Source organism: Cebidichthys violaceus, unplaced genomic scaffold (genome assembly GCF_023349555.1).
Source record: "Cebidichthys violaceus isolate CVI_PGR_0920_01 unplaced genomic scaffold, fCebVio1.0.p SCAF_16, whole genome shotgun sequence".
NCBI classification, from domain to species: Eukaryota; Metazoa; Chordata; class Actinopteri; order Perciformes; family Stichaeidae; genus Cebidichthys; species Cebidichthys violaceus.
In genome coordinates, this window is record NW_027176329.1 from 10202353 (window position 1) to 10271717 (window position 69365).

Consider the following 69365-nt stretch of genomic DNA (forward strand, 5'->3'; position numbering starts at 1 on the left):
GTTTCTAATTTTTTTACACATGGTGAATGTATTTTAACATCACTAACAGTGCAGGTAATTAGTAATTATATGACACGCGACAGACAAGCTCCATCACTGATTGCCTGCACTGATCTAAATGTCACAACTTCAGCCAGGCTTTAGTTTTTCATTTGTCTGTCTCCTGTTTCGCCACACTAACTCTCATGTCGTTTTGTGAAACCTGACACTAAACATGGATCTAATTAGACACATCGTGTCCCTGATTGATGGAAATTTACGGACATCACATCGAAAACATATTCATGGATGTGTCATTGAATATTGTAATATTTTAAAAAGAAACAGAAACTTTAGAGAAACTTCAAGAAAAGGAAAGTCCCAACTGTGGGAAACGCCAGAAGAGAAGGTGAGCTAAGGACAAAGACAGGAGGGTTGGATGAGGTGGTGTCTTGATTACAGCTTGATGTCTTTAGTAATTACAGTGAACCAACTAAGGATTACAGACCATTTATCTAAGGGGGGGAAGTCAGCCAGAGTTAAAAGAACATGCGAAAGACTTACCAAAACAAGTTGCAAGAATATGGAGGCAGGATATTTTATTTGAATAGAGCCAAACACTCATTCTTTATGTATAATCGTTTTTCGGCTAAGAGTTTCATTACTGAAGATGAAATAATAATACACTGCAGGTTTTGTGACATACTCAACATATTCCCACTCTTAGATAGATATCAACATCTGACTTGTTCTCCTCTGTGTCTGCTTCAGGCTGCGCTTACCATAATTTGGATAGTTTAATGCTCAGTATAGTAGCAACTGACTATAATGAGCAAATGACCAACAGATCTATGAGGGTTATACAGTGATAGGTCTAATTAACACTTAAGATACAGTATTTACAGGTGAAATACAAGCCTGAATTTCAGTTTTACTGAAACACAGCCCAGCCTGTTTAAATTTAGCTCTGTTATATTTCTTTTATGTGTCTCCAGTTAGTACTGTACGTGACCCATAATGTCACGTCGCCTAACAATCTATGTATGTATGTATCTATTCCCTTTGACAGTGAAACCATCAGGCAGGCTGGTGTGGTTAGCAGTGGAGAGAAACCTGAAGCATAGAGAGAGCAGCAGCACAGACGCAGGCCTTGATCTTGTAATCTCTGTACACTCTGTATCGCGTGAACTTGCCCCAAATTCATTGGTATTTTTAACTGGTTTCTGTTGTAAATACAAAGTCCCAGTTTACGAGCCCAAACCGTGTTTTCCTGAACAGCTTTTATTGTAATTCCTGGTCATGGATTCACACTTCATATCAATCTTCTTATATCCTTTCTAATGGGACTGTGAGACATGTTTTTAGTCTTGCATTCATAATTGTATAGACTTTTCGTTTTAATGTTGTTATATTCTTGTCATGAAGGAAAACTACAATGTGCAGTGAAGTGGTGCAGTACAGGTTTAATGGAGTGAAGTGAGGATGAGAGGTTCAGACCTGTCGCTAACTGGCAGCGCTCCATCAGAGACACAAACACAGACCAGGCGGGTATGATGGAATGACCACACCTACGGGATGTGATGCTTCACGCAGCTGCCATTCATTGGGTTAGAATCAAAGCAAATTTTTATAAAACGTGTCTGTATCTGAAGGAGGCAGGGAGGCCTAGAGTTTCAAGCATCTAGCTGAACAGGTCACCTCATCCTCTGACATCCTTTTACCTCCGCATGGAAAAAGGTAATTGGTCTGGTTTCATAATAATATCACATTTACGTAGAACCCTTTTAACAAGTTTGTGAAGATTTGTAAAAAAGTAGTCAGATTTGAGATTTACACTTCTCTATGAAGACATCTTTAAATGTACACACTGTATATAAGCATCCAGTCCATGTATACCCACTCATTTCTTTGATCTGAATTGTTGACAACTTATAGAACACTTGAATTATATAAAGACATTTTATCTTTATCCTATTGTTGGTCATTTATGTATATTTATACATTAATGTAAAAACTTTATTTACTGCTTGTGTACATAGCAGTCCTGTCCATTCTCTATCTTTGTTTGAGCAGCTTTGTTGTCCTTGTTCCTAGCGGTTATTTCTATGTAAGTACATCAAGAGAGATGCAAAAATACAAATTCCTTGTTTTGGCTCATGTACTTGGCAAATCAATCTGATTGTGATTCACATGGCAGAACTCACACAATGTAAAAGCAATCATAATGGGGCACCGCCCTAGCGATCGGTTTAAAGGATAAGTCCACAATTTAATAAGCCTGTATTAAAACAAAAATTAGGTGCCCACATGGAAATTGGTTGATTTTGTTGTTGTTGCTGTAATCATTATTGTTCACCAATTTTCTCAAAGTCTTTCTAGCACAAACTTCCCTCCTCTTGTTTCCCTGTTGATGGAAGATAGTAACAAGAAGAGGAGAGATTTTACTAAAAACAAAGAAACTTTGAGAGATATCTACTTGATTTGTCTAATTTAGTCTGCTGGAGGCTCGTATCAGTTTCAGATAAACTTCTGAATACATTTTTGCACAAAACCAGGACTGTGGATTTTGTGCCTTGACACTTAGAATTAAAGCTCATTAGAAGGGGATCTACTTTTTACTTTTTTTAATTAGATTGTATACTATTAATATTGTGAAATCAGAAATCAAGACAATAGGAGAAAAAATACAATATACTTCTTTTAATTGCACACACGGTTAAAAATGTACTTAAATATTCATCAAAAACGTCACCAGCAGCTTAACAAACATATTCTACATTTCATAGCATCCTTGCCTGTATTCACCCCTGTACAAATTGAAAAGTGGCATGTTAAAAATGTAACGACGCCGTCAAAATGTCAGTTGGAAATACCATTTGTCACAGACAGGTGCAACAAAGAGAAATGTGGAACACCTCCAAAACTCAGCTGAGGATTCTTTCAACAGGAATGTACAGGAGACACAAACACAGGCGAGCAAAGGAAATACAATTCAAAGCATTACAGCAGCAGCATATAAACAGAACACATGCGGAGACATGAAGTGAACATAAAGATATGAGGCTACTTTTTAAGGCATCTGAGTAAAAACATGCACATGAATCAAGGTTAGGAATATATATCAAACCACATCAACAATAAGGTGGTTAAAGTAGAAAAGTGTATAGGGAGAGGTGTATTCGATTGTCTTGAGTAGCAGGTATGCACAGCTAATACAGTGTAAAAATAAAGGCTCAGTTTAAATGGCCTGTCATTGACACATTCAAAGGTAAAAAAAAAAAAAATATGAATATCACTCTCAATAAACAAAGAAACACTTTGAGATGCTAACAACACTGACAGATGTAACTTATCATGCGCAAGCAAACACAAAAGACACAAAATATTTTTGGTTTGAATTTTGCGAGTCTACTGTATGAACGTAAACCATGCCACAGCAATGTGCTACCACAGTCAATACAAAGAACACACAGCAAAGAGCCTTTTTTGAAACGATTCAAGTTGAAGTACATGAAATCAAACCTTGTATTTTGATGTGTAACTGTAATTCTTCTCCTCAGCATAGCAGACAAACAGAATATCTCAAGACAGATAAAACATGACAGCAGTGAAGCAATCATAATCACAGCTGAGGGCTGAAAAAAAAAAAGAAGCAATCTAATTATCCTGACAACCTGTCTCTGTTGGACCGCTGTACTAAAAATAAAACCGAAGAACAACTGCAAGGCAAGTTTGTAGTGCATGGCAACCGAGTCCTTGACGCCCTGAGTGCCTCTCTTTGATAAAATCTTACAAGTGTTTGCACTGGAGAAATGAAAGAAATCTTTTTATTCATCTTCCTTTTAGCAGTTGGTGGTCTCGTTCAGGATGGAGGGGACGTTGGTGTCGTAGAAACCCTCCTCGTCGTCAGAGCTTAAAGTGGAGGAGCCCAGAGCTGTACGATGCGTGTGCTGTGACTTCCGCCTGAGATAAAACAAACAGAAACACTGACTCAGGTCTTCAACTTTCATACATTGCAGCTAAGTGAACACAGGCATGTGTCCAGCTAGTTACTATAGACTGCCACCTAGTGTAAAGAGGACGCATGAGGAACAGTAAATCAACAGTATTTCATGGGACAATAACTCAAGTCCTACTTTAGTTCAGTCTCCAGGGCTGTGACTTTGGCATGCATTGCCTCCTGGAGCTCCTGCTGCTCCTCCAAGTCCCTGAGAACCTTCCGGCGGACTCCCTCCAAGCGCTCCACCTCTCCCTCGCTCTCGTCCACCTGCCGCTTCAAGGCCTTCACGCGCAGGGTCAGCTGGGGACGGAGAGGGAGAGGCGAGGGGGTTAGAGGGGAACAGAGGAGGTCACGGGTGAAGACGTGGGCCGCGAGAGAGTGGAGGGGAAGAAGCCAGACGGGCAGGGGTTAAAAGGCGAGGGGTTTGACAGGTGTGTGGGTTTGTGGGGGAGCAGCCACGGCTACATAAAGAAAGCTGAGGCAGCAGAGAGATGACAGGGGAAGGGAGGTCAGGGAGCGTCCTGGGGGCCGAGTGAAGTTGGGTGTGGGTCAGGATGAGTACAGATGAGATTAGTCTCTTGTAAAAGAAGCAACTAAGCACTGTTTGAACTGCATTAATGATTAAAACAGCAGGTGTAGGTCAAACAGTATCTATAGATCATTCTTACTACATAATTAAAGCTGCTTAAGTATTACAAACACACTGTCAGGAAACTTGAGACAACCACAGGAAAGTATTTGATACTTAAGACTATAAATTTCACCTGTCTGACATTAGAAGAATATTCTGGAAAATACACTTATGTGCCTTCTTGCAGAGAGTTAGATGAGAAGATTGCGTCTGTATGGTAAGTATGTCGCTCGAGTGGAGCCAGCAGCTGGTTAGCTTAGCCTCGCACAAAGACTGTGGGAAACAGCTAGCCTGGCTCTATCCACAGGAAACAATATCCACCTACCAGCAGCTCTAAAGCTTTTGTTTGTCTAATCCATACAAAAAACGAAATATAATGCAGTAAATAGTGAGCTTTAAAGGTGCATGGAGGATTTCGTTACCTTTGGACAGAGCCAGGCTAGCTGTTTCCATTATTTTTTAAAAAACATGACAAATATTCAATCTGTAAGCATTTGTACTGTAGGGACGGGGAGACACCATTTTGGATCTTGCTCCTACATGGTTTGAATGCACTTCTTGCTTTGGACGTTTGACAAATGAATGTAAAGCCATATTTGAGAGACAGACATTCTAATCCGACTCTCTTCAAGAAAGTGAATAAATGTCAAACTATAACCATTAATTGGTTAGATCCGGTTAGAGTATTTTGTGTTTAACCAGACAACCGCAAAACAAACTACTTTAAGATAATTTGCATGCAAAATATGGACAATTACCTGATCTCTCTGCTCAACATGCTGGCTTCTCTCCTGGTCTAATGTGGCATTTAGCTCTTTCAGTTTCCTCTCCATTCGTCGCTGAGAGGCATGGATACCGGCCTTCTCTCTGTATGGACAAATTCAGAATTTACACATTGTTATGGAACTTTTCTTCTTCCCCTTGCCCCTTTCCAGGTGTTTTGTTATAGACGGTTGATTGCTTTGACTCATTAAAATATACCCCAGTAGGAGTCCATATCTAGAGTCCTTCTTTTTTGAGCCATCACATTTGTTCAGCCATATACCTTTCTTCACTGCGTAGCCTCTCCTCCAACTCCTGAATTTTGTTTTCCAGCAGGTTGAGTGCAGGCGAGGGCCGAGTCTGTCCCTCCATGTCCACCACGCGGGACTTCAACTCCTTTATCTGGGAGGGGAGTGGGACAGTGAGCTGAATGAACTACTGATTTGAACAAAAAGTTCTTCCAACTGCGCGAGTGTGAATTCATGTTCCTGAATGAGGAAGCAGTACCTGTCTCTCAAGTGCACTCTTGTCCATTTCAAGGTCGTGTCTCGCCGAACGCTCCTGCATCAGCTCTGAGCGAAGCTGGTCCACCTGAGAGGAGGGAGGGATGAAGAGGCAGTGTAAGTACACCTGTTATTAAATAGAAAGGCCTCCTGCTTATTTGCATGTGTATTCAAATATTTCTACGTGTCACCTGATCTCTGGTACGCGTGATGCGGTCGTTCAGAAGCTCCACGCTGCTCCTCTCCTCATCCAGTTCGAGCTCCATGGTCTTGATCTTATCCTGTGAACACACGCACAGACAGATAATTACATCTCAATCTGCCCGTACTCAAAGTGCAACACTTTCACTCCATTTGCTGACACATCACTGTCTCCCTAATTTTACTCCCATCCAACTTTAGATACCCCAGTTGGTGAACTTTGACCTGGAAAGCCTCACCTCCAGGCCCCTGATCTCCCTGGTGCGGTCGGTGTGGGTGCTCTTCTCTGATTCTAGTTCGCTGTCCAAGTGTTTGAGACGGTTGCTGAAGAGGTCTCTCTCCAACTGGGCGCTGTCTCTCTCCTCGCTGCACACCAGCAGCTCCTTCTTCAGACGGGAAACCTTTAAACAAGATGGAGGGGACCATAATGTGTCTCGTAGTCCACTTACTTTCAAGCATTTCCGGTCCTCAACATCCCCCCAACCTTAACTTAGAGTTTGCTGGGCATGCATGCTCTTTTTCCATATTTCCCTGAACACTAGAGCGTTAACTTTTACGGCAACATTGGGCGAGAAGTCCTTAATGTGCTCAGGACAAATAGAAATTCAATACATACAATTCCATGACGACTGGCCATCAATCTAATGGTTGTTGAGGTATTTAAGTCAGGACAAGGCCCACTGGCCAACCTACTGACCGACATTGTTATCCCGCGATCTGTACTGCTAGCATGGCTAGAAAGGCTAAAAATACATATGAAGGACTTTAAAAAGAAAAAACAGGCTAACAGCTACGTTTTTACTGTTGGGTAAATCTTGTATTTCATACTAAAACAATATAAAATCTTTTAATAACATTTAACAGGCTCTGTGTTTTATCCTTTTCATCTTCCAACCCATTTGTCCTCACCTCTTCCTGCTGGGCCTTGAGGTTGTTCTGAGCCCTCTGCAGCTCCACCAGCCGGTCTTTGCAGTTGCGCTGGGCTTCTAGCATGTCCTTTCTCGAGCGTTCCCTGTAGTCTTCAAGTTGCGTCTGAAGGGTGGCAACTGACTGACGGGAATCTCCCATCATTATCTCCATCTGACAGAGGAGGAAGCAGGACGAGAGAAACAGCAGTCAGTGACAATATCTCTATACATCATCAGAGACGAGACATAGTTTGAACCCTAACCCTAACCTCTTTGTTCATCTTCTCCAGGGCTCGGTCAAGCAGCCTCTTCTGCTCCTCCAGGTCACTCTTGCCCCTCCTCAGTGCCTCCCTCTCCAGGTCCCTCTCCTCCAGCCGCCGGGCCAGCTCGTCCTTCTCCTTGCTCAGGCGGGTGACTCCTCTCTTGGCCTCCTCCAGCTGAGTCTTCAGGGAGCGGTTCTCATCCTCCAGAGCTTCCACCGCCTCCTCAGCCTCTGGGCTCCGGGGCGCACTGGAGTGAAGCCTCGTCTGGAGAGGGAGAAAAGATCCTCTCATGTGTGTTTTTATCACTACTATGCTATAAGTATAAGGCATTTAATGTGGGTATTGTATTGATATACCTGTTTGGCCTGCGAAACAGGATGAGTGGCAACTACAAAAGGGCTGTATGTCTTTTCATATTCAAAATACAGTTGTGTACAGTCTGTGCTTTGTTGCCCTGATCACTGCATACTAACTTCAGACCAAATTCTTACTCTGCATCCTAAAGTTATGTTGATTTGTGTTGGCTTTGCATTTACACTGATTTGTGTGTGACTATGCTCTTCACATGATCGTTTCACATCAAAGCTAACAAGATTATAACATCTTAAAACAGCGAGGGTACGTTGATGTTCCAGCGCACATGGAGCACAATGCGCATCTTGCGCATATTTATCTCAAAGGGATTATTTTCTGAGCCTACATGTTTGAATTTGTCTCTGGATTTAATTCACTTCACATCTCTCGGTTGAAAATAGAGTCTGTGTGGGAGGCCATTTCTTTTGTTCTTGTACAGTACGTCGGTTTACATGATTTTGCATGCATGTGTGTACAGCTGTGTGTCTTTTTTTTTTGTGCAGTACCATGCGGGCCAGCCTCTCCCTGAGGCGAGTGTTTGCTTCCTGGAGCTCCAGGTTGGCGCTGTGGTCCACCACAGTCTTTCCTGAAGACCCGATTGATGACTGCAGAGAGAGAAAGGGGCAGACTTTAAACGATGTGCATGAACTTTACTTTAACATGATGACATTCGTCTATATGTACGCTCTACTTCCTTATTCGTTTTATACATTGAATCCATTTCAATTGCACTTGAAGTGTTGTATCTGTTATATCATCAAAGTCACAAATGATGCCTCACCTCCTTTGCCTTCTCGAAGGCCTTTTCCAGCTCGGCCTTGTTTTTCTGCGACTCCTCCTTCAAACTGCTGATCTCAGACAGAAGCTCAGCCTCTTTCTCTCCACTTGCTTTCTTGAGGGCTCGAAGTGTCTCTCTCTTCTCGTCCAACTCGCCCTTTTGTTTGTCCTGATCGGCACGAGCCCTCTTCAGATCATCATGGCAACGCCGAAGCTCCTTGGGATAAGCAATCAGAGATGACTAATGTGTGTGTGCGTATGACGAATGTGCCAGGGCACACAGCGATGTGTCAATATGAGTATGGGGCTTGTGAGTGTGGATTTATGTGTGAGTGCAGGAACAATGAATGAGATTATTGAAGCTTCAACTAGAGGAAAATCGTACTAAAAAAAAATAAACATCAGTCGTAATGTAAAACAGAGGAGATGAGCCCCTGCATCTCACCCACACAGCAAGCATAATCTGCCTTACTTTGAATTACCTCGGCTAAAGACAAGTTATCGGCAGACGCAGGCGTTTGTTTCTGCGCGCTGAGCAGTGAGTCCTTAAGATCTTTCAGTTGGCCCTCATGTTCATCCCTCTGCAAACGAGATTTTAGCAGCCTGCGGAAAGAAAGAAGATGTTAAAAAACACAGTGAAAAAGTCTCATGGGGACTGAACTCTATTTTTTGTTTATAGAGAAATACAAATGAATCCTGGTTTGTTTCTGCTGAATCTTTCAGGGGAATGGCTCTCTTTGACAAGGGTCCAGCAAGAACTTTTGAACAAACATTCCCCTATTAGCAAGAAGATGCATTTCATTTCGGCGGATTAAGCCCAGACCTCCTACTGTTAACCAGTGGCATGGAGACATCTTTCAAGTTTTTCCAATGGGGCGCTTGAGCTTCGTCTTGAAGGGGAATGAGAAGGGTTTTAGATGAGCTGTGGACGCCGTTTTGTAAACTACCTCCCAATTTGCACAGCAGACATAGCATGGGGGGGGGATTGCACTGTGGCCTGGCATCCTTTCCTGGGTGTTTTACTGCTTTGCAACAGTTGTGCACTCTCTGATCTATCTTTGCTGTCATTTGTGTTTTGAATTATATTCTGTTCTTGAAAATTCAATAAATTGTTCTGTAAGATACAAAGAACAAACTAAGTGATCACAGTAGATCTATACACTATAATACACACACACACACACACACACACACACACTGCAAAGCCATAAACACACGTGCACACACCGAAGTTAGCAGTGGCTTGCGACAAACAAAGCACAAAGGGATAAAACCACTGCGCTCAACTACAAACTGAGAGGGACTTTATTTGTGCGATTGTTAAATTGCATTCATTATTTATTCAAAATCAATTATGTTTAATAGCAATTAAATCAGAACATGTGTTGTTAAGATTAAATTATTGAAAAAGAAAAAAAAATTATTGATAAATATGATTTAATTAAGACTAATTACTAAGTAGATTTCTGAATGTTGATTAGTTGATATGATTGATTGAGTGATTGGGTTTATTATCGCTGGATGTTAGTAAAAGGTTCACAGATCTAATGATCAAAATGATCAGATATCACAAAATCCGCTCTGAAATGATCAGAGTGGATATTGTTTGTATTCAAGTGATTTCAGGGAACATCTCTCAAACTTAGATCTGCTGATTTGAGGCTAAACCTACTCAAACCAAACAGTGAGATTGATTTTCTCTCTCACATTCGACTGCTGGTGGAGTGCGTCCCGCTCCTGCTGAATGAAAAGTCAAGTGAAAGAGGACATGCATTAAAAAATAACTCCAGAGAAGACTGAACTAAAAAGAGTTTCTTCAGTGTATCCACATAAGATTTTTTTCAGAACCAAAAGTTTTCAGTGAACTCTTTAAATTCTTTGAACTGGTGGTAAAAGTATAAAAGTTAGCAGAGTGCATTTGATGCTGTTATGGCTCCATAATCAGTTTGGTTCAGCATGAGATCTTAGAATTATAAGCTTATATCTGAGGTGTTTAAAATGAACATTGATTTATCCACATATTCACGATCTTTGAACATTACTTCATGCTTATGCAGTGGTTATTTTTTCATCCTTTGAAGTTAGATACTGAAAGAGATGTGTATTCCAAGCCCACAATTGACTAATAGAATTTTAAAAAAGGCTTATAGACACTGACTCTTCTCTGCTGTTGTGCAGCTCCTGTGCAGTGACGTCCAGCTGCGTCTTCCACTGCTCTTCTTGATCTCTGCAGCCCTCCAGTTCTTCCTGCAGAGTCAACATGGAGGCGTTCACCCTCTCGCGCTCCTCTTCTATCTGCTCCTGGGACTGAAACACGGCCGCACACAAACACACAAAAAAATAAATAACGTTACGAGTCACGATGAATTATTCTTCATTACCCTTCTCATTATCATGTTGTGAAAAAAAGAGCGATTCAGACAGGAGTTTCACACACCCAAATCTATCACATCTTTTAGTTCAGTTTTCTATTTCAGGCAAATAAAGATCTTTGGGAACGTGCCTTCATCAGCACTTCTTCAACCTTTAACAAAATACTTCTGTGTAAGAAGCACGAAATATCAGAGAAGATGGAGCACGATAGAGCTGCCACAAACAGCGATCCAACTACTTTAATCCTGCTCCCGCCAAATAAATCGCCACATCAAAAGCAGCTGCCAACCGGTCTGCTTATTCCCTGCTCTCGAGCTGCATGATACTTTTTTCCTGACACTGCTGTTTCCAGAATCTGCCTAATGATCTATTCCTGTATACATATATGCTTCAAATTTCCTCTACACCACATCCGTCAGTACGACACTCCAAAAATAGTCAACTGGCAGAAACTTTATAACAGAAAGTCAACTGGAAAAGTTTTACATTGCAATCACAAGTTGCAAAATTCTCATTTTCTAACTCTGCACACTGGGCTTAGCCTGACCCCATGATACCCCGACTCAGTGTTTGAACACTGACAGCACACTGACACATAAAACGACAAGACAAAGCCTGGCTGTATAACAGGGCGAATGCAACATCAAAGCACAATTTAATAAGGTCTTAATAACGGATGCAGAATGCACAAACTGCCTGACAGGTATAACCCAACTGTTCTCCCACTACATCCGTACAAAGAGAGGCTCCGAAAAGAAAAATGTTCTGAATGTTTTTCATCTATGATCAGACAATGCTGTAACAAGCTAAATAATTTAAGTATATAATAATCATAGAATTAAAATATAATTACAGTGATCAGAAGCTGAAAAAAATCTTCACGGCTGGTTTAGCTGTTAACGTCAAAGAGGTTATAAATCCTCCCTGGTTAATTTCTTAATCTACAGGCTCTCACTTTGACACTGACACAACATAATGAGGATAGACACACAAGAGAGAAAGTATGTGTCAGTGTGCAAGTTTATGTTATGCAAGTTTAAGCTGAAAGTAAAACTGATGTTGCCTCCTATTTTTAACGAAAAATATATTTTTTTAAATTAACTAAATGCTGAAAAAGCTGCTCACTTTCTTCATTTATAAAGTGCGTGCAAGTAGTCGGCAGTGTGCAGAATATTGTGGTTCCCTCACAGTCAGTTTATGATCCGAAGCACCTGTCTGTACTTTCTGGAGTGCTGAACTGGACTTAAAGACACACATAAAATGGAGCTGCAGCTGACCCGTTCCTTTAAAGTGGTATTTATCAGTGTCTGGCTTGTTCTTTGTTAAGTTTATTGAATCACTCGTGTCGGTTCAGTGACATCAGAGTTACTAAACCAACACTTTTTTTTGTTTTATTGAACCAGTTAAGATTCGAATTTCTTCCTTTTTCAAGGCTCATCTAGTCATAAACACACCGGGACACACTCTTCCTCCAGCAAAGTAACTGCTCATTTCTTTTACTTTTAAGAATACTTATCGGAGTCATGGTACGCCACAAGAATGTTAAATTCTCATTGTGTACCATTAGTCTGATAACTCTTCTTTTGTGTCTCAGCTTCACAGCTTTTATTCCTTTTATTTCCATCTTTTTATATATTTTTTGCTCATAAGTTAAGCCCGAACAGTTCCTATTTTTTGTTATATGTTCAATAAACCACTGCTGCACTACAGTTCCAACCCCAGTAGAACTTATGGGCTTAAAACGCAATAACGTTTTGTGTGACTAACTCTATGCATCAAATGCAAAGGATGGTGCCATCCACCTGTGTGAACTGGTCCATGGTTGTTCTCAGGTTGTCCATGTCCTGGCTGTACTGCTCCCTCAGGGTCTCCATCTCCCTGTCATGGCACTCCACCTCCTCCTTTAGCGCCCCTTTCAGGGCCGTCAGCTCCCGCTCCCGCTGGCGTAGAACCTCCTCCTGGCGCTGACGCAACATGGCAGCCTCAGCCAGGTCGGCCTGCAGAGTCATCACGTCCTGCAGAAAGGAAGACAGAGACAGTCAGATGGACGGACAAGCAGAAGTGCAGCAATGTTTCATTCTGTGTGTACGTGAGTGTGTTTCCCCCAAGAGTGTGAGTACCGTCTGCAATGAGTGAGGCGAGTTTTCTGAAACCCTCCTCAGCTCCTCCTGAAGCTCAGCCAGCTGATCTTCCTGTAGACGCAGACGAGAGTCTGCCCCCACTCTGGCCATCCGCTCCTCAGCCAGTCTGCACACGCACACACGAATGCACATTATCAATATGGCAGCGCCAAACACATAAACAAGCCCATCAGTCATGTAATAGTAAAATGATGCGGTGTTAAAAAAAAAGCCACAGGAGCAATAACTGGAGGCTTATTGTTGGGCTGTTAAGTGCACACACTGTACTTGCAAAGCCAGACACACACACACACACACACACACACACACACACACACACACACACACACACACACACACACACACACACACACACACACACACACACACACAGACACACACACACAAACAGGTCCTTACTCATCCTGAACTTGCTGCAGTTCTTTCTTGCAGCGAGTGAGTTGCTCCTGAAGCTCCTCAAGTTTCCCCTTTTGGAGGCTTCCATCAGATCCTCCTTTCTGTACACAAAACAAACACACAAACACACAAACACACACACACACACACACACACACACACACACACACACACACACACACACACACACACACACACACAGAGAGAGAGAAAGCGTGTGAGGGGGAGGGCGAGACAGAGAAACAGGACAAAAAGTGAGCATGAACACACACAGAGGAGGACTGGAAACATCGCAACAGAGTGTCAATGTCGACCTTGCGAATGCATTATGCCCTCTGTATTATCTGAAACTGTAAAAGAAGAAACCCTAACTCGGATTCCTTGCACTAGCTTCTGACAGTAGAAAAAAAGAAATCTTTGCGAGAGGAGGCCCTGCCAGTGTGCTCACACATCGTCAAGAAAAAAAGAGTCTCCTCGCATTAACAACTCTTTCTGACAGGCTGCAGGGGAGCGGAGCCGGGGCGCCGTCGCCCACACCGCTGCTCGTCAAGGCTCCCTCTTGCTGAAAAGGAGGCGTAAGCGCAGCCTGCCCATGATCCCTCTCTGATCCTCCTACACACTCATTATGGGGACGCACACACAAGAGTCGAAGAAGAGAGACAAAGCGAGGATCACGAACGGTTTTACTCCTCAGGGGACCTCACAGTCCTCACTCATCAGTGGCGTCTTACGAGGATGTATTTTGTACAGATTTGTTTCATTTTCCTCTCGTTCCCTGCAGGACAGTTTACAGATAATTCCGTTCTGGGACATTTCGGTTTCTCTCTGTCCTCACAAAGAGATAATTAGCAGAAGATAAGATTTTTTTTTGGAGCGCTTTGATTGAATTGCATCAGCTGTGTTCTTATGTGTATTAATCATCTACAATGAAAGAGACCTGCCCTGCGGTCTTAGCAGAACTACTTGAGGATGGTGTGATTACGTAATGCAAATAGATTCTATTAAGATCTAAAGTAATGGCTGGTTTGTTCTTGATAACTCCTCGCCCAGTGGCTCCCAACATTGGGGTAGGACACACCAAAGTGTCGCTTTTTTAATCTTAGGGGCCATGAGAAAAAACTAAAATGATCTGTTATGCAAAATTAAGTTTATTTTTTCAGACTTTCTTATGACTTTTGCTTTTTTCCTTCATGAATCACTGGTAAATGTTATCACTTCAGACCAAGAGTTGCAAAGTGGGAGGAGAAGCTAGTTCTGTGTTTTTCAGTATTCTTTATTCCTATATTAAACTTTTCTATAAATAATACCCTTATTGTAACTTAACATAGAAACAAAGAGCTCTACAGGATAATGTAACAACCAGGTAGGATTGTGTTAAAGCCATAGGTTGTAATCATCTCAACTTTGTCTCTGAGAAATCATGTTTTGTCCGTCAGTTTGGCATTTGTTAGCCTCCAGTCACTGTTGGCAACACATATAACATCATTTTAAGCTCAATGTTTGGATGTTTCTCGCCAAAATGCACCCTGGGAGTCCTAGTTAACTTATTCCCTAATGTTTTTATTTACACAGACTGAGACAGATATTTTCTAAAGCAATCGTTGATCTTTTGTACTGTAATTCAACCAGGAGAGTTTAATTGAAACATTGTTAATGGATACATGAATGGGACTTTTACATATGAAAAACAGGAATGGCCAATCTATTCAAATAAAACAAAATGAGAAGGAATTAACATTATCTCTACAAACACAGACGTTCACCACTTTCTTGGACTAAGGTAACCCAACAACATCTGATCCTCAATTAACTGGGCCGACAAAAAGGTTGTCAGTGCATTCCCTACATCACTCTCCCACTAACACACATTAACTGGCCACGCTGCATTAGACCAGTCAAAACACACCACAAGCACTTAGAAAGAGCCACAGACATTAGTGGTACAGAGGGAATGCGAGCCATGCCTTGCATTACCCTCCCAAATGCGGATAACTCTCTGAAATTCGACATTTCAGAGAGTTATCTGCCTCTGGTTGTATCACAAACGCTTGAAAACAGATTTGGACAATCCTTCTGTAACACACACTCATCTGATCCTGCTCTGATCTTATGTTTTGGCATCATGCAGACAAAAGCAATGTTTTGGTTACGAGGCAGAGCTGGAGAAAAAAAATAGCCTCAGGCGGAAAAACAAACATTGTAAACCCCTTCGCCCTGCAGTTTGATGCTGACTGTGGATGTTTCAGCGGCTATTATCGCTTGTGAAGAGCCTGAGATGAATGCTGGAAGAGAAATCAGCAACTAAATGTAGTAAAGTGGACAGTATGGTTACAGCCCCGAAGAACATGGAAGTTTTGTACAACAAGACCGCTCTAAAAAGGATCTGTCCCATCAGGCAAGCCAACCCCCAGCTGGTGCAAGGTTCCAGTCCAACTCAATTATTGATGGCTCTCAATGACTGCGCGCTCAACACACACTGAGCCCTCAACAGCTTTCCTCTGCAGGTGCATCGTTGCCAAGAGACAAGATGGACAAACAATTCAGACGCAGCCATGGTCACCAACACACTGAGAAGTACATAACAAGGGGTTCATACATAATCAAGAGCATGTAATATGAGAAGCTCCAGGACACAAAGGAATAACTTCTGTATGTAGATTTATGCAAAAGGATGCAAATTTAAAGGAAGTGGTGCGCTGGTGTTCATAAAAAACGTGGCACAATCTTTTTTAATAAGGTTTCACAGGAGCACAAAGAAGCAAAGATGGCACCAAAATTGACAGAGGAATACTCAGCATGCGTCTTTATTTTTTTGCATTTTTTGGCACACCAAAAGAGGATCCTTGGAGACAAAGTGAATGAAACAGAAACTTCCTATCCTCAGAAAAGAGGACAGGCTGCCAACCATCTGTTAGCTTCATTGCAAGAGCTTCTCTGTTGAGAAGAAGACGGCCATCCCAGACACCACATCTTTTGTTTGACCAACATGCTGAACCAATATGATTATGTTCTATTATAATTTAGTTTTGTAAACTTTGTATACAATCGTTTTGCCAAGCTTGTTGTGAAGTGAGGATTGTGAAGTTTAGGTTAGATGGCTGCAAAGCAAAACAAAAATAATTGTGCTACTAGTACTTTCAAAGCAACTAATGCTACTAGTAATCTAAGATCAATACCACTCTCATGGCTGTGCGATGTATGAGGCCAGCAGCTAAGCCAAGCTTATTAGACTGTTTAGAGTCTAAACAGTCTTAATGCTAAGCTAAATCCGCACGGTAGATTTTACTACCTTAGGACAGTCAGGCTAGCTGTTTCCCCCTGTCCAGTCATTATGCTAAGCTAAGCTAAGCTAACAGGCTGCTGCTAGTTGGAGCTCAATATTTTCCTTTCAGACATGAGAATTGTACCAATATCTCTATCTAACTCTCTGCATAAAAGCGTAAAAGAGTATTACAAAATGTTGACCGGCACAATCTGTATTCCAAAAAGTAGACGAGTGTTGCGCCACCAGCAAAATTCTAAATACAATACTGGAACTTGATATTAATCACAAAATGATTGCCAGATCGTTTAATACAGGGACTAACAATAGACGTTATTAATGTGTGACAAAATAATCTCAACTCAAAGGTCAATTTATAAGCTTTTTTGGTGCTTTCAACCACATCTCATGGTCTTCATCAGTGAACATTATTTGTAACACATACTGTTCCCAGGGTTAATAATCAACTTCCATGCTTACATTATTACTGTTTTCTACTATACAAGTAAAAGTCAGTGTGCCAGTGTGTGTATATGCATCTAAAAAAAGTACCTTTAAAAAAATCACAGGCTTTAAAGTTTTGTCGTACCTTAAAACTGCCATTTGTCTCAGAAGCGAGGTTGACGTTTCTTTTGAGGTATCTCTCACTCTCACTGGTGCTGATCAGGAAAACAACGGACAGAGGATCAGATTAGAAAAGCACATGTATTCATATACAGTAACAAAGTCTCAAGACATTCAGTATGTCATGCTTGTTGTTTATTTACCCATTTTTAAGAACGTTGTAAACAGCTTGCTTCACTTGAGCTTCCTCCCCGTTGACTTTGCTTTGATTCTTCGAAGTGGTCTCCTTCAAACAGAGTTAACAGAGTTAGAAAACAGACACAAAACAAAGAGACAATTTAATGCCTCACAAAACACTGGTACTCACAGGCTTTTTGGCTAAAGCTGGATGGTTGTCTTTTGCTACAAACTTCCCTGGTGACTTAAAGCTTGGCTGGGCGGCCTCGAGCGCCGTCACCCTGGAAACAGATGCAGGGCTGCTTCCCAGGCTACTGTTCGCTGGGACAGATGCAGCCAACAACTTGGAGGATGTAGACAGGGGAACAGCGTAGGGATTCGGAGTCGGAGAGCTAGGAGAGGGAATTTCGGGCTTGACATCTTTTCTCGCATCAAGGCTTCTTGACCGCCGGTGCTCATCAAACCTGAGCCTCTGCCTCGCTCCGGAGCGGCCTCTCGTCTGTGGGGCACTAGCTGGCGTCCCAGTGTTGAACTTACTGATGAGCTTGTTGATGGGAGCCAGGGAGTTGGTGTCAATTTCTGGGATGGGTTCCACAACAGTTGATGCTGGAGGTTTTGGGAGAGACTCCGAAGGGGAATCTGTGCTTTTTTTCCCCCCACTGTGCCTTCCCAACGAGCCGGTGTAACCAGAGCCAGTTTGCTTGAACCCTCTAGGTGCCGTGCCGTTGAATTTGACAGGCTTTAGGCCTGCTTCGTTATACCCTTCATCACTAGTCCTATCTCTGTTTCTCTCTGCTTCACGGGCAGTTGCTTTGTGTCTGGGTTCAGCTTTTCTGCCAACTCCACTCTCCTCCTCCCCTTGTGTTCCTGCTTGACCATCTCCTGGAGGTCTTTTATGAGGGCTCCCAAAAATCTCCCTGACCTCATCGTCTGCTGGAGACACTGGGGAGCGTGCTGTATTTGCAGCATGGCTAAAGGGGTTTGCTGATTCTGCTGGTCCTTTATTTGTTTTGGGGAGGCTGTTGCATGGTGAAGGTGGCTCTGAGCTGGGGCTGGGGCTGTTCAGCTGAACTCCATAAGAGTCTCCCTTCTCGCCATCTTTCAGGACCACATAGGGCTGTCCAGAGATTCCCTGAACGTGCACTGCCACCCCGTACTTATTGGAAGGAGGGGTTGCACTGTTGTTCCCTCTGGATTTCTCAGGATAACCTCCGCCTGTGTCGTGGAGGTCCTTGATGAAGCGGATCTGGACGCCGTAATCCACAAGAGGCTTCCTGTCAGTGGACAGGGTGTTCATGCTGACTTCCTGGTTTCTGTGTAAGCAGTCCGGGCGGACAGGGAGGGGAAAACAGCAAAGATACAAATTAGATGAATCAGTAGCTGAACATGAAATTCCCCCTTTTCTCTCTAATCATCAAAACAGACCTGCAGATGATTACATCCGCAGGCCCTTTTTTCAGACGTGAATTAGTCCTTTTTGCTTTTGCGGTTTCCAGGCTTTACAAAAAGTAAATACTCCCTCACTCAGATGCCTCGTCTAACCTGAATGTGTCACTCCTTCCCAGGTGGAGTTACCATGACTCGGCAATCATATCGGATTGCTGGTTAACCTTGATGAAGCTGCTATCATCTCTTGCTGCTCTACAGGTTTAATTCCTTCTAAACCAGAATGAATTGTATTCATCTCATGAGAAATATGCCACTGGGGCACTAAGAAGCTCTTTGTACAGGTCGATACTTTTTTCCAGGTGTGCTCAGTAGTCGGGGAAAACAAAGAGTAGGAGTATGACTGGGTGTCACACACTAATCAATACTGTATGTTGCCTCGAATTTACATATGCATCCTGACTGTGTTGATGTTTTCATCCAATCATTATTAATGAAAGAGTTTTTGGTATTTTTATTTATGTAAACAGCTGTGAAGCAGACAGAGACAGAGAAAGGTCTGAATGTCTTTTTGACTTTGTTATTGGGTAAACAATTGCAACAACTGAACCATATATATGGACTGTATAGACGTGTAGATGTTTGATTTGACTTAGTGGCAAATGAACCACTGTGTTTTACTGACTTTAATATTGTGTTAAACGGGCATTCAACTGACTTTACACATAAAGGTCATGTGGAGTGCTACTCATTTGTTGCATGATGGGAAATGTAGGGTCCATCATTTTAAAATAAAAAACAGGTTATCTTGGTCTCCGTTGCTTTGGCATTGATCATTTATTTTTTAAATATTGTCTTTTGTGAATTCTACTATATGTAAGTGCATCGGCACATTACATATAGATTACAAATCCTCACATTTGAGACGCTGGAACTAGTATATGTGTGGCATTTTTTATGAATTAATATATGAATAAATGGTAGTCTAGCCTAAGCATGTCTTGTCCACCATGTATGCTCTGAAAATGAGCTTGGTGATGAACACTATGAGAAGGTGAATACTCCGCCTATTGTCTGGGCTCTGCGGAGCATTAAACACTGGGGGACTATGTCAGGAATGGGCCTCCCTCCCCTCTCTCTCTGTCTTTGCCAGAGTTTCCACAGTCACCAGACTTCAGAGTGGACTCACTCAGGCGTAGACTGTTTATTTTGAGCCGTACAGGCACACACGCCGGCTTGAGTGTGTGCGCACACACACACACACACACACACACACACACACACACACACACACACACACACACACACACACACACACACACACACACACACACACACACACACACACGAAAGGGTGTGCACAGACATATGTACGGACCTGCTGTGCATTCACCATCTGGCAGCAGGTAGTTGATCTGAAAGAAAGTACCAACTATTGTGGAATCAAGTTAAAACGTGTCTGTTATTGCTGCCACATGATCACATGAACGCGTTATTTGTATTTAGGTGTCACTAAATCTGATTTTGGCTTCGCAGAGTTCCCCGTCGTACTTCAACCCCAGCCTGCTTCCTATGTCCACACCTACAGATGTGACTCTCACAGGAATTAAAATGTAACCAACTCTAACTGACCGCTGGTTATAGTGTAACAAGAAGCACCTCAACTGGCATTGGGGTTAGATTGGTGAATGAAAGTCGGGCTTTGTCTTTCTGGGAAACATTGTTCGGATTCCAGACGTTCCCTTTGCACTCTGCATCGCGCGTGGTTTGCATTTGTATTAATAAGGACAGATTAAGAAGAAACGGAGAACTAGGGCAGTGCTAACTGTAAAGCCTATGCATGTGGAAAAGTGTCCACACAGGCAGTATATAAAAAGTGAAGAGACTCATTAAAAGACGACAAACTAAAAACAGACTAAAAATACAACGCAAAACAAACCAATTCCCCCCGTCTAACATAACAAAAAAACTGTGCTGCACACTGGATATCAAAATGAGCTGAGGGTTACTCCTCAGCTATTTTGGAAAATCTTAATAAAGGGAACAATGTGATCGTCTGTTGTCACAGAGCTCAGCCCTCTGCTGCTGATCGCTGGTCACACAGCTCCCAGTTGTGTTCTTGGGCGAATACGGATTTCAAGGCTTAGTTGTTGTTCACCAACCAGTAGCCGAGCACTGCTTGGCGACAACAGGTTCACCTCCTCTCTTGCTCTTTCTTGTCACAAGGAATGGCTGGGTCAACAGAGACAGGAATGTCACCAAACGGGCCTGTCTGCCGTCACTCTTCCCTTTCTCTTCACCCAGCTCATTTTCCTTCCTGTTCCCATAACCTTCTTTGCCGTCTGATCTTCAACTTTCTCCCACAGAGTATCTTGCCCTTCGGTATGAGAAGACAAGCTACTTTCATACTGTTGTTTGATTTGGTGGAAATCAATGTCAGCAGGCCTTTACGTGAGATCAGTTAATGTATCAACAAACAGAGAAGTCATTTAGAAACAATTCGGACAATTTATGTAATTGTTTAAGTCATTCCTCGAGCAAAAAAACAAAACGTTCACTGGTTTATCAAAGCAAAAGCTTTTCTCTGTTTTATTTCTATTTCAATTGAATATCTTTAGGATTCTATAGATTTTCAATACGTTGTGACATATGGATGGATCAATCCATAATGGAAATAATCATTAGTTGTAAACCATGAGGACTATATCTGAAATCAATTTCTGAATCAGAATATGTGAAATATACACACAAGTCTGTAAAACAATCAGATTGATGTTCAATACAATTAATTATGTGATTGTGCATTGCATCAGATATAACTATTCACAAATGTAAAAATAAACCTTAATTGTGAAATCATTTTTGTTATAAAGTATATGCATTTGCTTTGGAAAAATCATAATTTAGATTAAGCAGAATTTTGTAAAACAATCCCACTATGTAAACATATCGTCCCACTATGTAAAGATACGTGAAAACACACAGCCCTATTTGAGACCAAAAACATAGTTTAAATGCCTGGCATTTATTTTTGGGCGAACAGAAAAGCAAACTATTACAGTTGCCAGTATTGCAGGTGGTGCTTGAGGGGTAGGTGCAGGTTGTCTTGTGTAAAATAGCAACAACCTGGAAATACTTGTCTCTCATTAAAAGGTACATGTTTACGTAAACACCTCAAAGGGAGCTTGAAGTGTTCCCCCAGGCACACATTTTTAGGACAGGACTATTTCTGGAGCAATTTATTTTGAATTCAACTGAAAAGAATGAGACTTCCAACATCTGATGATATACTTTTTACCCCGGACTTGACAGAGTCTACATCTAACGAATAAAAAGCCTGCATTGTATTTTCTTGGCACGCGTGAGATCAATTAAAACAGCTTGACTGACGATCTAAATAATATCACTTTTAAATTCCTATCAATAAGCACAACAAAGACACTTCACTTCGGAGAAACCATGAGAGCAAAGTAAGCCCCTGAGCACCTTGTCTGCTCCTGGATTAATTGCGTCACACCCACCCATCCGGTCAGTCAGTATCGGGTGCGCGTCGAAACCACCGGGTTGTTGACTCGCGCCAGTGGGACCCACAGCGGAGCGACGAGGGTAAACAAACCGACGCACCTGCCTCGCTCCCCACGCATCCTATTTGAAGCCTTTACCTGCTATAATGACCTCTCGTATACTCTTTGCGCCGCGCAGTCAGATCCGATTACAGGGCAGCGGAGACCAAACCTTTCACAAACCCGTCTGAGAGCGAACAACAACCCCGATGCTCGGGCATTATCGCGAGCAGGAAAGGGGGGGGCGGTTCAATCCAATCACAAAGCCACAGGTGTCAGTCTCTGCTGGTCCAAATGTTATTAAACCCCGCTCAGAAAAACGGAGGCTTACAGTATTGCACTTTTTCCCCCATCTGATCCCACAAAAAGTAAGTGTTCAGTAAATAGTCGGCACCTGTGTAATAATACTTATTCTAGCGCACCTGCAGAGATGATCCAAAGCCCGAAATGTTGCTCCCTCCTCAGTGAGCGCTCCTGTATCAGTCCTCACAGAGGCAGCGGCTCTGTATAGCGCTGGTGGGATGAGAAGATGTTACTCAATGGACTGAGGACACCGGGAAATTTCTCTCTCTCTCCCCCCACCCCCCACCCCCGCTGCTACCAGTGCAACCTGTTGCCAGCACATCGGATAGTCATCGTCCCGCCTCAGGACCGACTTCATTGGTGGGCGACTCCCCGAAGAGGCGGTGCCTGCTGTGGGCTCAGTTTCATCGCTGCACAAACACACACTCACACTCACAGGTAAATACAGAGTGTGACCCGTCTCTACAGAGGTGTTACGGGAAAATTATTTCTCAATCAATTTTTGAAAATGTGTGCATGGCAGCTTTGGGCTGTGATCATAACCAATAGAAATGCAGTTCAGGAGACAAACGGATCACTGCTGAGGCAAAACGAAATAACTATGAACAGAAACAATGCTACTCCGATCAGTTAACATGCTCATTGACTGTCAGTAGCTACACTGGAGCCTATATGGCCACTAAATTGCATATGTGAATATAGAAATAGTGTATAATTGAACTGACTTTAATTAAATTTTTTTGGAGGGCGTATTTATACTAATACTCCAAATAACCTATGATCAGCCATCTTCACTCAGCTATATACATAATAGGCTACTTACATACTTTATACTGTATAACTTCTATTTATAGGGTATATTTCATGTCTCTATGTGAACTCAAACTTTTTGTAAAGACCCTCACACAAATTCATCTTAAATATCCAAATGTATTGAGATTGTATTTGGTTGATTGAGGTTTTCGGGCTAGAACTTTTTAATTTGGTACAAATTAGAAGCAAAAGAGAGATATGACAGAGAGTAGCTCCATTTATAAACAAAGTAAAATATGATAATGTATCTCTAGAAACGTTACTATTAACTACTGTTGAATAGTTTGCTTCTTGACAGATTGTCTATCTTTGTATGGTTAGGCTGACTAAAATTCTCCACTTTGTTCTATTTTATAGGAATGAATTTGAAGTGTAGAAATTGAACGCTTTCTCTATTTTACCTATATAATTAGTGCCACATTATTCTTTTCAGGAAACTTACAAGGAAATTATTAGGACACTAAGAATGTACGGACACATAAAATTAAATTTTACCTACTTTTCTAAATTTAAAGCAAAGATCTGATGATGACCTTGGAAAAAAATAGTTAATAAAATTAACTGTAGGTGTCACTCTGGGCATTTGTGACAAAGAAATTACGTCGTTACCCGTTTCATTGGGTTTTCCAACCCTCATTTTAATACAACAATTAGCAAACAAATAAAAAAAATGTGAATAAAAACAGACATGGACAAGTACAAAAACAATTCTGTCTTTACTTCAGAGTTCAGTACCTTTCCCTTCCCCACCTGGTGTGGGACTCACTGGTTCCACCAGGAGGCAGCAGAGCAAGAGCACAGCACAGATACCAGTACAAAATGAAACGGAACAGCGGAGAGAGCAAGAAAAAGAAAGGCAACTTGGACATTGAATAAAGAAAAGTAAAGAGTTGACAGAGGGAAGAATAGTTATAAACACCGTATACCGTGACAGAAATGTGAAAGATGGGTATTGTTCGCTCTTAAGTTATTTGGTCTACTTCAAGGCCTCTTGCAGAGCAGAGGCCAGAATATAAACATAAACAGATCAGACAGTTACTGCATTGGTTCACATGCACCCCCCATCCCACTCTTTTTTTGTCGTATTTTTCTTTTTTTTTTTCTTTAAAGGACTATGCACATCTGATGACATGTCACTACTTGCTTTGCCAACACCATCCAAAAGCACTGACTTCACAATTCATGTGTACTGCAGAGATAAAAAGAAATGGTTGACTCAAATGTACTGTATAAAAAAACAAAACATCATACTGTATACAACCAAGACACATAAGTTTAACTCATTATTTTTGTTCATTGGTCAACTCTGTAGCATGATCACAACTGATGGAAGTTCCAGACAATTGTTTTGTCCTAATATTTACAACTATATCTGTGAAGTGGATGAAATCTCGGCCAGGGTCTCCTTTGGGTTAATCAGCACTGGGTACCAAACGACAGATGTACGTGGTCAAAGTGTGTATACGTGTGCGGGTGGAGGAACTGACAAAAGAACTTAAAAGATGCCCCCCCCCCCCCCCAATTACTTTTGTTTCACTAAACACTTTGAGAATTTAACGCTGCAATACACTGATGTAGTTTTCCATTTTCTTTCCACTTGCTTGCAGTTAAAAGACAATGGGATAGACTATTGATAAAATGAAGTATTCTGATGGCAAATAAAGCTGTGAATGAAACGATACAGTCCCTTTTAGATTTTCAGGCACTCTTTCAACTATTTTTTCCTCTCCATTTTTTAAAGATTTTATATATCATGGTCGTTTTAATTTAAAGCCAAGAAAAATGGAGAATAACGCTGATGATTTGAGTCACTGTATCAATAAACACTAGGGGAATATTTCAACAATGCGTTCTATGTCTACCGTGGGTTTGTGTGTTTGTCATCATACTCCTGTGGTGCACGAGTCGATCACAGTCAGTCATCGCGGGAGCGGCGGTGCCAGTCAGTCACAAAGTGTGTGAGGTAGTGTGTTGGTGTCAGTGCTTTGCTGGTTGGCAGTCTAGATGTCTGAAGAACTGTGTAGTTTAACATTCATCATTTCTTTTGACTCGTTTGGGGGGGGGTTAGGGGTTAGACATGCTATATATAAGCATGAATGTCAATGAGTGTGTTTCTCTGTGTAGTGAACAAGTAAAGGGCTAGTCAAGAGAAGCGAGTAGCTGACATGACACACAGGTCACTCAGTTAGATCAAAGCAAAGAATGTCTCTATTTGTCCTTATGTGACGCACCTCCATGCTGCTCCTTTTGTCACCCACTCCTCAACTCTCATTAGCGGCCACCAGCTGGCCTAATCCCTGGCGCACAAACACGGCCTGGATGTCCTTGGTCTTGATGCAGAAGTCACAGGCCCAGACGGCGGCGCTCTCCCGTGTCAGCAGCCCGTACGCCGGCTCGGTCAGGCCTGTGCAGTCGCGGTGGAACCAGCGTTGGCACGACGCCTCGCACAGGATGGCGTCCTGGTCGTCGTGCACCTCCGCCATGCAGAGGCCACAAGGGAAGACCATCCCGGGGCCGCCGAGTTTTCCGGGGCCAGAGCCAGGCCCGGTCGAGGGGGCAGCGGGGCCAGGGGGCAGCGGAGACTGGGTGTTTGGGGTCGAAGTGGAGTTAGAGGGGGGATTGGGGTTGCTGCCAGGAGTGTTGCCTCCGTTGTTATTGGTCATGCTGTTCTGACCCGGGTTGGGGGTCGCATTTGGCATGGGACCACCAGCACCAGGAGTGTTGTTCTGCTGGTTGTACGGAGTGGAGCCAGGGGCAGAGTTAGGTGGGGTGGATTGTTGCTGCTGCTGGGTAGAGTTGTTAGAGTTGGGGGTGTTTGCATTGCTGGGGGGTTGTAGCTGACTGGGCGGTGGATGCTGTTGCTGGCCTGATCCATTCAGGGGACCAGTAGGAGAAGAGTTGGGGTTAGGCTGCGGCGGTGCTGAGGGAGGCTGAACAGGTGTATTGGAATTGGGCTGCTGGACGTCAGGGTGGCCAGGGAAGCCTCCTCCTGGTTGCGGGGGCCCGGAGTTAGGAGGAGGGCCAGGAGTGGTATTATTAGGAGGGGGGCCGTTAGGATTTAGGCTAAGCTGCTGCTGTTGCTGCTGCTGCTGTTGTTGTTGTTGCTGTTGTTGCTGCTGCTGCTGCTGCTGCTGCTGCTGCTGCTGTTGTTGTTGTTGTTGTTGTTGTTGCTGCTGCTGCTGCTGCTGTTGTTGAGGCCCAGGCGGAGGTCCTCCACCAAAGTTTTTTACGTCCTCGTTGCCTGGCCCTGGCGGACTGGGGCCAGGGTAGGGACCATCCTGCGAGGGAGGGAACTGTCCTTGAGGGGGCATACCTGGTAACCCACCCACCATGTTGCCTCCGGGGCCACCACCCATGCCACCCATCATGTTCATCCCAGGACCCATGCCTCCTCCCATGGGAGGCATGGGGCCATGTGGAGGCCCTCTGGGACCTCCACCACCAGGTAACGGTGGGCTGTTGAATGGGTGTCCACCCTGTCCGTGTTGCTGCTGTGGAGGCATGCCAAACCTAGGGTGAGGTGGCCCCCCTCCCCCAGGACCTCCCATAGACCCTGGAGACAACATTGGATTGAATCCTGGCCCGGGGTGCATGGGTGGGCTAAAGTTCGGTGGCATGTTGAACTGAGAAGGGCCACCAGGGGGGAACCCACCCCCTCCTCCCCCCCCACCGCCGCCCCCACCGCCACCTCCAAAGCCAGGCATTCCTCCAAAGCCTAGCTGGTGGTGAGGGCCAGCATTGGATGGAGGTCCGAATGGTAGCCTCCGTCCAGGTTGGCCGCCGCCACCTGGTCCAGCTGGGCCTCCCATGAAGCCCATGCCCACGCCCATTCTGCCCCCACCAACATACCCACCTCCTCCGCCTGGGCTGGGAAGAAATGGAGCACTGCTTGGTCCACCCGCCCCAGTAGGTCGGGATGGGGGCCCGAAGTCATCGTCGAAGGGGTTGGAGGCGACCAGGTGGTCCACCATGGGGGTAGGAGGGGGTGCAAACTCCGTGAGGTGGGAGAATCCTGCCGCCTAAAAGAAAAAAAGAGAACAAAAATACAGAATATGATTTCTTTTATTGCTTTCTCAAGACCCGATCTCTTCGCAGTCTTTGTGGTCCACTCATCACATAAAACGAGAATGTTTCTTTTAGGTGGCAAAGTAATCAGAATGCCAAAAACAACCATTACCTGGTTGGTGGATTTCCTTGCCTTCTTCTTCTCCGGGCTCTTCATCTGTGAAGCTGAAAGAGTGAAATATGGAGGGACGGGGTGGAAAAGGGGGAAATGTAATATTAGCCATAACAAAAACAAGATTCCGTGTCTCATGCTATCGGTCCACCACCAATCAAGCGCACCATCACATTTGGATTGGCCAATACCCCTGAGTGACAGAGTGGAGCAGCATTAGACCTAGGGCCTCTTTTTTTCCAAGTCCAACAGTTGAGATGGATTCAATGATGGGACATAGACTGGCATGAGGACAAGATGCTGAACATCCAGGAGCTATCATCACCACGGTTATGAAGCCTTGGAATCGAAAAAAAAATGACCCAGGCAGACCAAATGACCCCGGCGAGCGGGAAAGAGGCCGCAAAACAAGAGGCAGAAGAGGTAAGGTCAATGAGGGAGACAGGAAAATACGAGGACATGAGAACGAGGAAACGGAGTTGAAGATACATTTATAGCAAGATAGACATGAACCCCGTCCACAGATCCACTCTGTGAGAAACAGCCACCACCGGAGACAGTCGTGAAGTTTACATATGTGGGGGGGCGAGAAGGGAGTTGCTATAGCACCAGTGCAGCCCATTGCAGCGCAGTAATGGATGATTCCGGTCTGATTGGGAGATGGGTGAAATTTATTCCTACCTTTGCTTCGTTTTCCTTGTCCCGCCAGTAGTCTCCCCGATTCGGCAGCCATTAGCTAATTATGACTGTCGGTGAAGTGGCATATCACCGTTCATGTGCAAGAAAAAAAAAGTTTAAAAAATGACGACGTCTTGAAGGCTACGAGCCGAGTGGGTGGAATCTGCCTTCAGGTCATGTCAATCACGTTAAAATGGTTATCATCACAGCAGTTAGTAACACGTATATTAGATTATAACGCCGGCCCAGGTCTGCAAACTCCGTTGCTGCTGCAAAATATTTCGCCACGGTGTCTGTCACGCCGGGATTTGGTCACCAAATAAAACGTCAGGTAAAAACTCAGCTGGTTCACGTTATTTATTAGCACAAGTTCGTCTCGTTGAAAACCAGATCCAGCTAGCTGAGTGAAACTGGTTGCTCGCTACCTGGCTTGACTGCCAGTACAAGTTACAAGAGCACCCCCCACCTCCCTCTATAAATGATCACTTACAGATGTGTAGCAAAGAAGTCCACCAGCTAGCTAACGCGAGCTAGTTTCTACCGTGGCTAACTAGCTAGCCACGTTACTCAATGTGGCTTGCTAGCAGCGGTGAGATTTTACCCCAGTAGCGGCAACACTGGAACATTAATCAGAAACTGAGATGTGCCGTTCTACAGTCATTTGTGAAAATGTGCACTCAGTTCCACTTATCACAGCATTTATAAGATAAAGCAATTGATCATGTTTTGAAAACTGTTGTTTACTATGCTAACATTAGCTTGCTAGCTAACGTTAGCATGCCACTGAAGATAGCTAGCCATCTTGCAGACTGTCTTGGAAGCAAACTGTACCCTTTCTCCGTTGCTTGCTCTGCTGTCCTTTAAATTGAAACTCTCTGGTGTGTCATTGCCAGAAACCAGTCCTCACACGGTGTATGCTTGTTGATCCACCATTCAACTATAATTCATTCAAAAACGCAAATTTTGCCATAATTATCATGGCCTACTGTCGCCACTGGACAAAGAGGGACAAGCAGGAGTATCGCGCACCATGGAAGGTTACATCTCATCACAAACATGGGGGAGTCGATATGTATGCTTCATGAAATTAAAAAGTGTTAAACATTACAACGGTTAAAATACAGGTTGTGTTGTATAGTATATAATATTAAAATGTAATTTATTTGGAAAACTATCTGTATAACCGTCGTCAACAGCATTTTTCTAAATTGATAGAATACGTGTCATACCTATCACTGGTATATGTGGAGCAGCTCAAAACAGACCATTTCCCGACGATACCCGAATTAAAGGAGTGTAGATTAATTAGACAGCCAATAAACACATTATGAAATGACATTAAGATTAATATTTAATTAATATCCAACATTAAATTATTAACATAACCATCAACTTCAATTTAAGTCGTTAAGTCGTATGGGGACACAACAGTTATCATGAATAAAGCTTCTATGTACAGATGTTTTTAAATTCCATAGTCTAATAAAAATGTATTGAAAAACCAACATTTTAGAAGTCCAATATACTTTTATTTTTTTACATTTATTCTTACATTTTTTCTTAACAGATATTTTAATGTAAATATGTATTGTAGTTTAAACAGAAGCTACATAAATTATAAAGCCAACGAATGAGTAATGTGTCGATATTCTATGTGGGTTACGAGGGAATAGGTCTGAACTAAAATAACTCCCCAAAAGACTATTCTACCATGGTGTCTAATTAAAAGCTTATCACCGCCCACCCGGTCCTGCCTCCCCTCTTAACTTCAGATACCCCCTCCCCTCTCTATACTCCAGGCGCAGTCAGGAGCCCCATTGCGACAGTAGAAGGTTGTGAAAGACCAGATAAGCCACTTTGGGAATGGGACCACAAATCAGAAGCAAGAAGAACTTTGCCTTCTTTCGGGTGTTCCCACTCCGAAGACATCTTTTCATCCAACGGGAATGGACTATTCCTCTGATGAAGAAGGAACAGGTGTAAGATAATCACAAATGGGATAAAGTAGTGGTATTTGCTTTAGTTTTTTTTTTTTGTCATGTAGCCTGTAAGTTTGTACTTACAAGCATTGGCTTTTGAATGCATTTATGACATGCTCTAAACTGAGGTGTGGAGATCCTTTAGTCTACACATGCTCTATCCTAGAATAAAGCAACGGAAGTCTTTTGTTGGAAAAATTGTGATTTCTAAAGGTGCGTCTCTGGAGCCCTGTGGTGTATGGCGCTAAAAGGCGTCGGAGCAGGCAGAGAGTTTTATTGGTTTCCATCTGAGTCACAATGGCAAAGTGGTTCAAGGAGTTCCCCATCAATCTGAAGAATGGTGCCGACAGGATCCGCTCAGCCTCCGAATCAGGCTCACAACCTAGAGCCAATAAAGCCGGGCTGGTGGCCAGCATCGGTACCAAAACAATAGGCTCCAAAACGGGCCATCGCAAAAACTTTTCTGGTGACAACACTGGCGGAGGAGTTGGAGGAGTCGGGTCTCTGCTGTCGGGAAGAAACCGAAAGAACTCAGCCATAGAGCTGAGTAGAAACGGTGCCATCTCCCCGAAAGATGGAAAAGTCTGGGAGAACCTCCTGTCCGGGAAAAGTCGCAAGAACTCCAAAGCGGAGCCGGTGTTTGAAGAGCAGCACAGACCAATGAAAAGCTCTCCATCGGCCAACGCGTTCATCAACCGGTTGATCAGAGTGGACAAACAGGACAAAAGCCCCAACTTCAACAGCGCCACCATCACTAATCAAGTGGTACCCGAAGCAGAGAAACCAGTCCAGTGCAAGACCGAGACGGTGAGCAGCCGATGCGATCTGTATTTTTTTGAGACTTGATCTTTATCATATCACAAGGGACCGTAATTTGGCTCTAATCTAAATTAATATTTTCTAACAGCTGTTTGCTGATTTAGATTTGTTTCCTGGTAGGCTTCATTTGTCTGAAAACTATTCAGATTACTACTTTCAGATTAAGATGTTACCTGATTAGTTTATAATAGTACAATATGAAGGATTGCTCCACCAAACACAGCTATAATTTAAAATTAGCTTTACGTCTTACATGTTAATACATCAGTAAGTATCTTTACTCAGGCTCTTTAAGTCATTTTGAGCTACTTGTATTTCATTGATTCCATTTTCTGCTACTTGATACTTCTACTCTACTTTCACTTTAAAATATTGTACTTTTTACACCGCTTTACTTATTGGTTACTTTACAGTATGGGAGTACTTTTACAAAATATAATATAAATAATGTTTAAGATTAAGCTGCTCGGCACTTTACAAAGTAACTAAAATAATTCCCCTATTTAGCAGCAGCAATTATTATCTAGTGGGCAAAGTAAGCAAACAATTTGAATTCCCTTTTTTGAGTCAAGTTGGAGGTTTTAATGATTTATTATAATACTTTTACTTGTCATCTAAGTATTTTTAGATTGTGGTATTACTACTTTTACTTAAGTAAACGATCTGAATACTTCTTTCACCACTGGCAATCATAACCTCATAATATAATATAATAATATCGTAACATAACAGTATGACAGAAATCATTCTGTCAAGTACAAATTGTTGCCATGGCACCCAAATTTCAGTAAAACAGTAACATTTCTACACTGTGATATTGCTACTTTTACTGAAGTAAACTGTCGCTGATTGATCGCTAATGTTGGGATGGGAAATTCAATTTATTTTATTTACGTATTGTAATTTAATCTGTGGCAGCCTTCTCTTATAGCGACATGTAGTGTCATCAATACTGTTGACAATAACGTAACAAAGGATCCAGTCCAAGCTGTGAAAATTGATATTATTGTTTTAGCTTCTCCCTCCTGTTTGTCTCCACTATACCCATTGTGTCCACTCCACCCAGTCCGTCTTTCTATCTCTCTGTCTCTTCCTCTCCACCCTTCGCCTTTACACCCAACGACCTCGCCTTGGATACAAAGCTGTGGTCGGACATGAGGCCTTACCTTCCTCTCCTGTATGTTATCTGGCTCAGTATTCCCCTTCTCTCACCCCTCCTTCCTCCACCCCCACCCCCCCACCCCCCTAAAGAAGGCTATCATATTATAAAAAGCATTGTGTTATTTGACACTTAGGCGCTAATCCAAGTCCCCTCCAGCTTGGCTTTGAAACAAAAAGGGAGAAAGATAGTGAAGTCAGGGGCGAGATGGTGAGGGAAAAATACACACAAAAGAGAAAAAGAATAAAATGGGAGTTTTATATTTCAGGAAGGGAGTGAATCCCTGTTACTGATCTCCACTGCAGCCACCAGGTTTGATTGTTACTGTGTGTTGTATTGCCTTAATAAAGAATATGATGTTATTTCCACGAGGTGTTTTCCAAGAGGTGAATGTGTAACATGCACATGTATCTGTGTTGTAGTCTGAATCTAAAGCACTCTAAACAACCATCTGACTTTCAGCCTGTCAAGCATCTGCTACTTTATTCAAACACCAACTAATGCCAACATTTCTTTGACAAGGGAACACGACTGGAAGTGATTAGAGGGAGACAACTTTACAGGACACCATTGTCTCTTGGCCAGTGGCTTGTAAAACAAACAAGAAGTTATATGGCACTGATAAGATGACAAGACATTCAGGTGTGACTGGTGTCACAGAGTAGAGGCTGTGAACAGACAGATATAAATGTGAAGAGAGTGGGATTTACAACAAAGAGTGCCTCTTCAGACAAGATAAGGTGTCTGGTATTCTTCTGACTAGATTGTTTTTTGTCTGACATCGACACCAACCGTACTACGGCTGAAATAATGAATCGATTGGTCGGTCATAGTTTAATTGGCAACTATTTTGATAATTGATTAACTGTAAAATGAGGATATTCTGTCTTTCTGGGCCACACATCATAGTATATTGAACATCTTTGGGTTTTGGACTTTTGTTTGGACAAGACATTTGGTCAAATATAATGGGTATTTTTCACTATTTTCTGACATTTTATATAGAAGGTGATACAATTGTTAGTCAGGAAAATAATCAGCAGATTAATTGATAATTAAAATAATTGTTTGTTGCAGCTCTATTTTTAACTGAATGGTATCTAACACTATCAATTATAGAAATGCAATTTCTTTCATACCAAATACTGATTATGGAACAGTCCATGGTCTCTTTTTTCCTTTTTTTTCCGGTAGGTTTAGATGGATATTAGTACTACTACTTGGAATGGCAGAGGTTGGGCGATTCAACCATTTATTTACTTTTAGCCATCTATGACAACTTCTCTTGGTGTATCTGCTGGTCAGAAGTAATTGTAGCACTAGTTGGGGAATCTCATTTAGTTTTTTATACAATTCAATACATATGCAATATTTGATGCCTTTCGGGAAACGTATACTGTTTTTATATCTATTATGCATAAAAAGAAATAGTGATTTCCTGCGTTTTTTGATTCAGGTGATCATCCTTGAGGATTACGCAGATCCCTTTGATGCTCAGAAGACCAGAGAGCAAAGGGAGGCAGAGAGGGTCGGGGAGAATGATGGCTACATGGAGCCTTACGATGCCCAGCAGATGATCACTGGTGAGACTTTCATCAATGTGCTCTTTCTGCCTTCTCTTGTAGCTGTCAGCTGTGACGATGATGTTTCATTCAGTCCCTTAATTACAGAATCTGTACAGCTGACGTTTAGACACGTAGCTCCTGTGTGAATGAATCACATTTTCAGTCTCTGCGGGCCGAGCAGCGAGAGCACAAACTCGCTCCTCTAGTGCTCTCTGCACCCCACGGGGGTTGCCATGGCAACTGTGCTGCATTCGGACAATGGGTGCAGTTTCCTGCCCCTGCTTCCTCTTTCCTGTCTCTGTTTCCTGGTACTATTCTCTAAAAAGGAAGTTGGCCCTCAGTGCCCCCCACCTCCTCTCGGACGCGGCTCTGTGTAACCCCCTATATGGACCTGCCTGACCATTTATCAAAACTTCCCAGCATCTAGGAAGACCGGTGGTCCGTCAGGCCAATCGCATGCTCTCCCGACCTTTCATTCCATCACTCCATTGTTTTAACTAAAAGGGTTACACAATAGCCCGCTGTGAATGTGAATGGTTTATTGCAGTTCAATCAGTGCCTGTGCTACTTCCAGGCCTCCTCAGAGAAGACTGCAGAGGATGTGATGATGTGACTGAGTCAATTTATGAGGCTTAAGTCATACTGAGGAAGTAAGCAAGAGTCTGAAGTCACTGTGGCTCAACAAGCAAGGCAGCTGAATCCCTGAGTTACTGACCTGAATCATCTTTTATAAAGGCTTTAAAAGTAGTACAAAATTAATAAATCCTTTACTAACCTCACCTCTGAAACAAAATCTAATAATTTAGAACTCAATTACCTTTATTAATGTATTACCAACATTAATAACAGCATTATAGCCAAAGGATACATACATCTCTGCAGCCTGCCTCTCTGCGTGGTGGTTCTATACTGATCTGTCAGCACAGATTTTAATCTTTAATCCCTTGTTTTCTACCTGCAAGAGATTAGACGTCGGGGGTCCAAGGACTTGCTGAAGGTGTGTGTGCTGATGGAGGCGAGCGAGGGAACGGTGGAGGACAGTCAGCCCGTGCCCTTACAGATATATGACATCCCGTATGAGGGCAGCGGTGACGGGGACAAGGCGGCGGTCACGCGTCCTGAGCTGGATCGCCGACCCTCCACCGAGTACGAGCTGCCCTGGGAGTGGAAGAAAGAGCATATTGTCAAAACTCTGTCAGGTACATCAGACGTTTTTTACGCCATAGCCAACTTGATTGAAGACACGAAGACATCTGAGAACAAGCTAAGCACAAAGGAAAATTTGCTCATGCACACCTGAACTGAATTTCCTGCACTTTTCTTTATCTTTATAACTTAAATAGTAACGCTTTTAAAAGTAAGTAAAAGACATACATCACCGGCTGCAGTGTTGCTGAACTCGTATAACCCTGCCACTTCTCTACCTTAGATCAACATGAAGTATATTTGTTCCAAAAAACAACTCAGGCCTGCTCTCACATTTATATTTCATATGCTGCATAGACCAACAGCATATTGAATCACATCTTGCATGATTCATCAAACTGCCGTCTTCTCATTCTATATTTACTGGAGGCTTCGGCACAAAGTTCAAACTCAGGCACAGAGTCAGTTCTTTCTTGACATGAATTGATATCTTCTCTCGCCTCTCTTCTTCCCCCAGCACAGTTTGACAGCCCTGAGCGCCAAACCAAAGAGGAGACGCCTCACCCCACACTCACCAGGCAGCCCCAACATCCGCTGGCCCAGCCTCCGCAGCAGCATCAGCACCTGAGGCAGAAAAGCTGGACCCAGAAGATCCTGCGGTCCTCTCCTACGACGCTGCCGCCATCCTGTGTCCCTGGAAACATCCCCGACACCGAGGCCTGCTGTGTTGACCCCTGCCTGCCCCTGGAAAAACAGAGGTGAGGAGCAGAACTGACCCTGTTGGTGTATAAAACTTGCAATACTCAAACTGTTTTAGTTGAAATGTGTCTGCTTACGTGCCTTATAAACCGCACTCCAGATTGTTTGTAGATTTCAGCGTTACGTAAGAGTCATGCTCAAGAGGTTTGTAGGAAATGAGGATCCAGACCTGATAAGTAGCAGATGAAATGTAATCCCCCTCACTCTCACCCTCTTTCTCAGCTGGTACCATGGCTGTGTGACTCGTCAGGAGGCGGAGTTTCAGCTGCAGTCCTGCAAAGAGGCCAGCTTCCTGGTCAGGAACAGCGAGTCGGACAGCAGCAAGTACTCCATCGCCCTCAAGTGAGTGCAGCCTGAAAGTGCATTGGTATCTAAAACAGATTTTCGTCAGGTGTTATCAAATCGCCTTCACAATGCAGAACAAGCACTATATAAACACGAACACAATCATCACTCAGGTGATTGTGATCTGCATTATTGAGAGTTAATCTACTTTCAAGTTGACCTAAATCAGAGAAGAGCAGAACAATGTAGTGTGATACTCCCACATGAGGGTACAGAGCAAGAGCCTCTTTGAAAAAGGAACTGGAAACATCAAGATCAATATATACATTAAATATAACATCAACAAATGGGTCAAATATATATCAGAAATCACATAGATCATTATTATATTTGAGAAAAACACAGGTTAATTCTTTTCTCTCCTTCCTTGTCCTCTGTGTGACTCAGGACGAGCCAAGGCTGCGTTCACATCATTGTTGCCCAGACCAAAGAAAACGGCTACACCCTGGACCAGAGCAGCTGCGTGTTCCCCAGCATCTCAGAGGTGGTGCACCACTACTGCTCCCGGCGTCTGCCGTTCGACGGCGCTGAGCACATGACTCTGCTGCATCCAGTGCCTCGCATCCACTGACTCCAACCCACTCCACCCAGCCCGAGCTTAGGTATACAAAACAAACACACCTCTAGGCCTGCAGGGACAAAATGTTTCCAAAAATCTGTTGCAACCTCACCTCTCTGAACCAGTGTGTACTTCTCCCTGCTCCGTCTCACTTTATAACTTGACTGTGAGAACCTACTTTGTGTTATTTTTTATGATTTTCTTATTTTTCTTTGATGATCAGAAAACATTTGCAGCTCACTCTGTGTCTCTCTAGATGCCTCCTTCTGTCTTTATTTTACTCTGATGTTTAGCTGATGCAAAACATCCAAGCTGCTGTTTTGCATGTGAGACGATGAGGCAATTTTAATGATGAAACGTAAGTCGGATTGGGACCAAGACTCATACACTGACGTTTTAATTATCCGATGTGGCTCTATTAGAAGCTACACGTGATGATTTAGTTGTTGTTACTAAGTGAAATTTACCCTGAATTAGAAGGGACTTCTGACTTGTAGTGAATCTCAGTAGTTTGTGGCTCTCTTTCCCTCTCTAGTGGATGTGCTGGTACACTGCATTGAAATGCCAATACAAAGAAGTCTCTTCTTCCCTCAAAATGAATGGGTAAAATCCAAACACAGAGCATATCATTACACTTATTATGAACAAAGAGCAGCTATTTTAATATTTTGTGCTTGCAACATGTTTCTAATTTATGCTCTTGTAGTTGTTGGTTGTAACCACTGCCCCTTGAGGACTTCCTCTGTTTTACTGTGAATGAGGGAGTTGTTTCCACTGTGTTATCTGCGCTGTGAAGAGTGAGTGATTCACCCTGATGTAATGTGCTTGACGGGCCGTGGCTTTACAATTAGTTAGTGTTTTTCATGACGAGAACAGAGACCACACTTCATTTTCAGCTCAATAAACCTGTCCAATCTGGGGGAATACTTGTAAAACAAACCTGCAGATTATTGTGATTTGTGGTGAGAAAACATTGTAAAATGTATGTTTTTTGTCTGACTTCTTTATCTCTACACATGGGGATCATTTATAGATATAAGTGCAGAAATTAAAATTGCAATAAAATGAACAAAAACAACTGTTAAAAAAGCCATTGTTCATTCAGATCTGTGATGCATTCTCCCTCAGGGTTTAATGCCCCCTGGTGCTCAGAGGCAGAACACCAAATTGACATAACTATATTGTATTCCCTAGAGTCATTTTTTTCTTTGTGTATTCGAAATGTAACTCAAACATTTGGCCTGGTATGTGTACTTTAGAGATGCTGGAAATCATTTGGACATCTCTGATCTGCAACAAAGCCAGGATGACAAGAAAATATGGTTTAACTAAGGCTCAGTTTTGTCTTATGTTCTCGTGTTTTGGAGGCCTGCCAGTTTTTATATCTCTTCGAAGATTTAAGTGAGGTCAGTTTGTAGTTTTTGGCAGAGCACTGAAGCAGATGTTATACGAGGACGTACACCTGCAATGCATATTTCACCGTTCTTCTTGACTTTTTGCTATGTCAAGACCTGTTGTTCAGAAATTTTTAAACAGATTAGAATAAAAGTACGTAAATCTTGATGCTGGAGGTCCCCTGTGGCCTTCTCTCTGATCCCAAAAAATTAACAACACGAACACCAACATGTGAGGGTGTTTGTGTCAGTGATGCATGCTCTGAAAAGGGAGTGATCAAAGCGACAAACTGCCTCATCGTCCCAGAGGAAGCAGCCTCTTCACAGACGCTTCTAATGACTGAATGAGGGCACTTTTGAGCATAATGAATCTTTTAACTGCAAGAGCTTGATTGTTGTTTCAGTGGTTTGGTAATTTGTCTGGAAGTTTAGTACTCCAATTGGCTAAAAGGGGTAGATTATTATGCCAGATTAGAGTGAAAAGGTCAGAAGGAAAGGTCTAGTGGGGAGATTAGGTTGAGCTGAGGATCATGTTGAGGATAAACAAGGAGCACTGAGGCCTGTGCCATGAGTAGATCTGAGGTAAATGCAGCACTAAAAGCAGACAAAGAGTAAGAGTAGTACCATTACAACAGTGTGAAGGGAAAAAAGAGCAAATGACACCAAGCCTCCTTTTCTTACGTATCATTCGCCCCTCTCCTTTACCTCACTCTGTCACTGTTACCCGAGGCTGATATCTGTCTGTCACCTTGACTCTCGGGGAGGACACTGTCGCTGTTTGCTTCTCTATTTGAGGCCAAGAGTTTGTGTTTTAGTTTATGAAGGCAAGTGACCCAACATTTAGATTCCATTACTCTAATGGATGTATAAAGTAACATCAATAGAGATACTCAAGTAAACTACACGCACCTTAAAACAGCACTTGAATAAATTTGATTGGTTGCTTTCCATCACAGCCTGTTATATCAAAGCATGTTCTTTATGAATCAGGCGTTCCAGGTCCTTGTAATTCATATGTCTCCTGACTTGAGCGCTGCAGCCATAAGGTCTCCCTGAGGTCTTCTATCAAGATGGATTTCATGAACCTGAGGAAAGCAGGCCTTCTCAATTTCTACCCAAGAGAGAGCGAGCTACACCTGGAACGGAATTAATCATCACGCGATATAGACCTGGAGCCATCTTCGCCACTGTATACTTGAATGAATAATTTCATTTTGTTCTCACGTGTATGCTACCCTTCTCTCATGCTGCCCCCCTATCAGGCTTGAATGACAGCTTGACGTGATTCCCCGCCCCACTCTGCCTGATGGACGTGGTGGCTTGACATCTGGGCGTCGCTTGACCTGTTCTGCTGGTAACCGAAGTTTCCCTGTCTTCCTTATCAGATGCGTCAGGCTCGGCGCCAGTGACCTGGCCCGGCTTTGTGTTGCTCGTCTCCTTTCCTCACGCTGGCAGCACCTGCCATGTGTGATCCATCAGCAGAGACTCGTGCCTTTTAGGTTGAACCGGCTCACCTTGTAAGGTCAGGCGTGTTTTTAGATACTGTTTGCAGGATGTCCTCCAGCCATTGTTTGTCCAAGTGTGGTTGAAAAGGCCACGTGACTGAGAATTAAGTAACTGCCCCAGAGCATAACTCCCAGAGGATGCCTGTCTCACAGCTAAACTGATACACCTCAGTTACAAGGCCCAAATTAATTGAAGAGCTTTTTATAACAGAATCCCATTGCATTGAATTAGGACCAAATTTAAATACAAAATACATTTATGCACTTATTTTATGTAAAATGACATTACTCACCAGTGCAAACAGTTTTTTTTAATTAATTATTATCTCCAATAAGTATACTTTTAACTGAACTAAATTTATCTAAGAGTTTACATTAAAAAATGTCCCTTCACAAAAAGCAGTCTGTAGTTGGGCCCCTTGTAACATTTAATATGCCTATGAATTGAGAGCAGTTTCACCAAAGAGTGATTTCCCCTCTAAATTTCTCAAATGGTTTTATTTATATAAATAAACTAAATTAATAAAACTCTTTGGAACCACTGGACTAAACCACCCTGTAAAGTAAATACATTCAGGTCCACCACCAGCTACAAGATTAAAATGCAGCTTGTGCATTGATGCACCAGTACCATTACATGATACATAACTCAGGGGGCCCATTTTTCTGTAGAAAGAGTAGCCTAATTTTTACTTTCAGTACATTTTGCTGCAAATGCTTCAGTATTTTTTTGAAGTTTGAATAAAGGACCATTGCGATGCTAACTATCGAAGTTGGCTACCAAAAATACGTCTTTCCTACAGCACTCTTATTGGCCCTTTGACCTAAAGGTGCTGATTTAGAAATTCAGAGCATGCATTGCCTCCGCGAGGCTCTCAACATGGCGACCGCTGAGGCCGGAGCTCTCAGCTAACAGCGCCAACAGTGCGAACAACTGCAACAATGCTAGTGTTTGCCTGAAAGGTGGGCGCTACGGTTTCGCGTCATGGGTCGGCATAATCAGCTGTAACCGCTGTATGAGCGCAGTATAAGCGCAGTGCAGAGTACAATAGGGAGACTAACTTGCACGCGTGGCTGACAGGGCTTTTTCAAAAATGCGCAGAAAAAGTAAAACATACAGAAGGAGGGCAACTTCATTCTCTGCTTAGGTCGACATTACTCTACTATATCTTTACATGGAATAGTTGTTTGCTGCTATTGTAATACTCTGAATATCATATAGTGAACCTTTAGAGAAGTAAAAGACCTATACACTTCTTCCCCTACTGTAGGAATACTGTATGTTTGTTATATATGTATTTTACATATTTAATAATATCCTTTTTTTATATACCTGCAGTTGCCTTAAAAACTCACAAACTCTGTTGCTAACAGGCATTTAATCTTCCTTCTACTTTTCTGCAAGGTGTTTGTATTATCTTGTCAACCCCGTTCTGTCCTACATGATAGCAGATGTTATACTGTACTGATCTTTTGGAACAACAAAACAGTTAGCCAAGGCTGTTAACACTCATAACAGGTTGTTTGTTTCCCTTCAGGCTACAAGAGGGTTAACAGTCATGGACACTGTTACGTTTTGAATTGTTAACCTATCTGCAGGCCCAGCACCTCCAGCTCAAATATTCAAACAGCCCAATCAGAGGACGCTCCTAGAGAACACAGCGGGCGGACGAATGAAAGCAGATAGGGTGGACCCCGCCCATAGACGGTGGCTGACCTGGAATCAGTTTCTCATTATCGCTGAAGGTAAGAAGAGGAGGCTCATCAGTGTTCAAGCACAATTACACCCAGAAGTGAAGAAATTCCTCCGGCTAAAAGGCAAGGATCTGTGATTCAGCTGCGCAGCGTTTCGTCTTTTAAACTGACGGGCAGCTGTGAAAGCCAATGAGGTGGAAGATGAAGTGTTGATTTACTATGTGTGTTTGTGTGTGTGTGTGTGTGTGTGTGTGTGTGTGTGTTCGTGTGTGTGTGTTTTAGACACTGAGGGACAGTAAGTGTGCTAACAGTCACAGCAACTTCAACATTCCACTGTGATTATACCACTGCTTTCCAAGTTACATACTTGACTAATGTACTCCATAAATTGGATTCACTCCCTGTCTATGCAATCCTTCCTTCATTTACAAAAACACACATGCACACAAACACCCTTTATCTTCCCTCACACCCTCTCTCTTTCTTTCTTTCTCTTTCTTTGCTCCCTCTGTCTCTCTCTCTCTCACTCTCTTTTGAAGAAGTTTTCCATGCAGATCCAAGTCAAACATCTGGGTCAGCTTATATCTAGTGGAACAAGACTTGCAGGATATTGTTGGCAGGATGTGTGAGCTGGAGCAGTTTACTCTGTGGGAATCCCCAATACACACACATACACACACACACACACACACACACACACACACACACACACACACACATACACATACACATACACATACACACACACACATACACAAACAGACACACAGAGAGAGAGAGAGACACTCTGCGCCATTCAAGTATATTTCCAGGTGCAGCAATTCATGCCCGTCATGTCGATGAATACTTGTGCAGCATGAGGGTTTTTGAAGTGTGCAAAACCAAACACATCGCAGTAAATAGTTGGTTAAATGCCATGTTTAATATTTTGAAGAATGCATTGGTTATTACCAAAAAGGATTACAAAATATGCACAATAAAGGGGATAAATCATATTGTATTGTTCAACGCTGAGTACATACACTACTATAATAATTTGCAACTTAATATATGTTCGCAAATTATTCATGTGCAAGAAGTGCTAAAACATCCTGGTGTGCGTTCTGCAAAACTCTGACTTCTTTTCTCTCCAGTGCCTAATTCAGAATATGCTGTCAAAACTGTTATATTTGAGTGGAAAGAAGTTGAATATATACCCTGTTTTGTATATAAAGTCTCTCACTGTTTTGAGTGTGACTTGCTCCCAGATATGCTTTTGGTCTGAAAAACAATTGCAGAGGAGAAAACACTTCTCCTGCCGAAGGCCCCGATTACTGTGAACCTGCATACTTTCTGCTGGACCGCTCCCCTCCTGAGTAGTTGTAGCGTTTTGACAAATTGCATAAGACAAAAGTCCTACTCTGTCCTCTTTCCCTTACAGTTATTTCCCCTCCTCCTCCTTTACGCCCCCCCCCCCCCCCTTGCCCTTCACCCTCTTTCCACCTCCCACTTCTCTCCCCCCAATTCGCTCTTGCACTGATTCAATTTTTCTTCTCCGCCGACTCGCCTTCTGTCGGTTTCTCATCTGTTTTGCAATCCAGGAAGAAGTCGTTGCAGGCGACTGTGAGTGCGCCCATCAGGATGATGAACTCGGTGAAGTCCACCTCCCCGTCGTTGTTGGCGTCCAGGTCGTTCATCACCTTCTCAACCGCATCATTATCTTTGGAGCCCTGTCAGAGGGGGAACAGAGAGAGAGAGCGTTAAGAATGTGTCCTGTGTTGCGTGTGTGTGTGTGTGTGTGTGTGTGTGGGCAAACATCACTGCACAAGCCTGTCTGAACTTGTGCGTCTGACTATGTGAGCGCATACCTCCGCTTGTGTGTCACATATTTACGTATTGCATTAGTGCGTCGGTGTTGCCTCATCACACACTCCTTCTCTTACCCCTAAGTAAGTCCCCAGCTCCTCTAGAAGCAGCTCCTTCAGTTCGCCCCTGCTCAGCGTGTACTTGTCGCCCTCCTTCCCGGAGTACTTGTGGAAGGTCTTTATGAGCATCTGCATGGCACTCTCCAGGTTGGAACTGGGCTCCTTGGACATGCTGGAAAGGTATCAGGGTCAAAAGGTCAGAGTTCTGCCGCAAAATGCCCGCTCCAGCCCCGGCTGCATGTGCGGTCACATGGCAGTCAAGGGTGAAGCCACCTCAAAGTCAAAGTGATAGCAGGACAGGCAGATGGATGGATAGAAGGAAGGAGTTTTTTCCCCCATTTCTACACAATGGGTTGAATAACGCTCTGCGTGTAGTGCAGAGGCTATTACTGACCCAAATTGAAAAAGTGTGGTCACTGTGTGTGCGTGACCTTACTGGGTTTTTACATTTCAGAGGTTTGGATGGAAAGATGGAGGATGGCTTTGGAAAAGCTTTTCGAAACAATCTTACACACATTGTGTCCGGCATCTTGGAGCTTCTTGTGCTGGACTTGTGGAGAGACTGCACACACAGACACAGATAATTCACTGTCAACGATGCAAAAACAGTCAGAAAGTGAAGATTTTCTATCTCAATGTATTTAAAAAAAGAAAAGGAATGCACTCTTCATGTCACCTCAAAGATAGTTTGAAGAACATTTGAGCTTGTTTTTAAAGGCCATGTCTTGGGTTGATGCTCCTCTAAGCTGAATGGGAAATACATGTAACTGTGTTTCAGCGTCGAACATGTTCTTCATGTCTGTTGATCGTGTAACAGCCTCATCATTAAAGATGGAAACCAGGAGAGAAACACAAAACTCGTCTGGTAATCACATTCAGACACAGAGGGGCAGAGTAACACGAGGTGCCCGCGTACTGTATTCTCTAACACTCACTCCCTTCCACGCTCGCTCAAGTCTAAAATTTTGGGATAGAGCTCTATAAAAATAAAAGTCGACAGCATTATTTAGAGGCTAATCTGTAACCACACAGAATACTAATGGATACAGCCAATCTGTCAATCAGTTCCTGTGCATGTTTTATGAATGATCAGCTACTACAAAGGGAGACAGGGATGCTGATGTCAGTCACCACTTATTGCCTCTCTTCATGCCGCAGAGCATTGTGCAGGAGCGGTCAGAGTTGTAGGCGGCAGAGACAAAAGAGGAGGCCAGTGGACACCAAAGCTGGCTAACAGGAAAATCTATAGGGGTCATCTGTCTCACTCGCTGACACAAGACAATAGGAAACCATGGAGACGAAAATGCTCTCAGTAACACAATATAGTGTATGGTTATAATGAATATGCACTATGTAAACTTATTGATGGAGCAATATCTACGCCGAGTGACGAACGAGGTCAAACATTTGGTTAAAAAAAGTACAATGTTCTGGTTTGCTACATCCATGCCATGTTTATAGTTGTTATTCATACATTTTGAATACTTAATTCTACATCAATGATAGTACATTCCCCTTTCTACATTTCAACACTGCTTTGCTACAAAATCCCTATTGGCTTCACTTGCTTGATGTATAAATTCCCTGTCATGCTATTTTCAAAGCAGTTTGCACATAAAAAAAAGCAGACAGTACAAGAAAAAAAAAAAAGTTGAAATGGCTCCAGCGGTCCTCTGCTGGGCGCCCACTGTCCTTCTGCTCTTAAGGTTTTTGAATCTACAGCTATTTGCTGCAGTTGCACAGCTGATAAAATGCTTTAAATGTGCTTTCTTTAAGTGAACCCCCATTAGCTGCAGAGGAGAAAGTAGAAGGAGAAACCCCTCCAAGCTGTCTGTCTTACCTGAGTGTTGATGGAGGGCCTCCTTTGTCTTTGAAGAGGTGCAGGGGACTGAGCCAAGGCAGAGATAGATGGGGAGAGAGTATGCCAGTGTCTTAAATATCACCTGCCCCTCGCCCTCCTCCCCCTCCTCCTCACCCCCAAAACCCTCTGACATACTCTCTTTCTCTATCCTCCCGCTCTCTCTCTCTCTCTCTCTCTCTCTTTGCAGGTGCTTTCTCTCCATCCCACACACACGCACGCACGCTTGTGCGCACACACACACACACACACACACACACACACACACACACACACACACACAAGATAACTGGATCCTTGCAAGCACATAGCAGGCCACACAAATACATGTTATTGTCACAGTTTTATTCAATATTAGCCATTAAACATGTTACATAGAATTAGCAAAAATGATACAGCATTGTGTATGAAGTGTTACACACCAGCTTAGTGGAGTTTACTGGTCATGACAGCGGACTGAAATGAGTCCAACTGCTTAACACCGAACACACCCTCTAGTACTTGGCAGGAAATAAACAGAGTACATCAGTGCACAAGGATGAGCGCCTGCACAATACCCTGGGAACGGTCCCATTATCTCAGACATTTTGACCCAAAGCACATCCATATACTTATCTGTACATTTCTTTTATCCGCTGGGAGGGTTCTTAACACAGGCTTTTATCTTTCTCTGTCACAGAATGAATGGGACTTATTGTGTGTGTCAATGAAAACCTGGCTGCAAACACTCCCTGCCACAAATCCGCTGTGTTCCGTTCCAGCATGTTTTTAATCTACTTGGAGTTAAGGCTGGGCGGGGTTCACACTATGGGACAGTTCAATGTCTTTGTTAGTAAGAGAACTCTGCTCTCATAGTTCACTCTGTTTATCTGCGGTTCCAAATAGATTAAAAAAAGAAAGCGTTAGCTGCTATAGATTCATTTCCAGATGATGTTTAATCCAGGTCTGTTCACGCTAAATCTGTTGCTAGTGCAAGAAAAGTCCTTTTTTTTTTAAAATGCCAGTAAAGTGAATTTTGCTGTCCATTTTTTATTTTTTTATTTATCTAACATGATTTTGCATATGATGATTGGTTGAGAGCAAAGACTCAACACGTCTGGCCAAGTGCCTGAGGCCAATGTACATGTTGATAGAAAGCTGGCTGTAGCTGACGCAAGTGTGTGATATGTCTCCATTATTCACAGGAAGTACCATGATTAGAAAATGTTTTGATATAAAAAAAGAATATAGGTTGAAATCATAATATAGACTAAATAGCCCAACATGTTCAGTAAGTTTGTTGGTAATAGAGCATGCAGGAAACACAGCGTACTACAAGTATAAAGGCTGAGCAGAGCGAGTGTAAATGAGAGAGTATTTACAATGGGAGTGTCGCTGTGAGGCAGGGTGACCACATGACTCACAGGTTTATTTGTTTTGCCCATTTTGCTGCAGAGCAGTTTGTAGTGCCAGGTGCTGTTACAGTGCATAAGGCGCACATTTGGTAGTGTGCCCAAAATGTGTGTGCCTTAAGCACGACACGGCTGGCCAGGTACATATAACATAGAGGGCCTGCAACGCGAGCCTTTTTCTCATGGCTGCATTATTGATGAGGAGACAACTTACAAATCATTAAATTGTAATTAACAAATTGCATATAATGTGACAAAGCAGTACGTCTTCAAGTGATCTCCATAGTGGTCCAAACAGGAAAGAGTTAGGTTAAAAAGTTACATATAAGAAGGCCATGTTGAATTTAAATATTTGGCAACAATAATTGCAGTACAATGCAAATACGTTTCTGATAGCATGCAACATCTTCCGTAGTAACCTGTTGTAAAAGATTACACCACATAGATTCATATAGATGGCTCAGTATTCTTTTTTTTTTTTTTTTAAGCACCTGGTCTGATGGGCAGGTTCACTGGAGCCCGGGATTACTTTCATGTAATTGTTTGTGTCCCAGGGTGTGTTACCCCTCAAATGCCTAATCCAGTGGTTTCCCAATGCCTGTGACTCAAGGATCCAGTTGCAGGTCAAACAGGGTCTTTAAACGGTATGAGGGTGTAACCGACAAACAAACACATGGGCCTTAACAACTGGTGTTTAAACAAGCAGGAAACAAGCAACAATTAGCATTTTTCTTTAAAAAAAAAAGCCAGGTTTCAATAACCATTGAAATGCCATATGGTTTGAAAGACACACAACAAATTAAGATGCACTAATTGTATTGTATTGTATTGTATAGCACTTAAGATAAAAACTGCCAACAGGTGACACCTGTTATTGGCTTCATTTTTCTTTCCTTTTTTTAACTTCTTGATGTTTGTTGTCTTGGTGTTTGTTGTCTTGTTCTTTTCTACCAGCTCTAATCCAGGTGGATTAGGTTGCATGAACACCTTCTCTGGCAGACTCCTCAGTTCACCAGTCCACTCCCATGGGACTATTTTAGGCTCCCATTTGACTATAGAGGTTCTTTGGTGTGGATTCCATTCTTGAACCTTAATTATTTAGCCTATAAGGCCACATTTTATCTTCCAGTTCCTAATCCATGGCTGACTACGACTCAAGGGAATATACTGTAGGATCTACATGAAGTGAACCTCTCTGGGATTTACAGAAATTAAAGAAAGAGACAGAGAGCCTATAAAGTAGACTAGAAAGGTGGGGCACACACATTGGGTTGAAGTAATGCAAAGCTTTAGCAAAACAATTTGTTTATTGTCATGCCAAATCAGCATGTAGCAATGTGAGTTAAAAGACGAGAATGTAAAAAAAAAATAGTGTTATTGTGATTGTGATTTTCTTGCAAACATTATAAGAACAGTTCAACATTCTGGGGAATTATTATTAGGGAATTATAGTGTACGTCGATTGTCTCATCCAACTCCTGGCAAGAAAGCTGATTATCATATTTCCCAAATGTCAAACTATTCCTTTCAGCCATTAATGCTTAGCATGATGTCCTACTAAGGACCAATGTAGTAAGTAGTGTAGAGGAGTTTAATATGGGTGCCAGATTAAGATAAAAGTAGATAAAGGACGATATTTAAACCTAAGATATTGGCTGCAGTGACATTTGGTCACGCGTGTCAGTGTGGTTGCTGCAGGTAAATCGTATTTTGTAGTACATTTTTCACAGGGATATGGCATGCATATGATAGTGTACGTCTGCACGCTATCATAGGATAGTATCATAATGAGGTAAATGTGCTATATAGTGGGATGCATATGCTGTACATATGAACATAGTGGTAAGTAGTGGTGCAAAACAATGACTCTACTGTCATGTACAAGTGTTATTTATCATGTATGAGGAATGGAGCTGGGTTTGTAGTGTTTCAACTTTTATTGATATTTTGTATTTCATGGTTGTGTGAATTTGAAAAAAATTCTTTAGTGGCTTCCCAACTTATTTGGCATTAATGCTACGTTTTGTGCAGTGTCGAATGCAAGCGAGTAGTGTGATTTCATTTTTTTTTGTGAATGAATGGATTGTCCCCTATGAGGTTGCCTCCTCTATCTTCTTCTCCACTTCTTCCTTCAATCTAGGAATCTCCAACTCTGGAGCCATTATCCCCGGGTCTGATGCCACACACACTGGCAAATCTGCCTCACTCATCAAGATCAGCCCCTTTACTTTCTCCTCCTCTGACATTGCTGCCTCAGGCTGCGTCTCCCCCTCTGACTTTATTTCTACCGTTTCTCCTACATTTTCTTCTACCTTTACTTCAGCAACTGCTTCTACTTTTGCGGCATTATTGGCTTCTGGCTTTGCTTCCTCCTTTGCCTCCTCCTTTGCCTCTGGCTTTGCCTCCTCCTTTGCCTCTGGCTTTGCTTCCTCCTTTGCCTCTGCCTTTGCTTCCTCCTTTGCCTCTGCGTTTGCCTCTGGCTTCGCCTCCTCTTTTTCCAGACTGGTGGCACTTTCCACCGGTTTGGACGCAGCCTTTTGGGCCGGCTCCTCTTTGGCGAGGTTGCGCTGCTCGCTGAGCGACACCGCCAGGTAGCCGACCAGCTTCAGGTACTCCTCAAAACCGACCTTGCCGTCTTGGTTGGCATCCAGTCCCTGGCCCATGCTTTTGACCGCCTCTTTGCTGTCTGTGTCCTGTATAGTAGGCACACACAACCATGAGACAATCAAGCATGATAATTAGTAACTCTACCTGGACTCCCACGGGTGAAATCACTATACATGATTAGTAAATGACCCTCTATCTGTGGCTCTATCTAAATTATAATGCAGATGAATGTCATTCTATCATATGGGATCACTTTTCCTCCTTTACCTGCTGTATATTACACCACCAATTGGTCGCAATGCTCGTGTTAAAAGTCTGAACAGGTTCAAACTAGCCACTGCTAATGTAAGACTATACTGTATGGTTTTCTGTGAGGTTGTTACATGATGCAAGTGTTAGTCATATTTCAGAGAGGTTCAGTGAAGGTTTCCTAACCGAAAGGATGTTGGAGAGCTGGCTCTTGACGAGGCTCTGAAATTGATTCTGTCCTAGATTCTCCTTCCCCTTGGTCGACTTCAGGAAGACCTTCACCATGGTCTGAATAGCAGACTCCATGACTGCTCTCTGTGGGAAAAGGAAGAGGTCAAGACAATGGTGTCAGACAGACAGATCGATTAACATATAGATAGAGATAGAAAAAGATAGACAGATAGATAGATAGATAGATAGATAGATAGATAGATAGATAGATAGATAGATAGATAGATAGATAGACCATGGCATTAGTGATTAAACGTGTTGCTGCTGTAGCGTGCAGTGAAAGGGAGGAAGTTCCAGGATGGTCTGATTCAAAACACATTGAAAAAGCACATCCAGTGGAAACTGAAACAGCGGATCTCCTCGTGTCCCTGCGAGGCCTTTCGTTTCAGGTGTTGGGTCCAGAGCCGCAATAAGGGATGGACGGTGACGTGAGATAAGTGGAGAGGGTGAGAGGAAGCCTGATTGAGAGACAAGCTGTGATGCACAATGGAAGTTCTGATCTTTGATAGGTCATCTGATCTACTGAAGCTACCCAGGGGACTGGGCTTCAGATTACCTAAGGGATTACCTAGTCCCTGTCTGCTCCGCTCTCTCTCTCTGTGTCTTTCTTTCTCTCACCAGCCGTATCAGCCTCTCTATTTCAGTGGCACTCTCTCTTCCTTTGCCTGCCCACTGACTTTTCTTCTTCTACAGCCTTCACACCGTTGGACACAAATACACGCAAACACGTCTGACAATGAGGCTTCAAAACGAGGCTTTTGGTACACATCAGCAGCAAATTCCTGCACAATTACTATTTAAGATAAAGACACAGAAATAAACGTAGATGTCGACAGGTAATCTATAGACATTGCTCCAAGTGTTAAAAAAATGGCAGGAGGTGACACAGCTCTGCCAGAATTCCATTCATTGCTGTCCGCGGAGATCACTTAGACAGGAATTTACAGGCCAACTCTGAGCTAGTTTGCCCCAAAGCAGTGAGAGGATATGTTCAAGGCGACTGTACTCGTCTGTCAGCTTCAGTATTCAAATGCCGCAGAGCAAACAACGGTTTGCACTAGCGAGAAAAACACACCTTAGGTCTGCAGACAGGATTTGAGTGTCATACCCCCCCCCCCACAAGCAATTTCTCTACTGCAAGCATACATGCATGCCTGTTTGTCTCATTATACCATGAAAGCTCTGATACTGTAGCATAGACAAGGCCATTAAAAGCCAAAAAAAAGTCCTTCCTTGTAAAGCGTGTGTTTATGATACTACAGACACAGCCCGTGTTTGGTAGGAACTTTAGGGGACTTCTTCCTGCACAGGTGACACACCCTTCTCAGCCAGAGCGCACACGGGCCTTAACAGCTCTAGGTGCGTCCCGTCCAAAAATACCCGGCAAAGGCATTTCTTCTATTCTTAGATTGACGGTTGTGTTCATTCTCACATTCATTATTTACCTATGTGGCCATTCTCGAGGTGGTGTTGCCCGCTGGGACAAGAGTCCTCACACAGTGCCCTAATTCCGACAAAATGAATTGCATCATCCCGCGGAACAGAGACAAACTAATCTCAGTTATTTGTCTTAAAGGGCCCCAAAATCAAATCATTAAATATACAGGCCTACAACCACAAGTTTCCCGTTTCCCTCCAGAGTTCAAAGGAGATGGGAGGATTGCGTTTCCAAACGGGCGAATGTGATACGGTATGTGCGCAGAGTAATGACAATACTACCGCTCGTGTGTGGCATAAAATATTAACAGAGGAACAAGTTAGGTTGTGGCTGTAAATTGCGGTGAGCAGACGTACGTCGGCCGTCTCTCATCCGCCTCCTCGCTTAGGTTTGAAAATACTAGACAATTGAACGCCGAGCGTTGCGCAACACTATCAATAAAGTTCGCCTCATCAGGACTCATCACCATCAACACCATGAGCTGTTTTAAATATTTAACGACAATGTTGTCACAAACGACACATCTCCGCAAAGAAAACACCCAGTAAGACAAGCTGACACTCTGTTGCGGTCTGTATAAAGCATATTGTGCGCAAAAAAAAATTGCGCTCTAACGCGCGACCCGGATGCCCACTGGATATATACCACGTAAGCTCAATACTCGGTCACCTCAAGTCACTTCAATTTTTCATAGGCTGTTTGCAACTGATCGGCAACCTGACAACTGATCTACGTCAAAATATCAAATATCTTTCCGAGAGACAGACAGAGAGCAGTTGGCAATCAAACACCGCCAATAAAACCGTCCATAGCAGCAGAATAACCACCAACTGTCGCCCTATACTCTACTTCGTAAAAGTGCAACGTGAGCCTAAAAACTTCTGCGGGCTGGAGTCATTGAAACCGTCCAGCATGCAGTCAGACAGCGGCCAAGTTTCATGGGATTGCTCTTGCAAGAGTATCGAAACGTGGCAAAAAAAAAAAAAAAAAGATGAACAAACACAATGCTTACACGCAGGATAAATTTAAAATAATCCAGAAAGACGCATTCAACTCACCGTATACCGTCTGCGGGACAACTGAAGTGTATAAATGTGCGCAAATTAGAGTTTCTGCTCTCTTCTCCGCCTTTCTACGCCTCTTTGAGACCAGAGAACTTGCCAAACTAGTAGGACAGCAGAATCTCTTCCGTGATTTTTTTTTTCCCTAAAACTTTTCCCCCTGACAAGTCAAAGGGCGTGTACCTGGAAGAGTGAGATGGAGAAGTGGGAACGTGGAAGAGTGCGGCTCTAAACTCTTAGGAGAAAATGGAGTGAAAGTGTATCAAAACACGTATACTTTGTATTTTAATGGAATTATCGTTGGCTCAGGGGCCAGCCGTTTCACGTCATGTGTGATTTGCACGCCAACGAGGCAGGCTTGTGGCTTGGAGCGGCTTCAGCGGCGGGGACGAGGAGCCGGGGCGGGTGGGATTACTTCATCTGTAAGGCTCGGTGGCTTTCCAAAGTATTTCACTTATTAAGTAGACACAGAAAAACACTTTGAAATCGAAAGCAGTCTATAGCTATCATCCATGATCTTACAATACATTTTAGGGAAGATGTTTTTTTAGTTGTTTTTTTTTTTGCATGTCTCATAGATGTGCTAAAGTGACACATTCAAAATGCGCTTGTGCTTTGCCCCAACAAAAGCCACAAACATGAACAAAATCATAGTATTAGAGACAGCTCAAACTTTAATTTGGCTGTGTAGGAGGGCTGAGCTTCTCCCAACTGTCACTTTTTTGAGAAGTCTGAGAGTAGAAGAATCCTCAGTGAAAATACTAAAGCCAGTGTGGGTGGCAAAAGTGCTGCAAGAGGTAAAGCAGTCTTGTCAGATTCTTGAGAGGGCTTTCGAGTGTTTTTTTTTTTTTTAAATTAAGTCTCACTACTGGTGCTTTTTTTTCTGTGGATAAGTGAGATACAAGCCTCAGGTATCTGGGAAAAGCTCTTGACTGCCCACTAAAGAGACTTCCCTATGCAGACAGTATACACACAGACTTCCCTCATGGTTGCCCTGTTCTCATTGTGTCTCACTTTAATGCTACTGACTCATTCGCCTATCATCGCTCCTCCCACAGTGGCACCTTAGCATGTGTAATTTGGATACAAAGGTCACATTGTCTTATCTGTTGAAAGATCTGTGTTTTTTTCAAAATGAGTGAGGAGCACCGTCACTCATTTACAGAATTAAAACGGGCGTGCAGGCTATTAAACATCTGGGGAGCAATCCGGCACACACAACACATCAGAGTGAACACAGTGACCCTGTAACGCCAATAATTAATAGCTAAACAAGGACAATGCAAATGAATCTACAAAGCTCCACGTGTCCCAAACATAATGGGGTGTATTTGGTTCACACATGCCCGTTACACAGTCCACTGAGGCCTCGGGGACAGACCGCTTTGTACAGGCTTTATAAAACTCTATGGAACAAGATATGGTCTGGATGGTGTATTTGTGGCAGCAGTAACGAATATAGGATTACAGGCCCCCTAAATAAAGGCTGTAATACACTCCCTCCTGCTCAAATGTGGGTGCCCGGACATCACATAATGTGGTAAATGAATGACAGGAGACAGTGTCGGTGGCTGAGGGTTCAAGACAATGAAGTCTTTTAATTCAAAGTTCCCTGCATTGAAGAAATGGTTAACTAAAGAGTTACACATGTAGCACTGGTGGGGTGATGAAAGCATTTGAATGCCTTTGATTTTACAGTTTGACAGCTTCAACTGGGGTTCGTTGCTGTTGCACAATCTGCTCAAAGCCCACACTTGACAGACGAAGGCGGGCTCTTTACTGACTGAAGCCTCCCTGTTTGCTCGCCAGCTTTCCAATCAGCTGCCAGAACTCAGAGAAATTCAGCTCCCCGTCGTTGTTTTCGTCCAGCGAGCCCATGAGCTGCTCGATGGCCCCGGGATCGGCGGCGTTCTGTGGGTGAGCAGAGAGGAAGACCCTGATCACAATGAGATCACCCTGAGCTGCAACATGAACCAGCCTGCTCTGCAAATACTGTCCTGCCACCTAATGGTTGAGTGTAGTAACAAATACACCCACAGCCTCACCTAGTTTTCTGATGCTGAAAACATGTTATTGTGTTTGATTATATGTTGAATATATTGGTGGACAACCCATCACTTACAGTAGTCATTATAAAACATGTATTCAATCACTATATGTTAAATTGTGCAATATTTTGCTCTGTGTCTGACTTATTTTTCTGATTATTTCCATTCCACTTTCATAGAGGCGCAACCCAACATTACGCTCACATTAATTTGTGACAAATGAGATAATCGGTTAATAATTTAAGTGATTTGTCAAGTAAAACTATTAAAAGTTTGGTAATTATGGCTCATCAAATATGATATTTGCTTGCTTCCCTTCCTTTTATGCCACTGTAATCTAATTAAATTGTTTCCACAGACAAATTCAAAGTCATGTTAATACATTACTGCATGTTGGACATCATATAATGCTGATTTAAGATGGGAAATTGGTGTTTTATATTACATTTAATATGGGATATATATAATATATGGAAAAAGATAACTGGTTGATTAGCATAGAAAATTAGCTTTAGCTGCAGCCCTAGAATATTGTTTTGTATGCTGCAGCATGAGACCTAATGATGACATATAATGCACGAACAAACAACGTAAAAACATGGCACTGAATCAAATACAGAATGAGTCATATGTCTAATCAATCTAACCACAGTAATATCATAAAGTACTGTGTCTTTGATATCTGACATTATTTGAACATAACAACATTGACATATTTGATAAGTGTTGGATAGAAAATAGATAGAAATCAGCAGACCAAGTGGCTCAGAAGAACTCCATAGATTTACCTTGACATAGTTGGGCAGCTGGGAAGTCACCAGGATGTGGAATTCGTCTTTGCTCAGGGTGCTGGAGGACCCGTCTTTCCCAGCGTACGTCTTGAACTGGGTGACAATGGTGCAGATTGCGGCTTCCATTATGGTTTGTGCTGAGACCTGGAGAGCAAACAGAGAAACGAAAGCCTCGACAATCACCTTTCACGCAAGATATGAGTCCGATTGTGCTGAAAACCAGTGGCTGTGGTCTCTCACCTTTTGTGTTGAGATGCTGGGTTATGTGTCACAGCTGGTGCCAAGAGCCTTGTCCCTCCACTCTGACCATCACCTCTCTGAATATATACGCTTCATCTCCCTTCTCTGATGCACACATCAGCGGAAAACACTCAAACCTGCCCTCTTCTCCCCCAGCCAGCAGGCTGGCCTTATCTCTGCCTGATTTCCACTAAAATCTGCACACAGACACAGCTACAGAAATACACACACACACACACACACACACACACACACACACACACACACGAACTACAAAAACTGACATTCTGACTATGAAGGGCAAATTTGTACTGATGATAGCACAAAACCCCTCTCCAGTCCGTTTGCAGAGCAAGGATCTCTGTCAGGCCGTTTTAATCAAGTGACTGAATCATGCATGCCTTAGCAGTTATTCGTTTATACAAAACATGACTCAAATAATATGGCATTCAGGACAGCACACGTTCGTCTCATGTGCAACTCTTTCCAATTACAGGAGTCAATGTGTGTGGAAAAGAAAGAAATGGTAGCTTTGATTTTACAGCATTTTAATGACGATGATGGTATGAAAGAACACTGAGTTTTAGCAAAGCGTTTGTGAATTTGAACTTTCTCAAGATAGTCTGTCTATTTTGTAGTTTGATCCATCTGCATCTTAATGCGGGTTTTCTTTGGAACCAGGTTGCACCTGGATAAAGAAATCCTGGAGATAAAAAGCACAAAAACACAACAGAAAAGCTTGTATGGCGACTTGTAGAATTTAAGGAATGACCATCTCTCTCTGCGGTTTCACAGTGGCTGATTGTTCTCAATCACAGTTTACATTCTCGTTCATCAGCGTATCAGGTCAGTGACTCACCGGTTGGTTCGTGTATCACGTACAGGCTGAGAAAGAGTATTTAATCTAGATGTAAATATTTTAGTTCAGCATCATAGCTGCGACACAAGATGCCTGATGTGCCAACACTTCCACTTCCTGTCAGAGAGTGAGTTAGACAGAAAGCCACACGTCTGGGTATCATTGTAGATTTTACTAAAATAGTTACATTAAGACGACCCAATCTGAAGCAGGGGATGTATTCTGTGATACTGTTCTATTGTCATCATATAATAAATGAATCAACTGAAGCGTTTCAATAAAGACAAACTATACACATTTAATGGTGAAAAATTTATTGAACTTAACACTGACTTCCTTAAAGAGGATGTAACTGATGATGAACGAAATAAAAAAATTGCCCAAATTTTTCAATACACTTGTCCAAGGATCAATTACATGCACATCTGAGCCAGCTAGCATTAAGCAAGACCTACTGTTGTCCCACAAAGACAGAAATGCTCCTCAAATATCAATTACACTTTCATAAATGTGATTTGTTTAATGATTCATCTGTTGAAATTGAGCCTTCTTCCAATAGCTTTGGTCTAAAAAAGTTCAAAAATAAAATTGTTCCTCTGCAAACAGCAGAGAACGTTTAGCAAAGATCCCTTCAACACTTCCTGTGTAAACCCTGTGACATTCAGTCTGTCCTATAAACAGCAGTCAAATTGCAAGCTGTGTAAACTTATTTTCTTCTTTATCTTGCAGAAGCAAATTAAATCCTAGACCCCTAAGATAATCACAATAATAATAATAAAGGCACATAAGCAGTAGCTGGCAAACTAAATTTCGGAAAACACGTACATTCGACATGTATGGCCTGGGGTCAAAGTCTCGTTAGAAAGAAGGAAAAGAGGTGCAGTGTACCGACAGAATAAATAAACATGAAACACTCCAAAGCTTCTCTCAATCACTGAAAAATGAGAACCAACAATCACATTCTGTCGACTTTAACTTCACATCCACCTAAAGGGGAAAACTTCATGATCGAAAAGGACTAGAATAAAACACTAAACCAAAACAAGAAGAACTCAGAGAACTAGCCAACAATGGAGAGCAGTTCTGCAATACTTAATGCACTTTCCTTTGCATCTGTCTTTTTTTACCTTTTGCCTGGGTCATTCAAATTCAAATTTAAAAAACAAAATGTAGCAGCTTCCTAATTTTTTTTCCATTTTTACTTAATTACTTGTGCATATACTTGTCAGTTAATATCAACCTGCTGACAAAATAAGAGGAAAATGGAAAATAAGATATATAGCGGTTTGGTTGCCAATCTCATTTAAGGTGTATCAACTCTATAAATTTTGCTCTGGGATACCCAGTATATGCAGATCATGTGTTAGAGGTCCCCATGGCTACATTACAAAGAAAATACTGAAGATAACTAACGGTCTAAAAAAACACAACAGAGAAAAATTATTTTGCTGTAAATGTGAATGTTTTTGAAAAGTGCTAAAGTGGTTTAGCAGTCCTATAGATTTAGCTACTATCACTTTGTCCTATTGCTTTTCCTTCTTAAGCAGCTCTGACCTTTCCCCAAACAGTTCCTGGTTGTTCAGCACATCTGCTGACAACTGACAGTTGGGAGTTGGGGGTTGAAAAGCCTGTTGCAGCTAGACGCCGAACGCTCAGGGCTCTCAAACGGCACCCTGTGTGTTTGCCCAAATCTACTAAAGAGCTGCAGACGCAAAACTGGTCTGACCTGATCTAATTTTTTTTATCTGAAAGAACCAGGATCTGATCCTCTGGGATTGAACTTCAGCCAAATAGTGTCTGCAGAAACATTCTCAGCATTTGTTGTTTTAACCTGCTCGGAGAAGCGGCAGGTTGATTTCACACAATGACAGAGAAGTATTTAACGGCAACACTCATATAATATATGAATTATATGAACAGATGTAACCATTGCGCAACAGAATAAGTTGTGCAAATACCATCTTCTTAAAGCCCTGTTTTTTGTGTGTTCTAAATAATATCAGGCTGAATTTAAATGGTGAACTACAACATGCACTACATATTGAGGAAACACTATACAGCAGAGGAAAAAAAACAAAAACAAACTCACAACACATTTCTGAAGGACTTTGCATTAGGAGGCATGACCTGACAGAGGTAGGTAACGACAGCTAAGTCCAAAATGACAAGTACAAGTCTAGCTTATAATTAAAGACTGAGAGGGACACGTTTATGAGGGGCACGATCACTCTGTGCCAGAAGCTACTACAATTACAGCTCTGAAGAGGAGAATGTAGGCAAGAAATGTCGTATAAAAACACCATTTGTGCTGCATCCTAGCGTTTTATTTCTCTCCTTTTTCCCCTCGGTGTCTACTTAAACTGCGGCTGCAAACTTCCACAGGGCTTCTCGTTCAAACTCCTCCATCTCCTCCTCCAGGGAGTCGTCGTCTTTGTGCCCGGCGTCCTCCACAACGTCCACCATGTCCTCCAGAATGTCCGCCACGTCCTCGACAAAGTCGCCGAAGAGAACCCTGTCGTGGATGAACCCGCCGTCCTCAAAGAACTCTGCCGTCAGCTTCCTGATCTTGTCTTTGCTCTCGGACGAGGATCCTTCCAGCTTGCTCAGGTAGCCCTCCAGCAGTTCCTCAAACTCGGGCAGCTCCACCGGGTAGAGCCCCTCCTTGCCGGCGCAGTCCTCCACGGAGCTGCAGCCCAGCTGGGGGCGGACGTTGCGCCTGAGCTTCTGCTCTTGGTCCCTCCAGAAGTCGTTGTGTTTGTACTGATGAGGCTGACGGGGCTGCTGGTGGTGGTGCTGATGGTGGTTGTGGGAGTTCTTACCAGGCCGGCTGTGCCACGGTTTCTCCTTCCTCCTCTCCTCTCTGTCCATTCTGCGCTCGTCCTTCTTCTTCTCCCACTCGTCCTGGTGTTTCCTCCACGCCTCTTTGTGAGAGTTTTGCTTCTGAGACCTCCGCTCCTTCTCTTTCTTCTCTTCTTTGTCTCTCCATCCTCCCTGTTTGCTGTGCTTCCAGCCTTTCTCCCCTCTCCACTCTTTCTTGTCCTCTTTCTTCCAGTGGTCCCGCTCACTGTTTTTGCCCTTGTTCCCTTTCCATTTGGACTCCTGTGGCTTTCTCTTACCCCATCGCTCAACTTGTTCAGAAAGCTTCTTCTGGATCTCCTCCAAACTGTCCCTCACGCGTTTCCTGTCGCCTCCATCTTTTTTCATCCCTTGCAGCCTCTTCTTGCTCTCCTCCAGAAGAAATTTCTGCCTCTGGAGTTCTTCCTTCAGCTTTCCTCCCTCATTTGTGTCCCTCCTCTCAAGTTCAGGAGCTTTCTCGTTACTCTGACCATCTTTGTCACCCGGCTGAGGGGCGGAGCCTGAGGTAGCAGGGGGCATTTCTTGATCGGCTGTGAAGGATTCAAGATATCAAAGTTATAATGGGTTTGCTAATTATATTAGAAAGGTCAAAAGATCACCGCTCTACGGAATCACAGTACATATCTATATGCATTGTCATTTCAATAAATAATTACTGAAATCAAATTGCAACAGCACAGATTTCATTGAATATGAAACAATCGGATTCACTTCATGTTCGTCACATCCTACCTGAGAGCTGGCTGAGTTCGGTCACCCGGGACCTCAGACTCTCCAGCTCTTTCTTCAGCTCAGGCAGAGACAACAGCTCCTCCTTCAGCTTGACGTTTTCTCTTTCCAGATCTGCTTCCCCCTTTTCATCACCGCTCGCTGCTACGGCCTTCAGCGCCGAGTCCAGTTCTTCTTTCTGAGACTAAGAAATAAAGAAAAATGGAGACGTTCCCAATGCAGACAAGTGTCCCAGTCAGAGCCAGATCACACAATGGACAATAATCCATCATTTTGTTATGTTTGTAGAAAACATGCTGTGTATAAATTGTAGTGCATTAAAAACACCATGAAAGGGTAAAACAACATCATTAACGTCAGTATAACTGGTATACCGACCTGTAGTTGAGCCTCTAGCTGAGCGATCTGCTGGTTTTCCTGTGTCAGTTTATCCAATAGCTCTTTCATATCCTGTGGATCACCGCTAAGCCAGTCCTGGATCAAAAATCATTGGCAAATGAATAAAACACATATTTTGAAATAATCCCATCTTCAGCGCATGTCTTTTAAGTTTTAAGACTCAAGTTTTCTTAAATACTACAGTGTAGCCACAGATGTCGAGGAACAGACCAGGTTTTGCTCTCCATCACTGAGTTCAGGGGCGTCAAAGTCACCTGTCAGATAAGAAAACAACACATCTTTCACACAAGTCTCAAAACAGGAACTCCTATTGACACACAGCTGACAGGCTGTCTTACAACCGTAACAGATGTTTTTGTTGTGAAGTGCACTCTATGAGTTCAGGCGCTACCTGTACACAGAAGCTATTCATACAAAAAAACAGTGTGAGATATTTAGCCTGAACAAGCAAATTGCCAGGAGTTTCCCCTCAACTGAAGCACTATAAACATCCAGGGAGTCCTTCCAAATCGTGATGACGGGTGTTGTTGTACAATTCAGAACGCGTTTTAGCTGTCATTTTCTGCTGCCACTGCATGAAGTGTCAGGCCAGATAAGTTCTTGGACAAGCTATTGAGCGTTAGCCAGCTAGTCTTAGTACTGGACCTACCATTATGCAGGTCAGAGAGCAAACCTGTTGACATAGTACAGCTTAGTCAACAAGATCTAAAAACAGACATCCTTCTACTGCAGACAGCTGCCAATGAATGTGCTTATGTAATTCGTAAATAATGTCAAATTAGCAAATGTGTAATAATGTAATTTATTGACAAATATTTACAAAAAAACTCTGATGTAACAGGGGCAAACAGGTGCACAGTTCCTAAGCAGATTTATCAGGTAATAAATATAAGCATGATCTCAATCTTACTGTTAATGACGGTAACTGTGAGCAAAAGTAGTGCCTCCTACTGCATCGGACTGTGAAAAACAGAAGCAGGCCAGCAGGCTTAGTGATGTGCTAGAGGAACTCACCAGAGAGGAAGAGGGAACCTAAGAAGAGCAGGATCAGAGAGCCCACAATGCATTTGTTCAAGGAGAACCATGGCTTTTCCTCCCTCTTCTCTGCCAGCTTGAACTCCACTTCCTCTTCGTCATCTTCCTCATCGGATGTTCTTGTCTGTGGCGACCCGAAGGTAGAGGCATTCCTCCTCCTCAGTCCGTCGCCGAAGCTGCCTGTGTTGCCCAAATCGAAAGTGCTGGATGGTTCTACAGGAGGGAGAATAAATGAGAGGAAAGAGAATATGCCGAGCATGAAACGCTAATGGCAACACAGCAGAGGGTCATCACATTTCATAATGTGTTCTTGAGAAAGATGATGGCACAGAGCCTAAAGTTAAACCACATGTACTCAAATTTGGCCCGGAGTCACTTCAACAAATCATCTCGACATCTGTGGCTACAAAAGTGTCAGAACCAAAATTGTAATTATCTCCTGGCAGACTGCCTCACACAAAATACCAAAACATAAGTGAAAACATGAACTGCATGACACCACGGTGTGTAAACAGTTTGTGAAAAAAACAGACAAAAAAGAGTCGGTGCTGCTCGTGGAAATGGATGACATTTTCTCTCTAAATTACAACAGCAGTGATTTCATGCATGGGGGGGTTTCTTTATTTTCTCAGCGGGGTTTACGCCTCCCTGTCATTCTGATGAATCATTTTCCAGATGCTAGCCTGACACAGATAAGACACATGTTAACCAAATCTTCCCCAAAAGGACTCTCATTTTCTGTTTCTACTGACTGGTGCTAAGAGCCACCAACCGCTTACTTTGCTCAAGGCTGCGACACCAGCGAGGCCCAAGACCTCTCAGGGGCCCACAAAACCACCAAGTTCACTGTGTTGTGGTCGGTTGATGGTAATATGACAAAGTGTGACTTTGTTTGGGGATAAGCATGACTAACTGGAATGATAAAATGGATACTGCTTTTATAACCTGACATCGAGGGCCTGTCATTTTCTTTAGCCGATGTTGTGCTTATATGGTGCATATTCTTAAATCAGTTTGTGTTTAATCATATTGCCACACAGCATATTCGTGGCCATGTGTTATTCCAGCTGAGAGAAGCTGTACACAAAGCACAGATAATGAGAGGAACTGTTAGAGGGAGCCAATCAACATATCTTTGCGCTGGGGCCCCACAGCAGTTTATTCTGGCTAAATAAAGGTGGAATAAAAAAAAAAAAAATCTACTTTACTTCAGAACTCTGCTGTTCATTTCCCAAAGCTAACTGCTTTAACTACCTCTAAATTTTCTCCTCCAAAATAAAGATCACTCTGGTTCCACTGCGTGATTCGTCATGCATACATCATCACACATATTCCTGTAGATTTATCCCATACCTTCCCCTTCTTCTTCTTCTTCTTCTTCTCTCTCATACTGGGTCACTGTCTCGGACAGCTCCATCTCCTCCTTTTCCACAGCCGCCACCTCCTCCTCCTCCTCCTCTTCCTCTTCCTCTTCCTCTTCCTCTGCCTCTACTGAACCAACAGTCTCTGGTGCAGGACTATCATTGATGGGGCTCTCTGCCACCAGGCTCTCTGGGACTTGGCTTGGTGGCTCTGTACTCTCTGGTACGAAGCTGATATCAGCATCACCACGAGAGGGAGGACCCGTGGCTGTAAGAGTCTCTGTGGGGATGATGACCTTTGGTGCAGTAGTGGAGAAAGGATTCAAGCAAAATTCATCACACTCGTCAACCACTAGTTCTGTAGCAGCGTGGATCTCAGTCAGAGGAGGAGCGGAGCACGACTCCTCGGGCTCGGCTGTCAGGAGAGCAGCAGCAGGAATATCAAACAGAGCCCCGGAATCAATGTTGGTGACAAAGGGCGTGGCTCCGAGGTGCTCATTGTCACTCGGGGAGCTGGTTACGATGTCATGGATGACTGGAGGCTGACTCTCCGGGTCAAGGTCTGAAGGATCGAGGAGGTCGGGTGGGAGGGGACTCATCCGGGTTGGACTAGATGAGATGGGACCCTCAATGGACTCTGGAGAGGTCTCTTGACACACCTAGAAATAAGGGCAGTAAGGACAAGAAGTTATGTGTGAATACTTTGATGTCATCTTTTTTACCTTTATTGCAATCAAGGTGTTATTTTGTGATAGAGTGCTGTGATTTAGTTTTTAGCGCATCCACTTTCCCTCAGTCTGCATTGTCTACAGTACTTCTCTATCATTTAGTGACTTCCTATGTTGCCCAGAGTGACGTTTTCAGGAGAACAGGTCTCTACTTCTCAAATTATATATTGAGAGTAGGCATTGGGCGTAGCAAGACTGAGGCAGTTTTCCTGCCACCTAACTCTTCACATTCCACGGAGGCTACTTTCAGTGCATCTCCACTGCTCATACAACACATTTCACCCTGTGTGGTTCTTCAACACGGGCGCTAACTGTAGAAGGAGCTTATTGATTCTGAGGAACTGGCAACAAAGTTGGGTTCTATAAAGTTGATGTTACAGATCTGAAAAGTGTTCCATCTGCACTTATGCTGGAAATTAATATTGTCACATTGTCTGTGTGTGGGCAGTAATTCATACAAAAACACAACATCAAACAAAAAAACACAATAAAACATTACCAATATCTGGCTATAACAATGTAAATATGCTGTGGTGGAATATAATTTATGCCTCGACTGGTTTATTACAGAGTTTATTGTGTACCAACCTGATGGCCTTCTTCAGACAGGACAGTTTCTACTGGAATGTCGCTTGTAGCAGCTCCTGAAACAACATTCACACAATTTCAACATTAAAATTTCAATCCAAAAGCAAGCTTTTTCTGTCTTAAATGTGGATTTATGTCACACCCCTCGCCAGGAGCCAGAGATCTTGACTCGTCAATACCTGTCACATCCTCGGAGAGACTCGGGACGTCACCCAGGCTCTCAGTGCCGTCATCTACCGGCCCGACGTTCTCAACAGCAGCCTCCTGTGGAGCCAGACGATCCAGGGAGATCAAGCTTCCTACAGACTTTTACATTAACACCTACAGTGTAACACTGCCCTTGACATTTACAGCAATCCCTATACAGGAGTGCATGCACAGCATAATGCAATACATACTGCATACACATACCACATACTCTTATAACCTTGATAAAGGTACAATTTATGGCTTGGATGTTGTATAAGAATGAACCCAACAAACTAGAACATTGTGTATTTTTGATAACTGAGGAGGATCTTCTGCCTTATACAATATAAACATGTTGTCCTTAATGCCCTGTCTTACCACAGACATACAGCCATGCACAAATACTTGCAGACAGAGTTAAAACACATCTGCTGTGGGAAGCTCAAGGGTGCAAGCGCAGACATGCCATATTTTAAATGAACGGGTATTCATGAGCAAAGGAAAACAACTATGCTCCAAATTATAACCAGGCATACAGAGCTTCACGTTTCAGTTTCCTGAGCTGGTTCTCCGTCATACCTCGGGGGAGAGGAGGGTCCAGCTGTTGGTTGAGGAGCCGCTGCTGCCTGCGCTGTTGCTGTTGTCAGACATCGCCCTCGTCAGGCTCAACTTGGCACAGCACGGTGCAGACTCAGCGTTAGGGTTTTCTGCAGACGACGACAGAAACAACTTAACTAAACATGCCTGATGCATACACTGTGCATGCCTTGTGGGAATCAACGTCATCCAGATGTAATAGTCTTGACTGTGTGTGTTTGTATCGGTAGGTTAACAGTCAGAATTATAAGTGTGCACCGTTATGGACTTGAAAATACGCAATAAATGACAAATTGTGCCTCGTTGCATGTAATATTTTGATGGCGATCATGCAAATTGTAGTCTAAGAGGACAGATTTACGCAATAACGTTGGAGTTTGGGAGCTAATGCACCGCACACACGGGATAGAGACCAGACTGTCGTTGATACAAGTTATGTAACGGTGTGTTGGCATCCATAATATACTGCTGCGCAGTTTAAAAAGAGGTCTCAGTCAGAAGAAATAGGAATCTCCGGATTGTTTTCATCACCACAGCTATTTCCAGCCAACCGTTCATTCAGATCCGTCCGGCCAGTCAATCTGTGAGGCTCTTAAATGACCGAGAGTGGTCAAATCCCAGCCATTGATCCAAGACACGCGCACACAACGGTTAATACTCACGTGTCGACAACACTATGTGCGCTACAGCTTCTGTTTAGCACATATGGGAAACACAGTAAAGGGGCTATAGTTGTTGTAGCAACCAAAGTCAGTGTTCACACATAATGGTAAACAAAGGATGGTCGGCTGAATATTCCCACTCCCACTCTTCCGCGTTCTCACAGGCCCCGCTGTTCGTGAGCGCTTCACACACCTGCTCGACTACGTCACATTAATCACAAAGAAGACGTTTTATTTACCCAACTTGTTTACACCTCAGTCGCTCGCAGTTTTTTTCCCCCCTTCAAAACGTTTTGTTTTTTAGTATGACCAACGCTCCTCTCTTCCCGTGAACTTGGGAACTTTGGGAATTCCAAGCTGCGTCACGTCGCCCCGAAGGCACCTTTCGTCCAATGGAATTTCAGCAGAGGCTGCGGAGCTCCCGCCCCTGAACCGAGGCTGGACCAATCGGAGAGAAGGGGGATGTCAGGAAAACGACGCACAGCTCCGGCTTGATTGACGCCCGCAGGTGAAAGTGGCAGGTGATGAGCACAGAGCCGTTCCCTGGTTTTTAATAATACAACTTCATGTGTGAGCCTAACCCTCAAGATGCATGCGTGTGCATCTATATATATATATGCAGCAGGGAGGGGCTGCTGGGAGTGGGACCAGCCGCACACTGACACGTCTGCACAGCTATATTTGAACTGCGGTACTTACCAAGGTGGACAACCCCTCTACTCCGATTGCTCCAGTTTAGCCATCAATTTCATCATCTTGCTCCTGTTTTCTCTAAAATTAGAGTCCGTAAACTGTTTAGTCTGTGAACGGCACATTTTAACACTTGTGCATATATCTGAAATCAGAACCCACACAAACACACGCCGTTAAAGATAATTGGAATCTGTGGTTCCAGATATTTATTATTCATTTATTGTATATGTAGATTGCAATGGTGAAAGAAGGACTTAAATCCTTTACTTCAGTAAAATAACTGTAACACTAGCACAGTGTAAAACTACCCATTAATGAAAGTAAAAAATAAAAGCATGGCCTCTAATTATATCATATAATATTGTCTTATTATGATGCAATAATGTGTAAGCAGAATTTTCAATACTTGGCTGTTAGCTAGCTCATCAGTGACATTGAATTATTAGATGTTTTTATTCCATGTGATGTCATTACATAGTCACAGACTGTCAACTTTGATGAGCATTTTATTTTTACTTTATGAGTCATTTTAGAAATACGCTTTTAAATAGCTTATGATAAATCTCATGTTTGCAAAGGGTAAAATGCATATGTGCGAACATGCCCTAGATTTATATTTCTATCTGTTTGAAATTAAGTTTTGTGTATTATGGAAGATTAATTAAGAGATCTACATTCACATTTTGAGAAGTAAAATGGAGGTCATTCATCTAAAAGTCTTACGGTAGCTGCTCTGAAATATGTCACCCTTTTCTCTCTCTTTGCTCAATATATAAAACATGGTGCAAATCATGGATTTAGGCTATTAAGAGAGTTAGAACTAAGAATTTAAATATCTTATAATGAATCCATCATCAAAAAAAAGAGGCTGGAAATGTACACATGATACGACAGTAAAATGATGTGGGTCACTGGTTATACAATGACATTAAAGTATGTGATGTTTGGATTTGTGTTGCATACCTTCAGGAAGGTTTTTTTCTACTATGCTGACCGGAAGACCGTGTAGAGATTACGACAATTTCCTGCGACACGTGGAACAGACCAATGGCAAGAGAGTTAGCCGGATGGCTTGACCAATGGGACGGGATGAGGTCTATTTGAACGGTGAAAAGCGGGCTAGCAAACATTCGAGAGGGAAACAAAGAGGGAAGAACATCCTGCAACTGCTGGACGAAAAGAAAACTGGAATAATTTGTTTTTTCTACTCGGGATACTTAGGCAATTAAATAAGGTAACTGTGAAGCCCCGTTCATGGCGTCACAGTTTTGTAGAAACTAGTTTGGCGATTACGTAACTTGTCAGAGATAACGCTAGTTCTCGGCTAACTTGTGCGACGTTAGCTTAACTGCTAGCCACACTCACTTAGCGATGCAAGCTAAAACTGGCTGTCACGTTGTCCTCGAAACGACATATTTTTGATTCTGAATGTCCACTAATGTTAGAAATCTTTCCAACAGGGCTCCGTCATGTCTCACAAACAGATCTACTACTCTGATAAATATGACGATGAAAAATACGAGTACAGGTGTGTATGACTCATGTTTATCCAGCTTCACATTGACTCTGCCAGCGTGCACCGTTGTTTTATAACGGTTTTCGCGAGCTGACATCGTGAAAAACCTATCCCCAGTTGTGTAACATGCCACGTCATAGTCATTTTGATCTGATGTATTAATCTTACGTTATTGTCCGTCCTCGTTTTCTACAGGCATGTAATGCTACCCAAAGACATTGCAAAGCGTGTACCCAAGACCCATTTGATGTCGGAGACAGAGTGGAGGAACCTGGGGGTCCAGCAGAGCCAAGGATGGGTGCATTACATGATCCACCAGCCAGGTACTTCATCTTATTTCCAGGGATCATGTCACAATTAATAAGCAGCTACAAAGCTTTGTGATCAAGTGGGAAAATGGGATTCTGATCTCGAGAACAATGTTGACGTTCAGCAAAAGTACTTAAAGTGAAGATATTTGAGTGTTTTTTGAATCAGCTGCTGTGCCAGGTAATTATTTGACTGCAGTGCACACTAACTCTATGAGCAACAGTTATGTTTTACAGTTGTCATATGCTGAATATGTATTAAGAAAAAAGTTATGATCAGAAGCTGAAACTAACCGGCACATGAAACAATGCTGATGACTGATATGTTGCCAATTTGCTTTTAACAGTACTTCTCTCTTGCATTGTGTAGTTGATCGATGATTGAAGCTTCTGATTCTTGTATTTTGTTGGCCCGCTTTACTTTAGCTGGTACAGTTGTAGATAAGATGAGCTCATCTTGATGTCTTTCAGGCAGAAGATGAGGGATGCAAAGTCTGTAGTGGAGGAGGGAGAGGGGAGGTTACGCGTGTGTTGTTGTTTTTTTTTTTTTTTTTTTTTTGTGAAGAGGTGGTAAACTTTTTTTAACAGATTTGGTGAACACAAGCATATCAATGAGTGTCAAACCATGCCACACCCTTTTATTAAAAAATAATGGGACTCAAAAGACTCATGTTTCCCCAAACGAATCGAAGCATCACAATAAGTATCATTATCTCTGCTTTATATACTTTGTTCTTTCCATCCTCCAGAGCCACACATTTTGCTGTTCCGGCGCCCTCTTCCCAGCCAAAAGGCATAAAGGGAGAGAAACTCCAGAGTCCTTGGAAGATCAGTCCTACTTGCCACAGATTGACTCATCAAAGCGGAGATCATGCTGTCAAAATGACCAAACTTTTGTGTGGTAGGTGACTTGTGATTTGGGCTGATCATGTTGGACCTGGAGAAGGACAATGACATTTATGAACAGTGGTTGTGGAATGGAGTATGCGTTGAAGGAAAAAAAAAAAAAACAATTACCCTCCTCTTCGGAGAAAAGACTTCTTCATCTGATAACAGCGAAGCGTCGTCTGCCAGAAAACCTTCAAATCAGCTTACACGGTCTTTTTGGCTAAAAAAATCTGTCAAACTCGCTGAACCTACTTGGATATTCCAGCTTTTTAGAACAATTGTTAAAATATGTGGGGAGTGAAACTTGTTCAAACGTTTGAGTGATTTCTTACGGAGTGTTTTTCTGGGTCAGGCTCGGGTCACAAGCCCGACAGAACAGCTGGATCCTAAATGTAAGTTTGACTCTGAAACGTCGAAGTGCGGCTTTAAGTGACATGTTGCTGCTTGGTTTAAATGATACTGTAAATTGGCATTTAACACTTTTTGTCATGTACATGAAAAGCTGCATAGATAAGAGTCACCCCCCCCATAAGAGCATATTCTAATAGTTTTGGCCTACTTTAAAACAATTCCTTTGGATGGCTCTGATTGTACCAGTGAGCTGCTCAGTATTTATGAATGTGTTGCCCTTTCTGAAATAAATGTAAACTTTTAAATCTTTGCTTTGGGGCCACAATACAGAGCCATTTGACACATCATGAAGATGCATGTTTAAAAAAGAATGGGGGGGCGGGTGGTTGATGGCAGACACTACCCGAAAAAAGCCCTTTCTAGGAAAAAAAAATATCTGGACCATTGAATGGGATGCTGGAAAGCCGATAGCATACGTTTCAGATTGTGGTGTCGAATACTATTGCTTTACGGCGTTTGTTTTCACTGTCCTACTTGTCCTGAATACTTGCACCCCCTCTGACATGTCTGTGTTTACCGTCTGTCTCTTTTGTTCTTTACTACCACATACTGAGCTGCTCTGCTGTCACTGAGGCTAAATCTTTGCCTTGAA

The 69365-nt window shown here is 42.8% G+C and overlaps 8 protein-coding genes across 13 annotated transcripts in view; 2 read left to right on the forward strand and 6 right to left on the reverse strand.

Moving 5' to 3' along the window:
- Window positions 1-2664: 2664 nt before the first annotated feature.
- On the reverse strand, window positions 2665-22784 carry cgnb (cingulin b). 2 transcript variants are annotated; one of them, XM_068711164.1, is made up of 21 exons: window positions 22663-22784; window positions 17482-18604; window positions 17318-17400; window positions 17140-17209; window positions 13292-13389; window positions 12872-12998; window positions 12554-12766; window positions 10537-10685; window positions 10086-10115; window positions 8861-8981; window positions 8383-8595; window positions 8108-8206; window positions 7254-7511; window positions 6986-7156; window positions 6316-6477; window positions 6067-6156; window positions 5880-5963; window positions 5656-5774; window positions 5369-5477; window positions 4116-4279; window positions 2665-3942 (listed from the first exon to the last, which is right to left on the reverse strand). In XM_068711164.1, the coding sequence occupies exons 2-21, from the start codon at window positions 18586-18588 to the stop codon at window positions 3822-3824; spliced, it is 3588 nt and encodes a 1195-aa protein (XP_068567265.1). In that variant the 5' UTR covers window positions 18589-18604; window positions 22663-22784; the 3' UTR covers window positions 2665-3821. The 2 variants fall into 2 exon arrangements, with proteins under 2 accessions (XP_068567265.1, XP_068567266.1); XM_068711165.1 differs by lacking the exon at window positions 10086-10115.
- A 1177-nt stretch (window positions 22785-23961) lies between these two features.
- On the reverse strand, window positions 23962-35875 carry pygo2 (pygopus homolog 2 (Drosophila)). 3 transcript variants are annotated; one of them, XM_068711168.1, is made up of 5 exons: window positions 35716-35875; window positions 35455-35623; window positions 34689-34891; window positions 27534-27586; window positions 23962-27375 (listed from the first exon to the last, which is right to left on the reverse strand). In XM_068711168.1, the coding sequence occupies exons 4-5, from the start codon at window positions 27576-27578 to the stop codon at window positions 25618-25620; spliced, it is 1803 nt and encodes a 600-aa protein (XP_068567269.1). In that variant the 5' UTR covers window positions 27579-27586; window positions 34689-34891; window positions 35455-35623; window positions 35716-35875; the 3' UTR covers window positions 23962-25617. The 3 variants fall into 3 exon arrangements, with proteins under 3 accessions (XP_068567269.1, XP_068567268.1, XP_068567267.1); XM_068711167.1 differs by lacking the exons at window positions 34689-34891; window positions 35455-35623; window positions 35716-35875 and adding an exon at window positions 29043-29231; XM_068711166.1 differs by lacking the exons at window positions 34689-34891; window positions 35455-35623; window positions 35716-35875 and adding an exon at window positions 28215-29231.
- LOC137872756 (SH2 domain-containing adapter protein E-like) lies at window positions 30022-37481 on the forward strand. Its single transcript, XM_068711169.1, has 6 exons — window positions 30022-30997; window positions 33625-33751; window positions 34696-34932; window positions 35397-35637; window positions 35861-35980; window positions 36371-37481. The coding sequence occupies exons 1-6, from the start codon at window positions 30488-30490 to the stop codon at window positions 36552-36554; spliced, it is 1419 nt and encodes a 472-aa protein (XP_068567270.1). The 5' UTR covers window positions 30022-30487; the 3' UTR covers window positions 36555-37481.
- Window positions 37482-42647: 5166 nt separating this feature from the next.
- On the reverse strand, window positions 42648-43590 carry s100s (S100 calcium binding protein S). Its single transcript, XM_068711172.1, has 3 exons — window positions 43556-43590; window positions 43059-43212; window positions 42648-42845 (listed from the first exon to the last, which is right to left on the reverse strand). Exons 1-3 carry the CDS (start codon window positions 43567-43569, stop codon window positions 42657-42659), a joined length of 357 nt encoding a protein of 118 aa, XP_068567273.1. The 5' UTR covers window positions 43570-43590; the 3' UTR covers window positions 42648-42656.
- A 1636-nt stretch (window positions 43591-45226) lies between these two features.
- Window positions 45227-51993, reverse strand: s100u (S100 calcium binding protein U). The gene is made up of 3 exons (XM_068711170.1): window positions 51873-51993; window positions 49332-49460; window positions 45227-48982 (listed from the first exon to the last, which is right to left on the reverse strand). Exons 2-3 carry the CDS (start codon window positions 49449-49451, stop codon window positions 48380-48382), a joined length of 723 nt encoding a protein of 240 aa, XP_068567271.1. The 5' UTR covers window positions 49452-49460; window positions 51873-51993; the 3' UTR covers window positions 45227-48379.
- A 1446-nt stretch (window positions 51994-53439) lies between these two features.
- On the reverse strand, window positions 53440-55087 carry s100a11 (S100 calcium binding protein A11). The gene is given in 5 exon segments (XM_068711171.1): window positions 53440-53786; window positions 54712-54858; window positions 54955-54975; window positions 54978-55028; window positions 55031-55087. Coding segments are annotated over 5 exon segments (396 nt in total). The 5' UTR covers window positions 55073-55087; the 3' UTR covers window positions 53440-53651.
- A 1019-nt stretch (window positions 55088-56106) lies between these two features.
- On the reverse strand, window positions 56107-65318 carry pbxip1a (pre-B-cell leukemia homeobox interacting protein 1a). Of its 3 annotated transcripts, none has more exons than XM_068711176.1 (10): window positions 65202-65318; window positions 64278-64405; window positions 63689-63773; window positions 63510-63565; window positions 62186-62852; window positions 60812-61045; window positions 60008-60051; window positions 59777-59872; window positions 59402-59582; window positions 56107-59199 (listed from the first exon to the last, which is right to left on the reverse strand). In XM_068711176.1, exons 2-10 carry the CDS (start codon window positions 64347-64349, stop codon window positions 58169-58171), a joined length of 2466 nt encoding a protein of 821 aa, XP_068567277.1. In that variant the 5' UTR covers window positions 64350-64405; window positions 65202-65318; the 3' UTR covers window positions 56107-58168. The 3 variants fall into 3 exon arrangements, with proteins under 3 accessions (XP_068567277.1, XP_068567274.1, XP_068567275.1); XM_068711173.1 differs by having other exon boundaries at window positions 65197-65318; XM_068711174.1 differs by having other exon boundaries at window positions 64958-65318.
- Window positions 65319-66757: 1439 nt separating this feature from the next.
- LOC137872404 (cyclin-dependent kinases regulatory subunit 1) overlaps window positions 66758-69365 on the forward strand; it is a 2998-nt gene continuing 390 nt past the window's right edge. The window contains exons 1-4 of the mRNA XM_068710615.1: window positions 66758-66884; window positions 67111-67178; window positions 67362-67489; window positions 68224-69365. The exon at window positions 68224-69365 is cut by the window's right edge and continues 390 nt beyond it. Coding sequence (XP_068566716.1) covers window positions 67120-67178; window positions 67362-67489; window positions 68224-68273 — 237 coding nt within the window. The 5' untranslated portion in view covers window positions 66758-66884; window positions 67111-67119 and the 3' untranslated portion in view covers window positions 68274-69365. The remainder of the gene's footprint in view (window positions 66885-67110; window positions 67179-67361; window positions 67490-68223) is intronic.

Coding starts and splice junctions, on each gene's coding strand:
- cgnb (XM_068711164.1), bottom strand. CDS start 18,588: ATGAACACCCTGTCCACTGACAGGAAGCCTCTTGTGGATTACGGCGTC. Junction 8,596..8,860: donor ATAACTTGTCTTTAGCCGAG/GTAATTCAAAGT, acceptor GCTTATCCCAAG/GAGCTTCGGCGTTGCCATGA. Junction 5,478..5,655: donor AGGCTACGCAGTGAAGAAAG/GTATATGGCTGA, acceptor TTGTCCATACAG/AGAGAAGGCCGGTATCCATG.
- pygo2 (XM_068711166.1), bottom strand. CDS start 28,266: ATGGCTGCCGAATCGGGGAGACTACTGGCGGGACAAGGAAAACGAAGC. Junction 27,587..28,214: donor ACAAGGAAAACGAAGCAAAG/GTAGGAATAAAT, acceptor TCACTCTTTCAG/CTTCACAGATGAAGAGCCCG. Junction 27,376..27,533: donor CAAGGAAATCCACCAACCAG/GTAATGGTTGTT, acceptor TTTTTCTTTTAG/GCGGCAGGATTCTCCCACCT.
- LOC137872756 (XM_068711169.1), top strand. CDS start 30,488: ATGGCAAAGTGGTTCAAGGAGTTCCCCATCAATCTGAAGAATGGTGCC. Junction 30,998..33,624: donor TCCAGTGCAAGACCGAGACG/GTGAGCAGCCGA, acceptor TTTTTGATTCAG/GTGATCATCCTTGAGGATTA. Junction 33,752..34,695: donor TGCCCAGCAGATGATCACTG/GTGAGACTTTCA, acceptor TCTACCTGCAAG/AGATTAGACGTCGGGGGTCC.
- s100s (XM_068711172.1), bottom strand. Junction 42,846..43,058: donor AGCTGGGGACTTACTTAGGG/GTAAGAGAAGGA, acceptor CCCCTCTGACAG/GGCTCCAAAGATAATGATGC.
- s100u (XM_068711170.1), bottom strand. CDS start 49,451: ATGGAGTCTGCTATTCAGACCATGGTGAAGGTCTTCCTGAAGTCGACC. Junction 48,983..49,331: donor AGCTCTCCAACATCCTTTCG/GTTAGGAAACCT, acceptor CCTACTATACAG/GACACAGACAGCAAAGAGGC.
- pbxip1a (XM_068711176.1), bottom strand. CDS start 64,349: ATGTCTGACAACAGCAACAGCGCAGGCAGCAGCGGCTCCTCAACCAAC. Junction 63,774..64,277: donor GGACCCTCCTCTCCCCCGAG/GTATGACGGAGA, acceptor CTGGCTCCACAG/GAGGCTGCTGTTGAGAACGT. Junction 59,583..59,776: donor AGCTAGAGGCTCAACTACAG/GTCGGTATACCA, acceptor TTTATTTCTTAG/TCTCAGAAAGAAGAACTGGA.